This window comes from Lemur catta, chromosome 8 (assembly GCF_020740605.2).
Source record: "Lemur catta isolate mLemCat1 chromosome 8, mLemCat1.pri, whole genome shotgun sequence".
NCBI lineage: Eukaryota > Metazoa > Chordata > Mammalia > Primates > Lemuridae > Lemur > Lemur catta.
In genome coordinates, this window is record NC_059135.1 from 74,501,123 (window position 1) to 74,573,211 (window position 72,089).

General features: G+C 37.5%; 1 protein-coding gene across 1 annotated transcript; it reads right to left on the minus strand.

The window, feature by feature from the left end:
• Nucleotides 1-4,554: 4,554 nt before the first annotated feature.
• Nucleotides 4,555-35,658, minus strand: LOC123644140 (E3 ubiquitin-protein ligase Topors-like). Its single transcript, XM_045560298.1, is given in 5 exon segments — nucleotides 4,555-4,746; nucleotides 4,748-7,714; nucleotides 15,483-15,719; nucleotides 32,019-32,107; nucleotides 35,469-35,658. Coding segments are annotated over 5 exon segments (3,675 nt in total).
• Between the last annotated feature and the right edge of the window lie 36,431 nt (nucleotides 35,659-72,089).

Sequence of the window (72,089 nt, forward strand, 5' to 3'; positions counted from 1 at the left end):
ATAAATATATTGTAAATTTAATGTCCACAAATCGAAAAAGACCTTACATATGAGTATATAATTATGTATTTATTATGTATAATTTTTCTAAGTTTAAAGAAAGGTGTAGAGATCACTCTATGTTGGCTTCTTGGAAGGAGCCTGGTGGGATTGGGGAAAATTTCATTTGGAGATTACTGACTTTTTATTTGTATTTGTGTGGTTTTACACAAAAATTAATAAATTTAAAAAAACATTCTGACTGACTAAATTTGACATTTAAACATGTTATTTTCACTCAGGCCCATCTATTGAGCTCCTTCGCTATAAGGAACAGAAAAAACTCAGGCTAGCCCAAGTCAGGGAGACCTGTGGAGAGTATTGATAAGGGAGCCATGACTTCATGAGGACCCACAGACAGGAGAGGAAGTGCAGCCAGGCTTCACGGAAACGTCAGCTCCGGGTGAGACTCTGGATTCGAGAACACATTCAGGATTTTAGAAAAACCATGTGAGACTCAGTCATGTACTCACTATTAACAGCTCATAGCCACACTCTTTGTGGTGCATTCTATTCCTGTCCCCCAATACCAACTGACAAATGCTTCCCGTTTCTCAGTTAAATTTCCTAAGAGGGAGAGAGAATTGGGTTGGTTCATATATTTTGGGAGGGGGTGTTACAGGCCTTCTAATACATTATTCTCTTTTCTAGCCTAATATAGGTCACAAAATTGTCTTTCTACCAGGTGTCCATCCTTGGTACAACCTGTTGTCTGGGAGATAGACTCATGTGTTATAAATCATGTGTGTATGAGAAGGAATGGGAAGACTCACTGGCTCTTGCTTTTGATAAACCACTCAGTGTTTATATATCTTATCTGTTTTAGCCCCACAGAAGAGAATAAGAGAATATTTTTATACATGTGCCTCACTTGTTATTTCTTGGCTGGCTGCAGTACTCTTTGCTTACCTCTCATTACATTCCATTGAGGTTGTCTCGGTATAAGATTATTACCCTCACTGCAAGCTCTCTAAGGAATAGGACTGTGATTGCTTAATATGGCACCCCCAGGCATCCACTATTGGGCCCAGCTCATGGAGAACCCACCCCAGAAAATATTTGTTAAATAAATGGGTGGCCTATACGATAACCGGGATATTTTTTGAATTTGTTAAAACAGTGTGGTTTAATTTCCAGGAGCCTGAGTTCCTTTTTCTGTAAATCTGTAACTGTTTCTTGTCCTTTGTTAGTGATTCTGCTAAGCACCCTAGGTATCAGGTCTTCAGGATGTGTACGTGATTCTCAGTATCTTGGAAAATGGTTACGGAATGATGGCAGTGGCTACCAAGGCGGGGCTGGGCAAGCCTGTGTGAGGTACAAGGCTAGGTAACTTGTTGGGGTTGGTTGTGTAACATGAAAGGCAACCCACTCACTTGGAAACGCAACATGAAAAGGAGGTTACACAGATCATATCTGTTTCTATCTCTGAGTTAGAAAGCCCAGAAACAGCTGTCAAACCCTGCTTGGGACATATTCATATCTTGCCTGTGATATGAATCTTACGGGGTGATAGCCACACAATCACGGCATTGTTCCAAGCTGCACAATAAGCTTGCCACAGCCTTGAGCTCTCACACATGTTCTGAGGGTGACATACAGACCATAGTGACACAGGAGAAGTCTGAGAAGCCATTTTCTCTCTACATAGTTTTCAGGGCACATCTAAATGTCACCTATCAAAGTTTAGTTTCTTCTCACGGTACTAGCCTGGAAAAGTGTTATTCAGGGTGCCTTTGGGTGGGAGGTATGACGTCAATGTAAAGTCCCAGATTGCCTAAAGGTCAAAGACTCCCCCCCTTTTGCCCCCAAGCTAAACCCATAAATATGCCTCTTCTCTAGTCTATTAGGAAACATGTTAATGGCATGAAAGAACAGAGAGCCTGCATCGGTTTTAGCCTGGGTTGTCATAAAAGTAGATCATAATAGCTTAAGTCAATGACATTTCAGGAAATATTTTAATTCCGCAAATCCCTCTGAGGCTTTCTCTATTCTACCTGGCTTATGTTATAGATGGGAGAGTAAAGGGAATGCAGTAGAGGTAAAAAGAGATGATTACTTTTAAAGGTTGTACACAATTACTGCCAAGTGGTGGTGGATGGACACAATGATATGGATGTTTTCAAAGAGTAATTCTTGACCTCCTTGCTACAACATTGTAGCCATATAAGACAAAAGAATTGTACTTCTCATATCAACTGTTATTTGTTTCTCAATAGCTTTGTGGTTAAGAGCATAAGCTTTGGGGTCATATAAAACTGGATTTGAATTCAACTTTAATACTACTAGCTGTGAAGTCTTGGTTGAGTTAGCCATTTAGGAGCCTGCATTTCCTCACATGTAACAAGGATAAGCAAATCTCTCTTGTATGTTTCTTCTGGGATTAAATACATTGAAGTGAAGCACTGGTATGGTGATGGTTCAATTTATAGTATTAATAGTTTGTAATATAATACCATTTGAAGAGTATTGCTTTACCTAGGGCTTTACCTAGTATTACCCAGGTTTCTGTACTGTTTTTGATTGATAAGAATCTTCAAGAAACACTGAGGCAGAATTTTCTCCCCAGCAAACATTAGATAACAAACATTAGGCACACGATCTAAGGAAACAGCAAAGCCTTCTTGATGCATTGCTTTTGAACCCCATCATGGCTGGTGCCCATGCCTCACTGTACAATGTGGATTTACTCACTGCCTTTATCTCAATTTGGTTCAAATGATTTAACAGTTACACCCACAGATATCTGTCATGCTTGGAACTACATGCTACGACATGCCCTGTGTACCACGACAAAGAACATTCGTGCCATTTGAATTTGTCTTAAATTGCCTAAGTATTTACTGATATTGGTGTTATGATTATTCATCAGCTTCATAAAGGTCTGGCTTCTGTTTTTCAGTTTCCCAACTGTGAAGTGTGATTGTTCAGTTTTACTCACTGATTCCAGTCAATTCCAATCCTGAATTAATTAATTGAGTCCTATTATCTACGTTTCCTGGTATATAAGATCAAAGACTTTAGTTATGAAGTGATGTGTTTCCCTATACACCTACCTTATTTCTGTGAGACTATGTGTGGCAAAGTATAGTGTCTAAGATCACAAATGCTGGAGCAGACTGTTAGGTTGTAATTCCACAAACATCTCTTCCTATGTACCTGACCTTAGACAAGTTACTTAACCCCTCTGGACCTCAATTTTCCATTTTCATAAAGTGCTAATATGGATTAAATAAGTTCATATATGTAAGGCACTAAAAGCAGTTCCTGAAACATAGCAAGTGCTAAAGAAATATTAGCTGCTGTTATTATTATTGTTATGCATATACACTAAGATGGCACTCCTCTTCGGGGAAAGAACACAAATGAAATTGTAATCCCTGTCTTGCTAGCATTCAGTTCTAAGAACTCAAAGGGGACTCTGATGGCAAGTAGGACTGGGGCTTAGACTGGCATGTGGCAGAGCTCAGGATAGGAAGAACCTTCTTATACCCAGAGCTGTGAGTTTTCTGGATACAAGGCAACATGTTGTAATGAAAATCATTTGAGGTGTTGGAGAAGAGGAATTACACAAGTCACAAAAACAAGTTAGGGGCATGGTGTGGAGAAGGAGATGGAGGTGAAGAAAGAGTCATGGATATTACAACAGAGGATCGTGGGCTGAATGTAAGAGGTAGTCCTAGGTGAATTGTTAGTGTTCCATGACTGGGTTGACTACACTGAAAGCAGCAGGACAGACCAGCCATGATGATCCAATAATTCTTTTCCCTGTTAAGTTAGGTTTGACATTTCTCTTAATTTTCTTGGTGGAAACCCTTAGCATGTTGCAATGTATTTCTGAGATAGAAAATAGCTTCCATTGGCCATTGGAGGTTTTTTTTTGTTTGTTTGTTTTGTTTTGTTTTGTTTTGTTTTGTTTTTTCTGATTCTTGTTTTAAAGTGTTACTGTTTTATTTTTCTTTTGTTGAATACACGTTTGTTTTACTGGCAGTCCAGATTAAGAAGTACATCAAGGAAATAGGAAATTTTGCTTTTGGCAGAAGTCAAGACAAACTGTGCAGATTAAATTGCCTCAGTTTAACCTGAAGAAATGGTTTTGAATCATACAAATTTTTAAGGAGAAAAATAAAGACTATCCAAATGGATTCTCTTAGCTTAAACCATATTTCAAGAACAAGTCTCAAAAAACAAAATTCCATATGAAATAACTTCTAAAATTTGTTTATTTTTATTTAAAAAGGATCATAAGTTTTAAATAAACAGCTAGCAATATCATTTTCTTCATTTAAAAGTGCATATCTCTGAATGTGGAACATAAATACTTTTTGAAGAAATATGAATGTAACTAATTAACACACAAAAGAAATCACGTGAAATATTAAAAAGGGGAAAAGTTTTTCACCAATAGTAACCTTTAAATAGACTGTAGTAGATGACATTGTTCCTATTTTTCCTTTTCATACCGTCTGAATTTGCAATGAGTAGCTTAAAACTCTCAGTGATCAGTTTTAAGAGGTATCAGTGTCTGCTAAGAGACACTGACATTAATCAAGTCCATGGAGATGGCAATTGCCTTGATGACTGAGTTCAGATAGATGGGCTGGTCTCCAAATCAGAGGCAGGTGTGCTCTCTTTTCTTATATCAAGAGTTGGTTCAACTGAACTTGCTGGGGGTGGAATATTATGTACAGTTTTGCTGGCATTACTCAAAGTTGTTAGTAAGTGTGGTAATATCACACTCCTTGTCCAGGACACCAAATTCATCTTCTCTTGCAACTCCATCTTTAGTTTCAAATGGTTCTGAGGAAGGAGCCTAAAACTCAACTTCTAGAGGGTCTTCAGGTCCATTATTGTCCCATTCTGCATCACGTTTTACTTCAGAATCCTCATCACTATCACTGTCGTGGATGGTAATTACGACTGGGGACTGCGAAGTACTGTCTCCCTGGTGTTTCTTCTTATTCTTTTCCTGATGTATGGTTGTGTCAGTAGCTTCTCCTTCATAAACTATCTCTACACTCGGACTCCAGGCCCTTTTCCTCCTCTTGCGTTTTGTCTCTGCCTCTGATGATAGGCTGTCTGAAAAGCTGTCACTCTCACTTTTGTTGTTTTCATCCAATTCTGGGGAAGATGTTTGGTAATCAGTGTGCTTTACCATAGAAGCAGATTTATTAGATGCTTGAGCCTCTTCATCAGTTCTCTCCAAATGCAGTGCCTTGTATTTTCGTTTCCCTCCAGCTTTTTCAGTTTTCCCCTGCTCAGGCCCTGTACGTGAAGTCTTTGACGTGTTACGAGACAGGCTCCCTGATCTGTACCTTTCACTGTTGTAATATTTTCTTTTGCTGGGACTAGTTTTCTCCCTGGTATTTTTTCTTAAAGAAAAGGACTGAATTCCAGATTCTGGACTTGAAGATTGGCTGGAACCATGGGCTCTACACAGAGCCCTCCTCTTGTGATATGATCCATAGTCAGCCCTGTCCCAGGTATCTCCGCTTTCATAATCACTTCTTAAATGGTAATGATCTCCACTTCTGCTCCTTCCCTTACTGTGATCACTACTATGAGATGGTGATCCGCTTGTGCTTTCACTACTTAGAGATGAAGTTTGGGTGCTGTTAGACGACCTGCTGTCTCTAGTTCTGGATCTCTTTTTGTCTCTTCTCCCTCTAGGGCTCCTTTTCCTGCTTCTGGATGTTTTCCTTTTCATTCTTTTCTTCCCAGGATGCTTTCTAGGATGGTCATCACACTCACTTCTACTCTGGGAACTTGAACCTGCACTTCTTGATCTTCCCCTTTTCTGGTGTCTAGGGGTACATGGAGAATGTACTCTGTCTCTGCTCAAAGATGAGCTCAAGTCTCCAGGTGATGATGACGTATGTTGTTCCTCTTCCTCCTTTGATGAATCAGGATGACCTTCATTCATTTGCTCATTGTTTCCAAGGAGAAGGAGCTGAGATGAGCATATAATAAGATCGCTAGCACCAGAACTGCAAGGCTGGTCTTGTTCTTGTGTCGCCACTATCTCCCCTTCCTCCTGAGTACTTAACTCCTCAGAATCGGAAGACAGTTCAACAAGTTCTGGGGTCCTCTCGGCTAGTGGTTTAACAAACCCAACAATGACACAATCATCTGAAGAATCACTGTCATTATTTAAGCTCTCTTCGGTTTGTACTCCTTGTATCTGAGACACGGCTCCCCCTGTGACCAGTTCTTCATATGAACTGCTGGAATTATTTAAAAGAGAAGACATAGCAACATGTGCCTGCTCTGAACTTGTGTAAGATGGTCCCGGTGTTTCATCATCCCATGGTGCCTGACTAACAGTGGTTACATCAATGTCTAGCTCTTGGGTCTCAGACTCATCTGGAGATACGATAATGACCGAAGAATCAGAAGGGCTGCCTTCTTCCCGTGAAGGCGCAGGGTAATCATAATGAGCGTGTTGGTCGTATGCCGCCATGTAAAAAGGAGATCGAGCAAAACTGATAAGTTCATGTACAAAATGCTCGGTTAGATGAAGAAAAAATGGCCTTAAATCAGACACAAATGCCTGGCTCTCCAAAGCATAGCGAGTAACATTAGTCATGATGATGAGCTGGATGATATCCACTGAGGGTTCCCGAGCTCCTAAAAGAACTATAAGTTCCCGTCTTACCCAGGGCTCTAATCTGCGCAGGGAAGCTGGATTTGTACGGGAAAATTCAGCTGACATTTCCGTAGAGCTGCCACCATCTTCAACACTTGTAACTCGAGCACCAGCACGATAGAGAGCTCGTCTAAAATTAATAGTCTCTTGTTCCTGAGCTGTCAGCAAAGATATTTCACGGACAGTACTTGGCCTCGCTACTACAAACAGACTCAGCAACTCAGGAATTGCGACATCCCTACCTCTTGTGGAAGTGCCCAACATTTCAAATAGGACGCCAGGGTCTGGCGAAGTTGTTCCTCTGTTGGCGGTACCACTAGGTACAGAAGCGTCTCCTGGCCTTGCCCCAGCTGTAGGGGAGCGACGTCCCCGAACAGCAGAACCATCATAGGAAGCCCTTAGGACGTACTCCTTGAAGTCATCATCTGCCCTCACAGAATGGAAAATAGAATCAAAGGGCTGCTTACAGACTGGACACTCAGCTTTGGTGTTTGCCCACTCCCGAATACAGCGAAAGCAGTACTTATGCAAGCAGTTATTTGGGTACGATACGTTATGAAGTCGATCCAAGCATATAGGACACCTGGGCTCGGGAGATGCAGCAGCTGCTCCCATCCGTGGGGCTGTGCTAGCGCCAGCCCTAGGTGAGGAGTGGTCCATCTGAAATGCCTTAGCGCGTATCTCGGAAGCTGCTGCCTGCGCTGGGGCGCTCCTGGCAAGCTCCGGACAGTCCAAGAAGCTAAGTCGGTGGGTCCAGGATCTGCGAAGGTGTAGCCGGTCACTTCTCCGCGAACCCGGGGACTTCTTGGCACCTGGGGACTTCTCCGCGAACCCGGGGACTTCGCGTACCTGGGGTCTTCTCCGCTGTACCTGGGGACTTCTCCGCGAACCCGGGGACTTCTTGGCACCTGGGGACTTCTCCGCGAACCCGGGGACTTCTCCGTGTACCCGGGGACTTCTCCACGTACCCTCAGAAGCGGGAGCAGGTGGGGGCGCTTCACCCTCCTCGCAGGAGGGCGAGGACCCCAGCAGCTACTTCGACCCCCAAGCAGGTACGATTTTTCTGTTTTTCTCCTTGCCTTTCTACGAAATCTAGTTTAAATTTGAGGTTAAAACCCTCAAGTAATACCTGAAATGTATAGAGGAAGAACGTCCGCCTAAAGCGACCCGTCGCCAGCCTCTACTAGTCAGGCGTCAACTGAGAGCGCAGCAAACATTCCAGAACTGAACGTGCGCTCGTGTCCCCAACCACCCTGCTTCGGGCTTAACATTTCACAATAGCTGCCGCTCCAAGCACAAAATTGATTGGCTGGTAGGTTATGGCTGGTTAGAAGCATCATTTAAGTCACCAAGCTATTGCGTTCTCAAGGAGCATAGTTTTCTTGAAGAATGGCTTAATTAACAAGGATTCCCACAATCCTCTGTCATTGTTATAGAAAATAGTGGGTGATATTCTTGTTTATGCCAAAGATGAACATATAAATGTAGCTATGGTCTGTGGGAAAAAATGCGAGGGGCAAACGGTAATTCTTTAGGCGTTAGATGCCGGTATAATGTTTAAAGCATGGATTGCTTTTCAAGTAAATTTTGAAATGTACATGACAGCACATAATCCTGCATTAATACTACACTGCAGCTAGAGAGAAAAGCAGTGGAGGAGGCACGGCTATCTCTAGGCGGCGCCTTGGCAATTCTTAGGGCCCATCGAATGTCAGCTTATAACCTGGTCTATTACATTGTTCGTGTTATTACTGAGTTTTGAGAGTTTTTGTATATTCTGGACATAGGTTTTTTCTGAGGAATGTAATATGCATATGTATATATTCCTAGCCTGTGACTTGTCACTTCATTCTTTAATACAATCTTTCATGTAGAAAAAGTTTTTAATTTTAAAAAATTTCAAATTTTTCATTATTTTTGTGGGTCATATTTTTGCTATTTCCAAAAACTCTTTGCCTAACCCAATGTCATTCAGATTTCTGTTATCATTTTTCATCAAGGCTTGTGTTCCTTAGTGGAGACAGAAGAAAGGGTTAGGCCCCTCTGGCACAGCTGTTTTCCCCACAACACACACTTAAGAGGCTCTTTCAAAGGTTTCTGGGAATGTACCATATGGCGTTTACAAAGGAACAGCCTCCAAGAAGACCTGGTCAATTTCTATGGCCCCCACAGTTTTCATGATGTCCTGCCAGTCCACATTTAGCCTTTACCAATTTTTAAGCTATTTTATAATCACTTGTCTTTTCTCACTTACATTTGCTCACTACACCAGGTGAGTGAATGGTCTCATCTCTTTCTTCCTGCTGGTACTATCTCTCCTGAAATATTTGAGACTGTTTCCTGGGCCTCAGCCCTCTAATGGATTCCAGAAAAGTATAAATTTGAAGTAAGTCTGGCTCTTTTTCTTTTCTTTTTTTTTTATTTCAGCATATTATGGAAATGCAAATGTTTACATTACATATATTGACTTTACCCCACCCGAGTCAGAGCTTCAAGTGTGTCCATTCCCTGGACGGTGTGCACCGCACCCATTAGGTGTGAACAAACCCATCCCCTCCTCCCCTCTCCAATTCACAATCGCAAAGATGAGGAAACAACCCAAGTGCCCATTTTTTCATTACAAGTGTGTCAGTGATTTCCTTTTAACTCTATGCCTCTGGACAGAAGCTGGCATTACATCATTGGGATTTTTAAGAAACTGGAATAGCTGATTTCTAGTAAATGGAAAAGAGTAGTCAAGAAAATGTTTAAAAATAACAGTGAGGCAATATTTTTCTTTTAAACATTATATTATAAAGTTACATTATTGTATTTTCAATATTTTATCTTATGATACAACTGCCCTAATTGAAACAGTGTGATTTTTGTACAGAAATAAGCAAGACAGACCAATGGCACAGAATTGATTTTTCAGAAACAGAACCTATAAATATGATAATTTTATATATTTTAAAAGAGATAATTCAAATCACTAGAGACACAAATTATTTACTAAAAGATTTAGGGAAAATTGACTATCCATTATAAATATATTTTCTATATTACAATATTTACAATAGATTCTAAATATGCTAAAGATCAAAATATAAAGAAAACTAAAAGTAAAGTTATTACATATATGAAATTATAGGACAAAGTTTTTATAATCTTGGCATGAGAATGGCCTAAGAAAGACACAAAACCTAGACACTACAAAGGAAAAGACTGAAAATTTTATTGAACTAATAATTCAAATTAAAAACATCATAAATAGGGTTTTAAATCAGTGACAAGGCAAGACAAAATATTTGCTTATGTTTCCTTTCTCTATAGTACTCCACAGTTCAATAAAAAATTACAAAATAGCCAAATAAAATTATTGGCAAAAGATATAAATTGGCCAGTCACAGAAGAACTAAAATAACCAATCAACAAACAAAAAGATGCTCAACCTCCTCCTAATCAAGAGAAATAAATAAATGAAACAATGATGAGATTCTGGTTTTTACTCATAAGAATGACAATGCTTAAACAAGCTTATAAATAACTCTTGTTAATGACAGTCTAAGGAACAGAGCACTTTATATACTGTATATGAAAAAGTGTGTTTAAATTGCTTTTTAGGAGGTTAACTGAACGTATCTATCACAGTTTAATATAGTCATGCCCTGGCTTCCTTGGTCACAAGAAACAACATCCTGTTTAAGCTTGCTTATGCAATTCAAGGAAATTATCGACTCTTTCAAATGAAAATTGAGTTGAAAGAAATTCAGCAAAAAAATATTGACTTCACCTGGGACTTGATTTGCATGCACTCCAGTTCTTACTGATTCTGAGTTCTCCCTTTTATCCTATGGTCACTGCCTCTTGTGATCCTAAGATGGTATTAGGATCTGAATTGTGTCCTCTTCAAAATTCATATGTTGAAGTCCTAACCTCCAGGACGTCACAATATAGCCATATTTGGAGATAGGGTCTTTGAAGAGGTAATTAAATTTAAATGAGGTCCTTAGAGTGGCCCTTATCCAATATGACTGTTGTCCTTATAAGGATAATTAATAAAAGGGGAAATTTAGTCACAGATATATGCAGAGCAAAGACCATGTGAAGACACAGGGAGAAGACGGTCATCTGTAAGACAAGGAGAGAAGCCTGGAACAGACCCTTACCTCAGAGCCCTTAGAAGAAACTAACCCTGCCTGCACCTTGGTTACTAGCATCCAGAACCATGAGAAAATAAATTTCTGTTGTTTACCAGCCTGTGGTCCTTTGTTATGGCAGCCCCAGGAAGCTGATACAGATGGTATCTGACATCTCCCAGGGCTACAGTGTTCCTGTATATGTGCAAAAACGAATAAGTATCTCATAATTCTCATCAAAATTCCTGAGTTTTATTTTGAATGGAATAGTTTTAAGGTACACGTCATCTTCTAAACCCATTATTGTTTTCACCATCGGTGTTAGATGGGCTCATTGCCTTAATCTAAGTCAGAGGCTCCACTTCTGTTAGAGTCTGATCCCCAGACCACAAGCAGTGGAGTGGGCTATGAGAGCCATTGCAAATGGGGAGCAAGGAATGCATGCCAGGTAAACGTCTTCTCTGTTTTTTGACCCACAACCACTTTTCTCACTAACTGAAGGAAATACTGACATATGTGTCCAAAGGGCCCATGTAAGCTTTTTTATTATGCCATTCTTTTTTACAGTGTAAAATTGGAATTCATCTGAATGACCACAGTAAAATAATGACTGGCTAATCTGTGATAAAGCCACAGAATGGATTAGCATGGCTGCTATGCAAATGTTAAACAGAATGAATTGGATTTACATGCTTTGAAATGGAAAGATCTGCATGACCAAAATGAAAAATGTGAGTTCTGGACAATATCTACAGTTGAGTAATAGTTACAAAAAAAGTAAACAAAATGTTTCTGTATGTCCATCTAGATGTTTATGTGGAGTTAAAAAATATCTAAAAGGATATCCACCTAACTGGTAATGATGGTCATGTCAGAGGAGGGGTTCGGGATAACAAGGATTGATTATGGGGACTTTTGCTTTATTTGTGGTTTTTGGCTATTTTTGAGAATACAGTTGAGTAGTTATTTGTAAAACTAAAAAATGATACAGTGCTTAGTTTCATGTCTGGAATATAAGGAGTATTTGGCAAATGCTAGGTATCATTATTATTATTATTAAGGATAGGTGGGCACTTCCCAAATCAGATTTCTGCCAATGTATGTATATAAGAGTAGGGAAAACAGTGTTTGGCAAGAGGGCCAGGCAACTGCATTACATATGTGTGTTATGTTTACATGTGTGGATGTAAATGCACAGCTCAAGTAGAGAAAGTCCCTCACCTAGTTGGTAACAATGATTACCATTGTGTCGAGGCAGGTAGCGTAGAGGGGGGAGAAAGGTGGCCCCCTATTGTATTCTTTTAATTTTTAAAAAATATGCATTATTTTGGTACCATTTGAAATAATCAAACTTATATTTCTGTAATCCCTTGTTTGCTTCTATAACCTATATCCTCATTTACTTAAAAACTAATCTCAGCAAGGAAGAGCGATGTGCAAAAGCATTAATTTGAGCCCTGTTTGCATTCCTCTATTTCAGGCTATTAAAGGAGAATGAGGATTGTTTGTCAAATTGGGACCAGCTGGGATTCTTTGGCTGGCTCCCAGACGCGACTGTGAAGAAGCGGATATTGGGTGCTCTCCCACCTCGTCAGGAGCGGCGTTCTCCTGCCTGCTCTTGGCACCCCCTAGCATCCTGTGCCCTGCTAAGGTGTTAACTGACAACTGACAGATTTCACTAAGAGCCTACTCTTCCCAGTAGTATTTTCATTTCAGAAGTTGACTTAAAAACTTAAAAAAAATCCTCTGACAGTCAAGGCATAGAGTTTTTTCCCTACCGCCCATAAATGTGATCACAACTCTCCCATCTTTAAGGCAAATAATAAGCAAATGCTCCCTTGACACCTGAGATTCCATTAGTGGCCATCCAGTGTTTATCAATTTTCAAGCAAAATTTTCAATAGAATATTTCATTGTCTCTTCCACTAACCTCCCAAGCATTAAAACCCTAATGTAATCTGGCTTTCATCTTCTCTCCTCAAATTGCTCTCTTACAGATCACCATCATTAAGATGTAATTGCCAATGCTAGGGACTTTTCTTCAATTTAATTCAGTATTCTCTAGGAGAGTGGTGTTGCCACATTTACTATAGTTTTTCATTTGACTGTTTTTCTGTCTCCCCATCTTGGTGGCAAACTTCTTTGTGTCTGAGTCTCTGCCTCATCCATCTTCATCTCATTGTTGTCTTGCACAATGCTTAGCCCATGAGAGTATTTACAGTATATTTGCTACCTGATATCTGCTGATGGACCCAATGCTTTGCAAGGCCCAGTGTTGGTCACCTAGTCGGGTTGAATAAAATGTGTGCAGAGGCACAGCAGGTAGTGGAAGTGTCAGATGGGGGAGGGATGCTGAGCAGTTTAATTCATCCAGCAGTCTTTCCATAATACTTCCCGCCCACTCTATAGATTGGCTCTGATTACAAGAATTAGGAAGATATAAAGGTTCACCTTGGCTGGGCAGAAACCAGAACTCACTGAGGTTTGATGGAAAGAAAGGAGTGGCATCTCCATGAGAACATTGGGTAAAGCATGGATGAGAGAGGAGGAAAGAGTTTCGTTATTATCAGTTACGCTAATAACACCCCAAGGCACAGGCCAGGCAATCTTCCATACTGTAAATACACGTAAATATCTACCTAAAGCAATGAAAGTGGAGATGGCCTTTAGTCACTTTTAATGACATCTCTAAGCAAATCCTGAGCTCTGCTGCAGAGATAGGTACAGTATCTCAGCTTTGAACGTGAGTTATTAAAAAAACATAGTAAAAAATATCACTTCTGAACATTCTCCCACCCCTCATACATCTTCTTTAAATTGGCCAGGCTCCTCTGGTTTTTGTCTTACTGTAGTGCAAATCCTGTTTTAGGGGGTGCTAGGAAGGGCTAGTGAGTCAAGGAGAAGGGAGTAGACTTCCCTAGGTCTGCAAACAGGTGATAAATGAGCTAAGCTGCATTACAAGTAACTTTCCTTCTGCAGAACACCTCTGAAATTAGACAGCATAATTTTAAGTAGAGCCTGCTCTGACTGTAACAGAAATAAAACCATTGTAATAGAAATGTGTCATAAGATCAATGTCTTCCACTTCTAAAACAAACATCTTGGCTGTGCCTCTGTGTTTGTTTTGGCTTTAGAAGCTGAGTCCTTTATCAAACAGTAGGAGGCTATTATCTGGTGATAATGTATTTTGATTCTATTGTTGTTATCCTAAAACTGGTTTCTTCTGGGCCCATCCTTCTGGTATGTTTGTTTAATGACATGTTTAAAAATCTTTGTAAGAGCTGTATTAAAATGACAGATATTTTATATTGCCAACATAAACCACAATCTCCAACGCTGATGATAAACTCCAGTTCTGGCCTTGGCTACTGTAGGCTTTGAAGCTCTTAGCTGCTTTTCAAATGTTGGCAGAGTTGTCAATCATCCTGTATCATACTTATAGTTTGTGTGAGGAAGCCATTTGTTAAATTGCAGCCTCCTAGACTCAAAGAACATTTACCAAATGCTTTCAGATAAAATGCCATCTTATTCTGTAAAATACTGAGAAGCTCGCAAGGGGAAGAAATACCTGAGGGAAATAGCAAATTGCAGGAGAGAAAAATGCCATAACACATTTCTCTATTCTCTATTGAACTTTTGATAAGAACTGAGAATAGCACTTAATTCCCTTCTTTTCTATGTGTGTTTGTGTTATTCATTTGACTAGATAAAGCTCTTTGCGGGCAGGGAACAGATACTGCGCTGTGGTCTCAGGGTTATAAAGGAATGGTCACCCTATATGGTGACTCACTGCAGTGACTTCCACAGCCTTTTCCTCACAGTCTACCATCCTTTCCTCTCCTTTTGAAAGACCCTGCTCTTCTCTAAAGCTAGAAGGTCTTCTAAATTATGAAAGAATAAATGGCAGAGATTGTGAAAGCCCAGTGAATTTTCCTTTTTTTTCGTCCTAAAACCACAACCAGTCTCTTGTTCCAGAATTTCCTCGTAGCCAGTCCCAGCAGTTCCATTATATTTTCATAAATTCTCTTTGTACTTACCCTTCTCATCCTGTTATTTTAGTCAAATATGCAGAAGACACAGACTGAGGTTTCCCTCTGGAGTGCCAACTCAAATGTCTATCATTGTCACTTGTCTTTTACCCTACAGGACCTAAGTTAATGGTTCCTAACCAGGGGGTACCACAAGTGCACTAAGCAGTGTGTGCATCCCGAATGACTAATACACATAGCAATACATAATACATCATAATACGTCTCCTGCAATTTGGCTATTTCTCCTTGAGAGCTTGCCAGTATTTTACAGAATAAGATGGCATTTTATATATAATATAAAATTATTTATTCATATGTCATTTTCAAATGTGTGTTTGCAGTAGTTGAAATAATACATTACCAGTTAATTGCTTCTATGTGCAAAAGTAGAAATTGAAAATCACCTTGCAACAGAGTTCTCTAATTATGGGAGGATTTACTTGAGTGATTCTTCTTAGTTAAGCAGTTGCTAGGCAAAAAAAGTTCCATTGTCTTGGGAGAGACACTAGAAACACTTTTGGCCTCTGGCCTCTTGGTTTTTAGAGTTAGTCTTTAGGAAGAAAGATGACCAGAAGCTAGGCTATTATTTGGGAGTGATAAGTGTGAGATCCGAACCTCTTATCCCTGAGATTAGAAGTTAGGGGAACCTACTTGGGTGGACAAAGGTGACTCAGTCCAACGCTCGTTGATACTAAAGGATGCTGAAAGTCCTAGAGAGGATGTCACTATAAGAGAAATTGCTGGCAACCAGTTGTCACTATGGATCCAGGTGTTTTTATAGGAGATTAGAGCTAGAGCAGCATGTATCTGAGCTAGAATGTACCCGTAAGTCCTGCCACTCTTTGGAGAATAATGACTGAATGTACTAGGAGTCTTGTTTGAGGAACCCTGGAGGAAACAGAACAACAAGGGCATCACTGCACACTGCATTAGTGTTCCTTGTACCACAGAGTATCATTGTTCAATAGCAATCATTCAATAGCAATAGGTGGTGATCATGAACTGATAGGATTTTACAGTTATTGCTCTACTTGGTGTTTCCGAGGAGGACTTGGTATCTTTTTTCCAAGTAAGACCCAGCGTTATTAATAGGATTTAAGGAACTTTTGCTAATAGAAGCCCATGGAAATTTGATGGTTAATTGAAAAAACAAAAAAGTTATTTCTATGTTTGTATCCCAAGCTTATAAAGTAGGTAATGCCACTTGAATATGGATATTACCATGAGTCCCAATACTCAACATTATTTAAACACATTACTGAATACATAGTAGCCTTTTGACATTTTGTATTTCATTAATCAGCAGATATCATGTAAGAGTTTGAGAGTTTTTCAGTATCAAAAAGGAATACCCATTCTCACAAGGAATTACTGAATTAAGAAGACTTCATGTGAGTTTTCCCCATTGTTCCTACTGATCAAAACTCTTAACACGTATATCAAAAAATGCTGTGCTTGATCTGGGGGCAGTCATTAAGGAAAGGTCTGGACTGTATTTTACTGCTGGTGAAGACAGAAATCCTGTTTGAAACAATCATTGGGAACTTGATTGTCTTTAGAGCCTTTGGAAAACAGAAAGAGGTTAACAGGTAGTAGGTAACAGTTCTGGAGGCTAGAAGTCCAAGATCAAGATGTTGGCAGGTTTGTTTTCCTCTGAGCCCTCTCTCCTTGGCTTGCAGGTGGATTCTTTCTTTCTGTGTCCTCATATGGTCATCCCTTTGTCTGAGTGTGTCTGTGTCCTAATCTCCTCTTCTTACAAGGATACTAGTCATATTGGATTAGGGTCCATCCATATGACCCCATTTTGCCTTAATTACCACTTGGAAGACCCTATCGCCAAATGTAATCACTTTCTGAGGTGCTGGGGGTTAGGACTGCAACATATGAATTTTGAGGGCTGGAGACACAAGTCAGTCCATAACACCAGGTGAGACCGAGAGGGGTCCCTAAATGATGACTCCAACAAGATCTCAGGATCCCCAGTTTATCCTCTTATTGGGACTTGGTGCCAGCTCCTAATAGCCCTGAAGTCCCTGAAATCCCAGCTGGTACTGCGTTGGGGCCGGGCTGTTCAGCTCCTGTTGGACAGTGACAGAAGAGGGAGCTAACTGGAGACCTGGCTCAGGCATACTGAGTTGGAACTCAATTAAAAACCAATTTTAATTTTGAGAGACTTTTTGATGTCTTGATCAGTTTCTTTTAGATGATCAATTTTCTATTTCAAATATGTAATTAGTTAAAATGGCCTTTCTTGGGCTGGCTATTTCACACAATAACATTGTATATTTTCTTGCTAACTCAAAAAAAGACAAATAAATGTTAATGATAACCTAGTCGCACGTGTAGCCTGCTTATACATTCTTTATTTCCCCCTCAAGGCCTGTTACAATGCTTCTTAAATATGTTTTGATTGATTCCTTTTTGGTTCAGAGAGTTTTTGTAAAACATCTTCAGGTTTCCTCAGGCTGTGCCTAAATGTTTGTCGAGGCTGCTCAAGTTATACGAAAAGCAGAACTGACTCCATATATTTTATTATAATTCTGGGAGTCATGATCATGGTCAACTAGATTGAGTAGAGACATAATCGACATAGATTCGTGAATTCATGCAAGAATCCTTGCAGGAAAACGATTACACTTTTTCCCTTAACAGAAACAGCTGGTGTCAAGATGTGGATGGCTGAAGTTTTATTTGGATGACAGCGGTTGGTATAACAACTCTTCTGCTGCTTACATTTAACTACCCCATACAGATGCCTGCTCCTGAGAGGGTGGCAAGGCTGAGTCCTGCCGTGGGAGCCTTAGACTCCACAGAGGCAGGGACACTGGGAAAGCCACTGTTCTTGGATTGAAAGGAGTCTGGATTTTTCCTCTCAATTGAATCTTCCCATTATTTATCCATTTCTAAGATTTTAATAAAGAATATCATTATTTTTTCATCTTTACTGAAGGAATAATATGAGAAAACTGGCAAAAAAAACCCACATTGAAATGAAGGTTGAGTTAGACTTAATGAAGAACGTTTCTTAAGATGTTAAATGCTTTTACTTTGGTTGTAGCGGAAAAAGTTTTCTTCTTATTTAAAGTTTCTTGGGGAAATTTACTTTTACAAGGGATTAAGTAATTCCCTGGCTGGTATAAGAGCCTAAGGTATTAAAAGTTAAAGACCTTGCCTTCTGGATCCTTTATGGACCAGAAGAACAGGAGAATTCCTGATGGTAATACAATTAAGTGGCTACTTGCCATCTGCCATTTTTCATACATTATTTAACTTGGTTCTTACAATTCTCTACAAGGCCTATTCTTAGATCAATTTTTACATTAAGAAAACTGATGATCAGGAAGCTTAAATAACAACTTTCCCATGGTCACAGAGCTAACGTGGTGAATCAAGAATTCCAACCCAGTATGTCTGGCTTCAAAGCTGGTGCTTTTAATCATGCCCCTAACTATTGCACTATTTATAACGTCACAGCTTGCCTCCAAAATGTCTCTTTTAATCTAATTCTTCCAGGCCTTGATTACTTAAGAAATAGGAAATGAAGTGTCTTTGGCCTCCTTTGCCTACTTTTTTCACACTGTTTGGCTTCATAATCTATATAACTCACTAGTTCTTGCTTTATACCCATTTTGAAGAAGAGGAAACTGAGCAAAAAATAAGGCTTAGAAACACCCGTTGAGAACCCAATGTGCTTTGTCATTCATTTGTACCTTTATCTGATACACATGACCACTTATCAGGCTCATTTAGAGGAGCTAATCTGCACAGTTTTTAAATATAAATGTCCATTCCCTTAAGTAGCTGTTCTCTTCCTATTTTTTTAAAAAATTATATAATCTATTCAAGTAGATATTTCACAAGATAAAAAAATAAGTATAGGTCCGGCGAGGTGGCTCACGCCTGTAATCCTAGCACTCTGGGAGGCCGAGGTGGGTGGATCGCTCGAGGTCAGGAGTTCGTGACAAGCCTGAGCAAGAGCGAGACCCCGTCTCTACTAAAAATATGAAGAAATTATCTAGCCAACTAAAATATATATGTAAAAAAAAAATTAGCCGGGCATGGTGGTACATGCCTATAGTCCCAGCTACTCGGGAGGCTGAGGCAGTAGGATCGCTTAAGCCAAGGAGTTTGAGGTTGCTGTGAGCTAGGCTGACGCCACAGCACTCACTCTAGCCAGAGCAACAAAGTGACACTCTGTCTCAAAAAAAAAAAAAAAAAGTATATTTATATCTAACTTTGTTTTAAAACGTGACAGATGGGTATTTTTTTTTTAGTTTTCATGATCACATGACAAAAAATAGCACTAGATTATAAACTGGATTACAAAGAAGCAAGATTGGAATTTAGCAACAGGTTTGTACATCTGGTTGCTAATTTGTATATATACGAAAAGGGCCAAGGCCATGAAAATTTGTAACTCAAAGATAGAGGCTGTTTATTCAATGGTATTATTTACAAATAGTAACATTTCAATTAACTAGAAGGCTTGAAGGATGGAGGAGTGCTTATTAATGGACTCTCCTGTCAAGTTCAAGATTATCTATTAAGCTCTTTGCTTCAGTCTGATGATGCTATCATGAAACTTTTTGACTCTTCTCTTTTATGATTGATATCTTGGAGTATACTAGGCTAATTCTCTGAATAGCAAAGAGCACGTGGAATTTAAAAATTCAAGTGATATCAGTTTCCCAACAGAATAATATAAATGGAACATACAAAATATACCTGCTTTTAAAATGTGTCCCTTCCTTGGAAGTGCCTACTCCACTCAGTTCAAAATGAGTGGCAGGTGGTAAATAAGTAAGGTGATTGTAGTAGTACAATATTTGCTGGCAGTATTGTTAGTATTTTACATAGCTTTGGGTGACAACAGCTTATTGAGTTACCCTTTTCTGGTATATTTATTTTTAATAGTAACTTAACCCTAGAAGCAAAAGAGGAGCTCAGATCTTTAAAATTACAATAACTACATTATTAATACATATTTTCCACATTCAACCCACCCTAACTTATTTCTGCCATCACTTGTGAAATACCCTCTTTTGATGAAGAGTCGGGGGAAGGAGTAACATCCTTCAATTATCTGTAATTATGAATGTTAAGATGAACTATTAATTGCTAATAAATGTAGATTTTTCTAGCAAACTTAAGACTTTTTTTTTTCTCAAAGTATTTGTGAGACTGCTTAGCTAATTGGAAGGAGTCCTGAACTGTTGTTGAAGAAACTTCTCTGAGATCTTCTGCTTCTTCTACTTATATGTCTTTCAACAAGAATAAAATCTTTCCAAACCTCCATTCCTCCTCTGTAACATAGGAATAATGATGACTATGGCAGAAGAGCAACATAGGACAATGTATACTTGTACCCAAGTATTCTTTTCTCGTAAGATGTTGGGTTATGTGCTCACCCTGAGACAGGCCAGTAAATACACTGCATAGAGGGGCTTGGTATATGAGAGGGGGAAGCCTGATTTTGTTGACACAGGGAGAAATAGATCCATTTCTCAGGACAATACTTACATTAACCAAAATGCATGTATTTTTTAAATAAGAAAAGATGGTGAATTGATTTATAATGAGAAAAACTGTCACCAGAGCAAGAATACTGGCAGTTGATTTTCTTTCTGAAGTTCAAGCCTTATAGGGAACAAAATCCTAGTAAGAAAATTGCTTAAGAAACTTGAGAACAAAATAAGGGAAATTGGATGATGTGAATGGCATAATTCTAAGACAACCTGATGTATCTATCTCAGAATAGTGATGGTTTTATCATTGCAACAGGAATATTGAAGATACATTAACACAATCTTTTGTGCTTATCTCCGTATTAAGGTTGGCTTTGCCAGTAGGACTGAGCTATGCCTAAGAATGTTGGTTATCTTCTCCCAGGAGGAATGCTTCAATGAAGTCTGCCAATATACTGTGTGACTCTTCAGTTTTCATATTGAATGGCTACCCATCCTGTTTAGTTGATGCTTTCTTGTTTGGCTTTGCTAAAACACTTATTCAAGTTTTTGTCCCATCTCCAAATCCAGGGATCCATTTCTTTTTCTTTTACATAACTTTGCCTACTTTTACTCTAAATTGATTTTAAAATTTAGTTCTCATAAGTTATCTGATTTTCTCTATTCTCCAAATTCTTGGTTTCATTTATAACAATATATTCCCCACACTATAATTATGAAAGCTAATTTATATAATGCAATTGAAAACAAGTAGTACAGCTCCTAGAAATTTTCAGACATTCAATAAATGATGTTTGTGCCTTTAGTACAAATATCTTCTCTGAAATATTTTTTCATTTTGTTGTACATTTTTGTTGGTTATAGGTACCATAGCATACAACATTTTCCAGATCATTTCATCCCAGTTTCAAACAATTGTTCTCATTTTCAAATAGGCTTTCTCTTTTTCTTCTAAGCCAACAAACTATCCTAAAAATTCCATTTTTCAGCAACTAAACTGCATCTCCCAGATGCTCTTACACCTGTGACACAGCATTTTTTCAGACTATGGTACCTGATTTCTAGTTACAGAAAATATTCTTTAGGACTTAAAGTATGCATAAAAGAACTCTTTGTTATAAAATTTGAAGTTGCATTTGTCATAATGTCAATTTATAACTTGTATTACAGTGAGATATAATTACTTAAGTATGGTAGGTGGTACTTACTACTTTTCTGCTTTGTATTATAGTTTGTTGTCAATGTAGACATTTTGTTTTTTATATTAACCTTCAAGTTCCCTAAGAAAAGGGACAATGTCTTAAATCTTTGCTTTCCTTAGGTACTTGGTATTAATAAATATGTATTGAAAAATAGGAAAATACCCAAAGGAATAACCAGATTCTAACACCAAGGAGGATGAACTTGATTTAGGAATACTGCCTTTTTTGCATGATAGTTTTTTTTTTTTTTTGAAAGTCACATCAATCAATGTGCATAAAAGATGCACCACTATTCTGGAAATATGCTTCAATATGAGCATCCTTCTCCCAGGTATCTCTCGCCTGCATATCTGGTAGAGATATATGTTAGTGGATTGGTAAAGCAAGTTAACTGAAATCACTGAGATATCTAACATTGTTTGTCTCTTTGCTCAGTTGGTTAATTCTGGTAGTTTCTATGGATAAAAGTCCTTCTTATATCACTTTGTAACTGACTTAATTAGGGTCCTATGTGGGCTTCAAGGTAGAAAGTAGGATTTTCTGAAATCTGAATCCTAGTCAGGCATATTTTTTCTTTTGTTTTTTGAGACAGAGTCTCACTTTGTTGCCCAGGCTAGAGTGAGTGCCGTGGCGTCAGCGTAGCTCACAGCAACCTCAAACTCCTGGGCTTAAGCGATCCTTCTGCCTCAGCCTCCTGAGTAGCTGGGACTGCAGGCATGCGCCACCATGCCCGGTTAATTTTTTGTATTTATATTTTTAGTTGGCCAGATAATTTATTTCTATTTTTTTTTTTTTTTTTAGTAGAGACAGGGTCTCACTCATGCTCAGGCTGGTCTCAAACTCCTGACCTCGAGCGATCCACCTGCCTCGGCCTCCCAGAGTGCTAGGATTACAAGCGTGAGCCACCGCGCCTGGCCGTCAGGCATATTTTGAAGACAGTCTATGTAGAATAAGTCACAAACTTTTTGTTATAAACATTTATAATTCCTTAACTTTTTCCTTTATGCTTATATAACCACATCATCATTGAACCTCTGAGCTACAAATAAAGTTTCCCTAATGAATGAAGGAAGCACTCTAGATAGTTTTCCCTATATTCTGCATGAACACATTTAATGACGGAGAACCTGCTCCAACAAAAAGCAGCTTTATGGAGCCCAAATTTGTCTCTCTATAATATCCACACCTTGGTTTCCTCTCTGTATTCAGGCAAGTGTAACATACATTTTCTTACTTCCTTCTTAAAATGTCTTAAAATATTATGTGACTTGCTACAGTAAGGATGGCAGTGAACCAAGTGATAACCCTTTTCTTGGTCTCTGAAATTTCATAAGATATCATCACCCTGTTTGAATCTTTTTAATATACAGTGATATGGAGTGACATTTTCTTTTGTTTTCACATTTTTAGGTCAGTGACATTCCATCTCTTAATTAGTGTTCTGTTGTATTTGTATGAATATAGATGTGTTCCTTTGGTATTTTACTGATGCTTAACTAAGAAGATCTTCCTAAGATTTTTAAAACATTCCAGTTTTCTTCTTTATCTTCTTGTTTTTCAATTTTATTAAAATTTACAAAATTTTTAAATGTAGCGTAACTACAGTTATGATATATCCACATAGTCATTAATGATAAGGGGTCAGCAGAGGTTTAAAAACATGTCTGCAAGTTCTTTGGCACCACGCCCATCAGAAGTGGAATCTGATTCTTTTCCCTTTGAACAGAAATAGAGTGTAGTGGAAGTGATGCTCCACGAATTCTGAGATAAGGTCCTAAATGGCAGTGCTACTTCAACTTGGCTCTCTCTTGGGATACTTGCTCTTGGAACTCTTGTTCTAAGAATGGAAAAGAGACCCTTGTTACATAGCGGTGAAAAATTTAGTGACATTATCACCCATTGTAATGTGAAAAATAAATATACTTAATGAGCTGGATGATCTGAGGAGATTTCTAGGCATAATGTTGAAGATGCCACCTGATTTATTCTAGCTGCCTGTAATAAAATGAGAAAAGAACTAAAGAAATAAGAGCTTAAAAATAAACTGTTAAATATAAAGAAGCCAGGACTTGGGTTCCAAAATAAAACAGTTTCTCATTCCCAACCTCTCCAGATGGTAAACTATTCTCAAATTAAGAAAAAGCTTTCAGGCAAAGATCAAATCCAGGGCACTGTCAGGAAAACATGGTCTAAAAATGACTTTGAAACACTTTTCAAGATTTTAGAAAGATTTAAGGTGGTGCCTCATGTACCTTTTCAAACAGGAAAAATAAAAGGCTATTTAAGGAACTTAAAAGCATACCTCTCAGTTTCCCTCCATAAAAAATTAGGGATTCTAATAATTTCTAGGGCATCATCCCACAAAAACTTAACTGGGAGCTTAAAGTAGAGAAAAGTTACCTCAAAACAATTTGTGTGAATGACTTTTGTTTAATGGAGTGAACCCTAAAAATGATTCATAGAAAATCCATAAAATTTTTAAGATAATGGTACTAATGGAACTGCTACCAGTTTGGACCAAAAGGGAAAGCAACAGTATGAAATGAAAAGAGGTCTTGGTGCACACAAACTTCCTGGGAAGGAAACGGCAGAGAAGAGTATTCAGCTATAATCATGGATTGCGTTGTAGCCAAAAGGAAGATAATTCAGATAGTGGAACCCAGGCCCAGAGGATGAAAGAGCCATGGAGAATCGCTGCAAGGCACTGGGACTAAGCTCCAGTCAAGGAACTGGGAATATACGCTTGGCTGGATTTCAAAATTATAGTGGATCACGGCTCTTGTGCATCTCCCATTTTTCTTTTTCTTTTTTTTCTTTTTTTCTCTATATATGAACATATATATTTTATGTCTCTTCCACAACTGTATGGTGTGTGGGAGGTACACAGTTTATTTTTTTAGTTCACATGTATTCAGATCCAGAGGAAATATATTCAAGATACTATAAACCATATCCAAGGTCACTTGAATCCAATCTTAGACATTGAGTCTGAAGCCGAAGATCTAATAGATGATATTTTAGGAGAGACAAGTGTACTTTGCATGTTAAGATAATGTAAATAATTTGGGTCCAGAAGATGGACTCATAATCCTGTCATCAAGAGGTAGAATCTAATTTTCCTATCTTTAAATATGGCTAGCCTTAATGACTCACTTGTAACAAATAGAATGTGGCAGGGGTGAGTTGCATGATTTTCAAGGCTAAGTCATTCCTTTGTCCCAAGCCTTTCTTGAGACACCTGCTTTTGGAATCTAGCTGCCATGTTATGAAGAAACTCAGGCCATTTGGAGAAGTCAGTTGTAGGTGTTTCCGTTGGTCACTCCAGCTCAGATCTCAGCCAGCAACCAGCATGAGCCACCAGACATGTGAGTGAGGAAACATAAAAGATGACTCCAGTCACAGTTTCCATCTGACAGAGACAGGAGAAAACCCAAGAAAGAACCATCTAACTGAGCCCAGTTAATCTCTAGAACTGAAAGAGATAAAAATAATAAAAGATGTTATTTTATACTATTAATTTGGGGGTAACTTTTTATAGCTATAGGTAACTGACAGGAACTGATACATATGACCTTATCTAGAGCAGTCTCCAACACATAGTATTGAAGAAAAAGAAGGCACAGAGGTGAGTGTACAGTATTCAACTCTTGTTATTTTATTACTTTTTTAAAGCACGTTGCTTGAGACTTTCCTTTTGCCTCAAAACTGATACCTATGATATAAAGCTGAGAAAAAAGGTCTTTAATTATTGTACATTCTGAATAGAGTTGAAAACAGTTGGGGGCCTTACCATCCTGAGGGTTTATCTAGTAAAAGTTGAATGGCTTTGCTATGCTAGCCAGCTTCTTATATGGCGATAGTCGGGAGGGTTTGGGCAGGCATCCAAAAATTCATCTCAGCCATGCATCATAAAGTTAGATATGGAATAGTGGACCTTTTCCCTTCCTTCTCATGGGGGAAATAAGAGGGTCACTTCTTAAATCCCTTTCCCATTCCAAATGAAGAGGGCTCAAAGAGACTTGCTTGTAAACATTCAGTGGCCAGCAAGAAGGGATGATTGGCATGTTTTCCCAAATTGGGCAATCTGCTTATGCAATAGAGTTTCTGATCTGTCCTCTGTGCCTATGTGGATGAGAATAGAAGAGTTTTGGAGAGAGGTAAGGGATTGGGGAGAAGGAATGACAGTAAGCTAGTCAGCTCTCTAGTGTTTATCCTGGCAAGGATGGGTAGTATGGGTAAGTGGAACATTGAACCATCTTGCTGGTGCCCATCAGTGAAGGAGGGAACTCCAGTAGTAGCAAAATGCAAGATATGTTGTGGGATGCTTGGTAAAGGAGACATGGAAGAATTCTGACTGAGGCCATGGTGAAAGCAGAGGTGCGATATTGTCACTTCTCACTGTGTAACATGTAACTCCCTACCACACACACACATATACACACACACAAAAAATGTGCCCAACAAAAGAATCACTGCCAAATGCATTTGCTATACAGAGGACTTAGACAGACAGACAGTGAAAGCAGAGAAGCAGAAATAGCTAAAAATATTTACTATCTGGCTTTTTACAGAAAATCATTCTTGATCCTTGGTCTGAAAAAATTGATATACCATACTAACTTTAATGAAAAGAAAGTTGCAGTAGCTATATTAATATTAGATAAAATATATTTCATGTCAAAGAATATTTCCAGGGATAAGGGGAGCCATTTAATAATGAAAAATTGGTCAAATTATCAAGAGAACATACAAATTCTGATAATTTATGTATCTAATAAGAACAGAGTTTCAAAATACGTGAAAAATATTTATTATAACTACAAAGAGAAATAAGAAAATCTACAATTATAGTTGGATATTTTCAGTCCTCTCAACATTCATTAGAACACAGAAAATTAGCAGAGATATTAAAAACATAAACAGCGTCATCAACCAAGTTGATTTAATCGACATTCATAGAACACTTTACCCAATAGCAGCAGAATACAGATTTTTTCCAAGTGCACACAAAAGTTCTCTCAGGATAGATCGTATTCTGGGCCATAAAACAAGTTTTAAGTAGTACAAAGTAAGCCTTCTGATCACATTGGAATTAAATTATAAATCAAGAAGAGAATGATATCTGAAAAACATCCCCCAAATATTTATTTGTAAAATAAACAACACACTTCTAAATAACCTGCAGAAATAAGAACAAATCAAAAGAAAAAAAACCAAACTATTTTTAACTAAATGAAAGTGAAAACATGCTATATCAAAATTCGTGGGATGTAGCTAAATCAGTTTGAAGGAAATTTTTCTAGCACTATCACTATGTTAGAAAAAAAAGGAAGGTCTTAAAGACCTAAGCTTGTACCACAAGAAACTAAAACAAAAGAGCAAATTAAACCAAAGTTAGCACAAAAAGGGAAATTAGAGAAAGAATGGAAATCAATAAAATAGAAAACAAACCAAAGAGAGACAAAAACAGTGATATCACAAGCTATTTTTAGAGGATCAATACGATTGACACACCTCCTAGCCAGACTGATCAAGAAAGGAAGAGAAAAGATAAGAATTTCCAATATCAGAAATGAGAGTAGTAGTAGTCTCTACACATCCTGCAGAAATTAAATGACAATAAGGAAATACCACAGACGACTTTATGCTTATACACCTAATAACTGACATAAAGTAGATACATATCTTGAAGGGCACACATTACTAAAACTCATTCAAATAAGAACTAGATAACCTGAATAGTTCTGTATCTATTAAAGAAATTAAATTTTTAGGTAAAAATATTTATATTTCCACCCCAAGTCCATATGGCTTCGCTAGTGAATTACACAGAATATTTAATAAAGGAATATTACCAATTCTAAAAACTCTTTCAGACAATTGAAGGGGGAAAAGAACTCTCCCCAATTTATTTTATAAGGCTAACATTAGCTTGATAAAAAAACAAAAACCTGAAGACATAACAAGAACTACAGACCAATATCCCTCATAGACACAGATGATTGGATTCTTAACAAAATTTTACCAGGTCAAATTCAACAATACTTAAAAATGATAATACATCATGACTAAGGGGGATTTATTCCATGAATTCAAGTTTGGTTAAACATTTGAAAATCAATCAATGTAATTGATCATGTTAACAAACTAAAAAGGAAAAACCACGTGGTCTTCTAAACAGTTGTTGAAAAACATTTCATAAAATCCAACATCCAGTCATAGAAAAAAAATAAAATAAACCTCTTAGAAAAGTACAAATAGAAAAGAGCTCCCTCAAGCTGATAGTCTCCACAGAGGAGCTATAGGTAACATCATTTTAGTGGTGAAAAACTGAATGTTTCCCCCTAAGGTTAGGAAGAAGGCAAGAATGTCCACTCCTATCAGTTCTATTCAACACTGTACTGGAAGGTCTACCTAGTGTAATAAGGCAAGAAAAAGAAATAAAAGATATCCAGATCAAAAAGGAAGAAGTAAAGTAGTCTTTATTTGGAGATGACATAATTGTCTATAAGAAAATCATATGGAATGAATAAAAAATGCTACTAGAATGAATAAAGTTAGCAGAGTTATAGGATACTAGGCCAATGTAGAAAAATCAATTATTTTTCTATATACTGGTAACAAGCAACTAGAGGCATTTAAATAAAAATACCACTGATGGTAGCACTAAAAATATGAAGTGACTGGGTATAAATTTGGCAAAAGATGTGAAAGACCTCTACACTAAAGACTAGGAAGTGTTGCTGAGAGAATTAAGGATGACCTAAATCAGTTAAAGAGATATATTTTGTTCATTGATGAGAAGATTGAATATTGTCAACACGGTAATTTTACCCAAATTGATGATCTGTAGATTCAATATAATTCTAGTCAAAACTATCAGGCTCTTTTTTGTCACAATCACAAAGTGATCCTAAAATTTATACAGAAATACAAAACACCTAGAATAGGCAAAACAAGTTTAAAAAAGAACAGTGAAGTTGGAAAATTTACACTGTCTGATTTTAAGACTTGTTATAAATCTACACTACCCAAGTATTGATCATTGGAACTGGATAGAATGAACAAAATAGGTCCACACAGTCAATTGATTTTTTTTTACAAAGATACCAAAGCAATTTAATTGAGGAAATGATTATTCTTTTTAACAAACCAGAATAACTTGATAGACATAACAAACAAACAAAAAACCCTAAAACCACCTCATACCTTAATTCACACCATATATCATACCATAATTAACTTGAAACTGATCATATACCAAAATATAAGAGCTATGTTTAAAAAATTTCTGGAATGAACATTGGAAACTATCTTAGAGATGATGAGTTTGCCAAAGATTTCTTAAATATGATGCAACAAGCATGAACTATTAAAGAATAAAATTAAGAAATTGGTCTTAAGCAAGATTAAAAGCTTTTGCTCTTTTAAAGCCAGTGTTACAAAAATGAAACAGCAGACAACAGACTGGAATAAGATACTTGCAAATAATATATCTGACAAAGGACTTGTATCTAGACTACACAAAGAACTCATAAGTTGATAATAAAAACACAAGTAACCCAATTTTGAAAATGGACAAAATATTTAGACAGATACTTTAACAAAGATGCAGATGAGAAATAAGAATTCGAAAATATGCTCAACATTGATTGCCACTAGAACATGCAAGTTTAAGTTCTACTGAGACATCCCTTCATACACATTAGAATGGCTAAAATTTTAAAAAGATTGACCATATTAAGTGTTGGCATGATTGTAGAACAACTAGAATTTTCATACACTAGTACTGGGAATATAAAACTATATAACCACTCTGGAAAACAAGTTGGCATTTTTTAAAAAAAATTAAACATTCACTTAACATATAATTCAGTCATTCTATTCCTAGGTATTACCCATCATAAATAAGAACATATGTCCACAGAAAGACTTAGTCATAAATGTTCATAGCACTTTTATATATAATAGTCAGAAATTGAAAACAACCCAAATGTCCATCAACAGTTGAATGGTTAAACAAATTGTGGTATATCCATACTATGGAATAGTACTCAGCAATAAAAATGGAAGAACTGTTGTTACATACAATAACATGCAATAACATGGATGAATCTTAAACTGATTGCACTAAGTAAAAAAAGTCAAACAGAAGAGTACATACTCTACAGTTTTATTTTTATAAAATTTTAGAAAATTGAAATATCTATAGGGAAAGAAAGCACATCAATAGATGCCTGTGGACATGGGGGAGAGGAGGGAAGGATGGTTTGCAAAGGGATCTGAGGAAACTTTTGGGAATGTTCATTTTCTTGGTTGTAGTGGTGATTTCATGATTGTTAACAGATGTCAAAGTTTATCGCATTATACATTGTAAATATGCAGTTATTGTGTCTCAAAAAATTTCTGATTTGTAATTACTAAGTTTTTTTAATCAAAGGACAAAATTAAAAGAGTTGAAGGGAAAGCTACAGACTGAGTGAAAGTATTTGCTACACATTTACTTTACCATGGGCTTATAAATAGAGTATATACTGTGTTCCTAAAAATAAATAAGAAAAAAATATAGGTGACTCCTTTTTTAATTGGAAAAATATGTAAATAGGCACTCCATAGAAGATACTCAAATTTTTAATAAATATAAAAGTTGCTCAGCATTATTAATTATCAGGGAAATACAAATTAAAACTATAAGGAAGACACCTAAAATTAAAAGAATTGACAACACCAAGTCTTGGCAAGAATGTGTGACAACTGGAACCTTTACACAGTGCTGGTTTGGTTTGGTGTTTATTGTTATAATCACTTTGGAAAACTATTTGGCAATAGGTACTAAAGCTAAACATATATATAACCTATGACCCAATAATTTCAGTTCTGGATATTAACCAATAGAAATCAATGTTGACGTCTACCTAGAGACATGTAAATAATGTTCATAATAGTTTTTTTATCATAATACTAGTCTGGAAATCATCAAAAGCTCAATTAATTTTAGGATGAGTATACAATGGAATATTACATGGTAATAAAAAATAATGAAATACTGTTCATACAAGGGCATAGATAAATTTCATAGGCATAATATCAAATAAAAGATGGATAAAAAAATTTGTACTAGATTATGCCATCTATGTGGAATTTTTGAGAACTATTGATTACAAGAGGCTAATAGGAATTTTATGGGATCTGGAAATAATCTATTAATAGTTACATGGCTGTATAGTATGTAAAACATCATCAAACTGTACATTAAAGGCTTTTTGCCTTTTACTTTATGTAAGGTATATCTCATTAAAAAAAAACCTCCCAAAAGTATAACTCTCTGCAAGTTTAAATGGCTCAGAAAACTAAATTTAAATAAACACATACACACATACATGCATGTAAACACACATAGATAGGCTTGCAGATACAAAAACAGATGCTTGCAGATATATTAATAGAATATTTCTGAAAGGATACACAAATAACTGATTATAATAAAAAATGGAAATTGTTCTTGCTTTTCATATCACACTCTTTTGCATCTTTTATTATGCACATATATTTCCCATTCTAAGTAAAAAATAAAGGAGAGTGGTGAGAAGAAAATACTAACAACATAGCACACTCCTGCCCTGGAGTCTACTTAACTTGCATTAATTGTTGCTTCTGTAATCTAGTGATTGAAATAATTCATAAAATATTTTTAAATGACCCAATTTCACATGTAGAAAGTTGTATAGAATTGTCTGATGTTTGGAGTAGGATTTTAATCCTAAATATTTATGAATTTAAGAACGCAATCAGGCTCGCTAATAAAATTCCCCGTGCATTCATAACACCATTGAGAGTCCCTCTTCATCCTAAAATGTCAAGTGAGGAATAAAAAGACTTGAGAGTGTTGGTCCCATTGTTCAAGGAAATGCTGCAGAGAGTACCTGAACTCCTATTGTTATGAAGTTGAGCTTTTGTTATACACGTTGCTTGGTTTTCTCTATCCATTCTTCAAACCTTCTTCACTTTTTGCAGAGGCATAAAATGGGACTTCATTTGGCCAAAAACTTAATTAGCAGTAAGTATCCCAAGGCTCAAGATGGCCTAACATCTGTTAAAGGCAAATTTGGAGAACTGAAATCACTGATATATATGGGCAAATTGCAGTACAGTGACCTTAGATCAAATTGAAGAAAAGCACGTGAGTTTCCTTGCATTGGCTCCAACTAGGAGAACTGCATGCCTGTGTGGCCTTTCCAGGGATGTTAGAAGCCAATGTTGAAACTGTACTTTAAAGAGCACCAAAGTTAAAATTCACAAGCTAGGGAACAACTTGTTTTCACAGCAATGAGAGCTGGCATGGCAAACACTTCTCTGTGGTGACTTACATACTTATTCAGTGATTTAGACTGCTTCTCTGGCACGGGTCAAATGGCATATTAACATGGGATATAATCCTTTCTCACTCTGTAGGCAATGGCTCAGTGTGATATTGGCACCATATTAAGCTTCATTAACCCTACAACGCGTTGCCTTCTTACTCTTGGCATTCTCCTGCAGGCTGCAGGCAGTAACCCATGAGTAATCTGATTACCTACAACCGACTGTAGCCGCATGGAATGGAGGCTGACTACAGAGTGGAACACAATTACAGTCTTTTGAGATTCAATTAGAAAGCTGTTGGTAAAGCTTCGTTCAGAATTCTGAAACTGGCTCCAATAACCCCCTCATGATCTGCACGTTTCTTTAAGGGCCCATAGTAAATAATGAACTTAAAAAGCTTCACTTGTTCTTCATATGTATTTTTTTAGAATTTGTCCTCCTGAAGTACATAATACTTACATAAAGCTTGCAGGTAGAAACAACAATCACTGTTTCCACAGACTCTACAAGGGCTATTTTTGGCCTTCTCCAAAGGGGAAATGTTATTTATCTCTTCCACAGAATTATTCTGCTCTTAGGCTTCTTTGTGAATGGACATTAAAAATAAATGCTGCTTACCATGGAGCAGAACATTATTAAAGGCTAATTGTCCTTTAAGTACAACCTGAGGTTAAGAAAAATTAAGCTTCACATTTAAAAAACCAAAATCAAGACAAAGATGTTCTAGACTGGATTATGTCATTCTGCGACATATCATAACGATCAATTATGCTAGATATCATATCTATAAGACGTCATTCTTTGCTTGATGGTGGACTGAATATCTAATTGCACATTCAAAATAAATTGGTTTTAAAATGAAGGTTGAATGAAATAGCACTTTAGCAAGAAGATGTTTCAAGTATATTAAAATGTATTTAGTAATGAACTGTTTGTTTACTGTATTATTTTTGCCCCCAAATTTGACTCATCTTGTTTATTTATTGTGGGATTTGCTTTTTTTTTTCCTCTTCTGGGAATCAATACTATAAATATGAGTTTTGGAGATAGACTTGAGTTTGAATCCTGACTCTGCCACAATCTATGTGACCTTGGAAGCTATTTAATTTTTTTTTGGACCCCAGTATTTTCTCTTTTGAAAAAAGGAATAAAAATACTGTCTGGCAGTGATGTCATAATGATTAACTAACAGCATGTGATAAAGGGGTTGGCACAGGGCATGAGATGGCATAAACACTCAACACACCTGCTTTTTTTCTTATCAAATTTCTATATCCTGCTGGAAAATTCCTAGGTTTGTTATGAATTCATATCTTTGTTTTTGTCACTATGTACCACAATAGCTGGTATTATGATGTAAGTTACCACTTTAATGCCATGAAACTAGAGGAGTTATCACTAATTATTTAAGTGCATAGCTTATTAGCATTTGAGTTCCTGAATTTCAGTGATATCTGAATTTGAGTGAATATGAGGTTTTTCTTTTATACCCACTGTTCTTTCTTCATAGAAGATGTGAATATACAATCAGTAAATTAAATCAATCAAGTTCTAAAAAACTCAAGCTAACACTTCTGACTAACACCAGTTCCTTGACTTCTGTGAGGTGAATTCATAAAGAGTGTGAAAAATGTAAGCATTTTCAAATCTGAAAGTTGAATGGTTACAAATGCTCAGAGTATATGAAAATCTCTCCACTTGACTCTGCAAGTGAACTGCTGAATGCTAAACACATTCTCGATGATATTGAGAGGCATGACTAAGGAACTCCTTTGACTCTGCGGATCACCAAGCATCTGGTGAATCCCCACTGCTATTGGCTCCAATTGCAGGACTGGTCTGAGTTTGACAACTAGTGGTGTGGGACATCATGTCACCCATTAATATCCATGAGTCAGATGGCTTAGTTAGGCCCAGCCGTCACTGGTAATAATGTAAGCAGACTTGTATTTATTCATTTTGTGGTCCAACATGATACACTTCACTTTGTCATTATCAGTAATGAGTCACTATGTGTCAAGGGAACTGGGCAAGCTCAGCGTTCATTATCAATCATCAAGGCTTCGGGGACAATTTTCCAAAGTTTTTCTAACACATTGTGCTAGGTTCCTATTATTATAATTCACTCCAGCTGGGTCATTAATACAGAAAAGCCAAATAGAGCCCTGAGATTCCAAAGTGACTTGTCTTAAACTGACCTGCTTTTCAAAGAATAATCCTAAAAACAGCACTGGACTCATCACTAGGTGTGGACAAGGCTGGAAGCATAGAAAGCTGGTATACATTGTATTTTACTCTTTTTTTTCACTTGACCCTTAGGCACATCCACATCACTAGTGGGAAAATCTAGATCAATAACAGTTCAGAGGAGGAGAATGGAAGGTCTTATTGGGCTGGCTTAAACTTTTGAAGCATCTGATAAAATAAACTTTTACAAAAAAGTACAGACATTCAATTTGTACATTGGTCAACACTGTTCATGACTCTCCTAAAACCATTACCACTCTTTTCTTCTTTCCTTTATTTTTCTTTTCTCTTTTTTTGTTCTATTTTTGGTTCTAAGTAATATAATCAACAGGACAAAGTTTGGCAACAAATTGGTATCCTTATTTGCTTTCATATTTTTTTTCCATTTTTACTTAATCCTTCATCTATAACTAAGACCCTATTGCCACTGCCTGGGCTAACAGATTTCAGACTTTTTTTTCCTCTCTGCTCCCAGGATCACATCCCTCCTATCCGTCAGTGCATTTTCCTCTTTTTCATGCAGATCTCCTTCAAAAGCACCACCAGCAGCCTCCACTTGTCTGTTCTTATTCTTAGGCCAGTTTCAGTGCATTCTTGTGTTTCTTTCACAACATAAACTGACTCTAAAAATATTGATGAATAAGACAGATTTCACTGAAGCTTTGTTTTGTGAAGAGTGTCAAGTTACACTGTATCCACACAAACTGCCTCCACATGCCCTCCAAGCATCTCTGCTCTTCTCCCAAAGATCCTCTTCCCAGGCACTAGCTCACCCTTTCCTTTTCTTATTTAGAAAACTTTGTCTATTCTCCCCTCCCATTGCATTCTCACTTCTTTCTCTGGTTCAGCAAAACAAAGCATCTGTCTCAGCACCCATGCTGGGTGGGGCTGGGAGTAATGGCATAAACAACAAATCATTTCATTGTGAGTTATGCGTGCATTATTTTATTTAACCTTTGTAACACTTCAAACTTGGAGAGGTTCAGTCTCCAAAGTCAAAATTACCAGGTAGAGCTGGGATGGAAACCAGGTCAAGCTGCCTCCAAAGTCCATGTCCTTCCCACTAAACTGGCATGTGACATAATTTTAGGAGAGAGTTAAGCTGACTTTTTAAAAATGTTAGTAATTGTATATTTATTGTACTATGTATTTAAATACATAGTACAACAAACGTGATTTTATAGATACTATTGCTTAATTTAACAAAAACAAGGTTATTCAAAGTTGTTTTGAAATACATTATTAATTAAAGGATAGTGCAGGTGGCCCATGGATATGAAAAAATATTGTGAGGAGACATTCAAATAAATAAAGTTGAAGAAATGCTATCTTTGACCGTATTGTTTTATAGTTCTGCCAACTGCTCTTGGAGAGTCTCCGTTCTGTATTTAATGCAAACAGCCCTTGTGCTTCTGTGCTACCTTCTCCATCCAAAAAACGTCCACCTTGTCCCATTTCTTGTTGACATCCTGCTTTAGTGGCACCTCCTTCATAAAACCTTTCCCAGCTGCCCTTCTTTTTAAGATCTTCATTCACACGCTGACATGGCATGGAATATTCACTCTTTTTGAGGATACTAGTTTATGTATTTGTTCCCTTCTATTCCCCTTGTGCTCAAAGACTTTATCATTTATGTCTCTCTAGCTTCCTTTCCCATAGTACGTTACTTAAACACAGGCATCAGGTAGAAAGTGCTACAGGCAAGTGTGATGGTTAATTTTATGTGTCAATTTGCCTGGACTAAGGGATGCTCAAACAGCTGGTGAAACATTACTTCTGGGTGTGTCTGTGAGGGTGTTTCTGGAAAGGATTAGCATGTGTATCAGTAGACTGAGTAGAAATGGCTCTCCCCAATGTAGGTGTGCGCCATCCAATCCGCTGAGAGCCTCTATAGAACAAAAAGGCAGAGAAAGGGCATATTTGCTCTCTTTGTTTGAGCTGGGACATCCATCTGCTCCTGTCTTCTTCTGCCCCCTGTCATCAGCCCTTCTTGTTCTTGGGCTTTTGGACTTGAGTGGGACATACACCATTGGCTTTCCTGGTTCTCAGGCCTTTGAGTTTGGCGTGGAACTACACACCACTGGCCTTTGTGGGCCTCCAGCTTGTGTAAGGCATATTATAGGATTCCTCAGGTTCTATAATTGCACAAGAAAATCCCTCATAATAAATCTCTTTCTGTATATCTATATATATTCTATTGGCTCTGTTTCTCTGGAGAAGTCTAATACAGGAAGGAAGTCAAGGATACTTGTGTTTAAATGCCACCGCCTGCAACTTATTAGTTGTGGGATCCTAGACAAACAACATTTGAATCTCTGTGAGGATTGTGTAGCATAATATATGAATATATCATCAATATTACATCTTAACAGAAATTCAATATACCTTAGCACTTTTTGTTTCCACATTTAATAAATATTTTCTGAATAAATAAAAATGTACAGAAAAGATTGACACAAAAATTATACTAATTTATTTAACATGCACTTCTAGCTGTTATATGCCCTTGCATATAATTTGGGCATTACTCAGATAAATAATATTTAATAAAAGTATTCATTTGCCCAAATGCTCATAAGTTTGTATTATTCAGGACCTTTTTAGATGCACATGACTGGATACCAACTTGAACTAGTACAAGGAAAAAAATCCTAGAGAGGTGAGAGAGAGCGGGAGAAATTTTTGTTTCAAGTAACTACAAAGTCCCAGGAGTTGGATTTGGTTCAGATATAGCTGGGTGTAGGACGCACGAGTAATGTCACCAGGGCTCTGCCTGTCTCTCTCCATCTTTCTATTCAGGTGGAAGCCTCTATACCAGCTTATGCATCTGTCCCCGAGGTCTCTTTCTGGCCTTTACTGAGTTACATGCCCACCTATGAAACAATCACTGTGCCCAGCATGTTGGGTCACTCTGATTGTCTCAGGGGCAGGGTGTGAAGGGGAAGAGACCCTGACTGACAGCCCTACCAGTTTCAGAAGAGAAGGGATGTAGGACAGAGACATGAAATAACACAAGTGAGGTAGAATGAGCACAAGCACTTCTAGGACTGGTGCATTCACTGTCCCAGTAATACGCTGATAGCTTCCTACAGCAAATACAGCTACTTCCTCTTGGCCAGTATGAAGGGCAAGTGAGAAGTGAGGGAGGTTTAATGCCCCTCAAGCAATGACAGCAGAGAGTTCCTATCCCTTCTGCTGGGATATCTTGGAGGAATATTTTTTACAAGCTGCTAGAGTTCCTTCTAGGGAATCGGCATTCAATCTGACAGTAATAGTAACCCACTTGATGACACACCCTTTATTGGTTTCTGTACCTTCTCTGTCTCACTTTTCCATGTCCCTTCTCCCTAGGATAACCACCCACATTTATTCCTTGCACTTACCTCCTGATCTCAGGGTCTGCTTCTAGGCAAAGCCAAATTCTGGCCATTCCCCAACTCCCAAAACAGTAAGAAAACGTAGTCAATCTCAAAGGTTTTGGGGTAGAATTTGCTCATTACAATTAATTTCTTGAAGACTGAATAATTACTTTGGAATGATTATGATATTTGTGATACGTGAAAATAGGAAAAGAGTCTTCTAGATATATGAATGAACATTGTAATGAAGGGTGAGGACACATTAGATGGGATGCAGGTGAGGGGCAGTCCTGTTATGATTTTTTTCTTATCTTTTCTTCCCATGGAGCATTTCTGCCTGTGCTGTCATTTTTAAAGTGTATCTGAGACCTATGAAAACATATCAAACCAGGTTTGAAAAGTCTTGGCTCAAGTGTAAGTTCAGTTTTTCAAATCTGATGCAAGAAGAAACAACTATGTTCATCATTCTAACATGTCATTTGGCAGCACAATTTGCCCTTTGATTCAATGGATTTCTACAATTCAGATATGTTGAAATACAAAGAAGATAAACTCAAACCTATGTATTCAGTAAGTACTGTGCAATTCTTATTGTTATCAATTACAGGGCTGTATGAAGTAGAGAAAATAGTTTCAATTTTCAATATATGTTTAACCTAGAGACAAGAAAAGATTGAATGAATAAAGAGAGTACAGGAAATGTGACAATCTGTGTGAAGGTTAGGATAATCAAACATTCTTTTGGAGTTTAGAGACTGGAAAATTTAAATAGTCAAGGAGGGCAGGGCCAGGATGAGGGCAGGATAATGGGAAAAACACAGAATATGTTCTGACAGACACTAAGTCGATTGGTTTAGCCAATAAGGCTTAATTAAGAATGGCCTGTTCCAGATGTCCCTTACTCATGCAATTTGCATATTGGGGATTTTAAAGTGTTACTTTTCCATCATTTGCATTTGGATGCTGGGAAGGGTTGAAGGGGGAGTGAGGTCGAAAGGAAGAATTCATACCACGAATTTGGAGAAAAGATATACAGTTGGTGACCTCATTGATAACTCCTTCTGGGGCCCCAGTGTGAGCTTCTCTTCTTCTCACAGGCCTCTTAATGTTGGGGCATCTCTTAGTTCCAGTCAAGGTACTTTTATTTAACTATAGTTTTGATAATCTCATTCATCCCATTGTCTTTAAGTATTATATCATCTATGTGTATGTGGTAACTCTCCAACTAGCCCTTGAGTCCAGAGCTCTCTCATGAGCTGCAGACTGAGTTGCAACTGCTTAACCAAAAACCTCTACTTGGATGTTTAATAGTCATCTCCCTCTCAACATAACTAAGAATGAACGTCTCTTCTTGCCCATAAAACTTGTTCTACCTATATAGCCTTTCTGCTCTTCATTGATGGTGACTCATCCTTGTAGTTGCTCAGTCCAAAAACCCTGGAGTCATTCTTAAATATTCTTTCCTCTTATAACCACACACTTAATGTGAAATCCTCTTGGCTCCACCCTCAGTATATATAGTGACCACTTCTTACCACCCTCATTGCTACTATCCATGTACAAGCTGTCATCATTGCTTGCCTGAATGTTGCATTAGCCTTCTACTGGTTTTCAGTCTTTTACCCTTGTTTTACACTGAGATCTTTTTATAACCTGGTAAGTGACATCACTTCTTCATTCACAACTCTACAACAGCTCCCCCATTTCTTTCAGAGTAAAAGTCAAAGGTCCAGAGTGGCTTATGATGTCCCAGTGACTTGGCCTCCTGTCTCCTCTCCTTCTGCTCTTCCCTGGACCAGCCTGCTCCAGAGCACAGCCTCTTAATCTTCCTAGAGCCTGACCAGCATTGTCCTGCTTTAGGACCTTCACTCTCACTGCTTGTTTTGCCTTTCATCTTCTTACTCCAAGGATTTGTTTGACTCAGCATCTCAGCTCACTCAGCTCTTCATTCACTTACCACTTTCTCAGCAAGGCCCTCACCACCTGTTTAACCCACTGCAATCTGCATTGTGCCAACAAAAATGGCATTATGAGTCCTCTTGTCAACATTTTCCAATATTCCCCTATATTTCACTTTTTCCTACATTACCGCTTCCCTATATTACTCCTGTATTTTCTGTCTTTCCTAGCAAGTATCAAATTTAATACACTCTATCATTTACAGTTGACCCTCTGTATCTGTGGGTTCTATATCCATGGATTCAAAACATATTTGAAAAAAAAGTGTGTCTATGCCGACATGTACAGACCTTTTTCTTGTCATTATTCCCTAACCAATGCAGTATAACAACTATTTACATGGCATTTACATTGTATTAGGTATTATAATTAATCTAAAGATGAATTAAAATATATGGGAGGATGTGTGTACTACATGGCTTTATATCAGGGACTTCAGCCTCCCTGGATTCTGGTATCTGCAGGAGGTCCTGGAACCAGTCCCCTACGGATACCAAGGGATGACTGTACTTTTTAATAATGTTTTGTTCACCATCTATCTTTACTTGATGGAATATAAGCTACCTGCAGGCAGAGCTCTCTCCTCATTTTATTCCATGATGCTTCTTCCTATATTAGTTCTTTGTTGCTGAATAGCAAATTATTCACAAATGAAGTAGCTTAAAACAGCATACACCACTTATTAGCTCACAGTTTTCCATGAGTCAGAAGTCTGGCACGGTTCAGCTGGGTTTGCTGCATAGGGTCTCACAGGGCTGACATCAAGGTGTCAGCCAGACGGGGCTCTTATCTGAAGGCCATAGGGAAGAATCCACTTCCAAACTCATTCACCTTGTTGGCAGAATTCAATTCCTGCAGTTGTAGGCCTGAGGTCTCCATTCCTCACTGGCTGTCAGCCAGGGTCTTCTCTCTCAGTTTTTCAAAGGCCCCTACATTCCTTCTTGCATGTGGCTTCTCCATCTTACAACCTGCAATGGTACATTGCATCCTTCTTATCCTTCAAATCCTTTCAGCTTCCCCTTCTGCCCCAACTTCTCCTTTTAAATGCTCATTTGATTACATTGGGCCCACCTGGGCCCTATTTTAAGGTCCCTATTTTAAGGTCAATTGACTAGCAACCTTAATTACATCTGTGAAGTCCCTTTTGCCATGTAATATTACAAATTCACAGGAGGAACATCAGGAAGGGGAGGCTATGGGGCCCAAAATTCTTCCACTATACTTCCCAAGTACCAAGAACAGTTCCTTCCTGGCACATAGAATAGATAAATGAACGTGTAGCAGTGGACACTTGAACTGGAGGTTTTACTTACAGAAAGTTGGATATTTGCTCATTGCATTTGGAAGAAAGTTTCTGAATCCTTCCAATTCGGGTGTTTGGTAACATGATAAAGTGCTTGTGTTTGTTTTCATCTTTGATGGGGGACGACTCAGGAAATGAGAGAGAGAGGAGACAGGAAAAGATGGAGAGCCAGGGAGGGATCAAGGGTGGCAGAGAGTAGGAGAATGCCCGAAGCCATCTGCATGGGCAGGAGCCTCTGACTTTCTGTTTCACACAAACTGAAAATAGAGATTTTCCACCTCTGTTAATATTGTCAGTCCCAAGACTCTCACTCTTGTGTGCCAGATGTGGTTTTCCAGGCTCTTAGAGCTGTAATTGCTTCACAAACCAGATGCCCTTAGAGGTTTGCTTGAACCTATAGTCACGTATTCATGCCTGTAGTAGCAGTTCTGGTAGGTGTGGCATGTTCACAAGGGCAACTGGGGACTATGAGGCTTGGGATGGAATCCATGGCTTTATCTCTTTCCTGGCAATAGCATGTCATCATTTTATCTTTATTACATTTAAACAGAAGATATTTAAACTTAAATATGAGAAATTACTTCATTTCCTACATGAATGCTTAAACTCTATAGGGAAATTGATTTGGTAATTATGATAATGTTTGACTATCAGAAAACTTTAGATTAATTGAAAATGATAAATTAGTCATTTTGCAGCCTTGTGTCTGGCTTCACTCGACCATGAATATCATGCCAGCTTAGAACTTTTCTCCTCTTCTCTAGAGTGAACTTTCAGGGTTCACATTCAAAGCACAGGGGTCCACCCAGCCAGGCTTTTCATTTAGCTTCCACATTTGGCTATTTCTGCTGGTTGAGCAGGAGAACCCCTCCCCTGACTGAGAAGACAGGTTTCGGTGCCCTCCAGAATTACCATCCTGCATGGCCCTTTTGTTTTCTGATGAAATTACGCTAGAAAAAAGAACTTGATGTTGGAAATCCATAAAATTACTTACTTTAAGAAACAATCAAGAATTTTCTTCTCTTTCAAATTTTTTCGCTTCCTCCGCGAGCTCTGATTCATATAGTCATTCAACAAACCTGTGTTGAATGTGTCTATAGATGACAGATGTGAGCTACACATTTGAAAAACAGATTTGGGAGATGGTTCAAATAGTTCTGATTTGATAACTGAACTGTGGTGAAGGGAGCTGGCTGAGCATGAGGGGTGGGAGAATGGTTTTGGGAAGAGACAGAGGGAACTCTTTGACCTAGAGCAGGAGTGGGCAAATGATAATCTGTAGATAGCCTGTGAGTTAAGAATGTTTTTACATTTTTAAATAGTTGGGAAAAAAAACAAAGGGATAATAAAAATTTTGTGACACACAAAAATTTATGAAATTCAAATTTCAGTGTCTATAAATAAAGTTTTATTGGAATAAAGTTGCATTCATTTATTTTTGTATTGTGTATGTCCACTCTGGTAGAGTTGAGTAGTAGTGACACAGAGAGCTGTGGCCTACAAAGTATGAAATATTTATTATCTTGCCTTCTACAGAAAAAATTTCCAATCTCTGGCCTCTACAAAAGGGGTAAGAAATAGGGTTGAATTCCTCATTCATTCTCTAGGAGCCAAAACAAAACAGCCAATTGTAGAGCACCAGACTGTGGTGAATGACAGAGAGCTAAGGCTTAAGAGTTTGTAGGTTGGATTCTTCGGTGGTATGAAGAAAGGGAAGGGCAAGGACACATCTGACAGTGGAAGCAGAGGGGAGAGGCTCAGTCCTGGCAATGCATGGATGCCACTTGCTCCAGCGGCAAGCAGTCTGAGCTCTATGCTAAAATAGTATTAGAGGTTATTGGAATTCTTCAGTGACAAGTGATAGAAATCCTATTCTAATGTAAACTGCAGGGGAATTTCTCAGCTTACATGTTAGGTTTCAGGGACTCTAGCTCATTCTCCAAGCCCTGCTGACCTGTGTAACTTCACCTTGCCAGCATGCTATTTCCATGCGGCAGGTAAGATGGTCTCCAGCCTCAGAATCACAGCTTTTTAGGTTAGAATAGTCTTAGTGAGGGCTCAGATTTGGTTGGCAGGGTTCACAGACTTGTTCCTGAAGCACTTCCTGAGGATGAGATGAGAATAGAGAATTCTGTTTAGCAAATGTGGGTGACCGCAAGGAGTGGGTTCTGAGCTGGAAAAGGGGTCTCTGTTACTGGAAGAGTGGCTAAGGTGCTGGACAGAGACAGCAGACGTCTGTTCCAGTGAAGCAGTGACAGAGAAGCAGCACTGATGTGGGTAGCAGACCAACAGATATGGCATCTCAGGCAGCATCAGCAGCACTGAGAATGTAACCTCACTGGGCATGGCTGGGCAGGGCTTCACAAGCTGGGTGGGCCAAGAAGCTGAATATAAAATAGAGACTAACTGCATGTTGTGAGTGGCTTCTGAGATCACGCACACAGAATTCTATGGTGAGATCTTAGTATGAGTAACACAGAAGGTGGTACTTGAGTTGGGTCTTCTGGAAAAGTTACCTAAAAGGTTAATAAGGGAAAAGTCCCTAGGAAAATAAAACAGTATGAGCAAAGGGATGTGGACTTAAGAGAGTAAGTAGCAAGTAGCTCAGTGTGACTTGAGAGAAGGCAGAACTAACATTTATTGAAATACATGCTCTGACCAGGCACTATGCTAGGTGCTTTCAATTCTGCATCTTATCTTATGCATAGCACAAACCATAACACATTGGTTATGGTAAAAGCAAAAGATGAGGTTAGGTAATCAAAAGAGGAGTGTAGGATGACTAAGGTTCTTGTTGGGGCAAATGGTTGGAGAGTGGTATTTTCAGTGGAAGCAGAAATTAAAAGAGTAGAAGTTTGATTAGTAGGTAAGGTAATAAATTCAGATTTGGAAAATTTTAATTCATGATGATGGTGCGATAATCAAGTGGCAGCATTTAATTGGCACCTGGAAATGTGGATTTAGATCTCAGAGAAGTAGTAAAGGAATTTTCCATCCACTGTTCTGGTATCCATGGGTGCTTAATAAAACCTCTGTAATTGCTCATTATGAAGCTGGAGAATTTCTCTAGTCCTATTTCCTCCAACCATTTATGTCATCCATTTTTTATTCATTAGCTGCCCTGACTACTCATGCACCTCTAATTCTGTATGGAAATATCTGTCTGATAATCTCTCCCATCCTGAATCTGGACAGTAGCTTTGCATTAGCTACTCAGTGTGTTGGTTGCAATTCTTGGCTTGCTCCTTGGATTTAGCAAGCTCATCTTTTTCTTGGCCCCTATATTGGACCTGGGCCTTCTAAAGATTCTATTCTTGGAATCTGATTGGTGGCCCAAGTCACCATAGATGACCACAATTTTACCCCTTTTCCCACCCACTATTTTTGTTAGGCTTCTATATGTAAGGAAGCAAGAGCTAATATTGAATATTAAGAATAATAATTGAAGTCCTATAAGTGTTCTTAGTATGATTTATGGACCATCTACTGTGTCAGAACCAATAGGGGAACTTGTTAAAAAATGCAGATCCCTAGGCTGCAATGTGGGTCTAAAGAATCAGAATCTCTGGAGGGTGCAGTCCAGAATGTGTTTTTTTGTATTAGCCCCATTATGATTCTTAATGCACACTCTTAAATTTGTGAATAGATTTAAAGCAAGAAGAAAAGAAATCTACAGTGGAAATTGGACTATTTAAATAATGGGAAGTTGAAAACATTAAGGATAATATTTCCTTCTTCCATGTTTTTCTGAAACAAATTTAATACAGACTTATTGGACAATATTTAAAAATAATTAAACATTTATAAAACTAAAAACAATGTCACCCACAATTCCATACACAAAGGGACCATAAGTTAATATTTTGGTAAATGTTCTTTCAGATTTTTTTCTAGAGTTGTATTTTTTCTATTATATGTGTGTGTATATATACATATATATATATATATCTCTTTATATAGGCTCAAACTTTATCTATAGTTTGTGGTCTGCTTTGATGATTCAAGATATCACTTTTTTTATTTTTTAAATTGTATTTCAAAATATTAAGGGGGTACAAATGTTTTTGTTATATGGATAGTTTGGTAATGTTTGAGTCAGGACTACAAGTGTGTCCATCACCCTAATAGTGTTCATTGTACCCATTAGGTAGGTTTTTGCCCCGCCCTCCTCCCTCCTACCCCCTGCTTTATTTCCAGTGACTTTTACTTTTCTCTATGCACACGTGTGTCCATTGGTGAGTTCCAATTCATTAGAGAGTACATGTAGTGTTTGTTTTTACATTCTTTGGATACTTCACTTAGGGTAATGGTCTCCAGTTCCATCCATTTTTGAATTTTATTTAACTTCTTCAAAAATATTTTTTAGATGTATGTACAACTTCCCATCTTATAGATATATTTTAAATGTCTATAAATATTATTCTAATTTCAGCTATTATTTGTGTTTGTGCCTAAGCTGCTTGACTAATCCTACTAGTCCAGTCTCAGAAATGGGCTCCTTATGTTCTCTAGCTTTGTGTCTCTGGGCACCAAACAGGCCTGAGATTCTACCTGAGTTTGAACAATTGAGGACATTATCAAAGGCAGTTTTAACAGCAGTATGGTGGGAACAGAAACTAGGTTGAACAAAGAAAAGATAAATGTTTAAGGTGATGGATATCCCAATTACCCTGATTTGGTCATTACACATTGTATACAGGAATCCAAATATCACATGTACCCCCAAAATATATACAACTATTGTATATCAATAAAAACAAATTTAAAAAACCCGAATTGGAGGAAAAAAAAGAAATCAAGTTAAATCCCGTCTCTACTAAAAAAATAGAAAGAAATTAGCTGGACAATGAAAAATATATAGAAAAAATTAGCTGGGCATGGTGGCACATGTCTGTAGTCCCAGCTACTCAGGAGGTTAAGGCAGAAGGATTGTTTGAGCCCAGAAGTTTGAGGTCGCTGTGAGCTAGGCTGACGCCACAGCACTCTAGCCCGGGAAACAGAGTGAGACTTTGTCTCAAAAAAAAAAAAAAAAAAAAAAGAAATCAAGTTGTTAAATAATTGGAAACTAATGAAGTCCTGGCTGAGAATGTAAATTACTCTTTAAAAAAAATACAGGTAAAGGAAAGTAAAAGGAAATCATGACTTCTCAAAGAAAAACAAGAAATGAGGATATTGTTTTGGGGGTAAGAGACACGTGAATACATTCATTGGTCTAGGAGAATAAGTGGGTGAAGAAAGAAAAATTAAAACTACAAAAACAAGAAATCCTTGGAAATCAAATTTTCAGGCAATAGGGAAAGATGAAAATCTTGAGTACAGATGGAAGTGTCAGTCTTGGAAAGGAACAGAGACAAGGATTTCCCTGAGCTAGAGGTAAATATATGAATGAATGCAGTGGGGTGAACTGAAGGGACTTTGATGAACTCACAAATAGCAACATCACCTTGGTGTAGGAAGTAAGGCCTTCTGCCAAGAATGAGGGTGATAGACTGTGGAAGGGAAGGATACTTATCGGGAGTGGTGACAGAGGCTTCAATATGGTCATGGGAAAGTGAAGACTAAGTGAAAAGAAATAGAGCCATAGAAGATGACAATCACATAACTGTAACTACTCCAAACCAGATGGCCTTGCCATTTTCTTCAGAGATGCCAGGCAGGCAAAATAAAGGATTCAAAAGGCAGATTAAATTAATCTAGGTTAATTAGGCAGATGCACCAAAAGACAGATGGCACTATTCCCATTCATCTAGATTATTTTAGTGACAGAATTTAATACATGGGCTAGTACCTGTCCTTCCTACCTCACAGCTTTCTTACAGCAGTTTAGTCAGTCAGTCTTCCACACACCTACCCACTGTTTGCCAGGCATTGACTCTGAACACAGTTGTGAAACACATGTGTTTTGTTTACCTTTCTGTTTTCTTACCTGTACTGCTACCTCCACTAGTGAGAATGCATGTGTGGCCTATGATCTTGGTAGGCCCCATGCTAGAGCATATTCTCCTCTGTGTCTTCCAACACTTCTATTGAAACTAACCTATTTATAAAGTATTATTGGATTGAGGGATCAGCTATTCTGAAAGAAATGGAGAGGACATGAGGAAGAGTTTAGAGAATAGGGTTGCCTAAGAAACATGAGACTAGAACCTATGGAAGGACAAGATCAGGAAGAAATTCCTCACAGAGAACCAGGACGGTGATGTCATACACTGAGTTGTTTAGCTTTCTATGCTATGCTGTAGCAATGGCTCATATCACCATCAGTAAAAGCTATTAGCACACAAAAAGAATGAATGGAGGATGGGAAGGTGAATTGAAACCTTTTAACTTACTAACTGGTGGCTTTACTTGGGTATATTAGATTCTGTCTCAGTATCCACATTTGTGAAATAGGTGTAATAACATGTACTTTGCAAGGTTGTTGTAGGTCCATCAATGGACATTCTTCTGTGTTTCTTGTCCTCAAGGCCTTGATATGTGTGATTAACTGTGATGGATAAACTAAAGTGGTAAATAAGTATTGGCAAATGTATTCATGGTAATAATTATTATACCAATTTTCCTGCTGGGAAATATTTTCAATTTTATTAGGAATCTTGAGTGCCTGAGTTTGGAGAACTTCTCACCCACTATGAGAGATTTTTGTTTGTTTTATTTGTTTTTCTTTTGCAGCACATGTCATTATCTTGTCACCTGGCTTGGCAGAGCATGGCTAACTGGAAAGGAGGAAGGAGGAACTGTGGGGTCTCGTGGAGCTTAACCTACGTGATGAGGTGAAGCAGGTTATGGGGCTAAGCCCACCTTTAGGTACTTAGGATGGGGTCCAGTCTAGAAGGTAGAACAATATTTGAAGCGTGCAGCAAAAGACTCTCAGTCAGCAGCCCAGGACAGGGAGGCCCAGCGAGATGTACCAACTTTCCTTGGTAAATGGATGGAGCATAGTAATAATGATCATTAGCAGAAATCCTAGAGAGAGCAACATTCAGCATTTAATCAGATGACTCAGTGGCTGTTTTCAAGGATGTTTATCAGCAGGAAATAAGCTTTTGGATCAGAATGGCTGATAAGTAATAAGAAAGAAGTCAAAGGCCGGGCATGGTGGCTCACGCCTGTAATCCTAGCACTCTGGGAGGCCGAGGCGGGTGGATCGCTTGAGGTCAGGAGTTCGAGACCAACCTGAGCAAGAGTGAGACCCCCATCTCTACTAAAAATAGAAAGAAATTATCTGGACAACTAAAATATATATACAGAAAAAATTAGCCGGGCATGGTGGTGCATGCCTGTAGTCCCAGGTACTCGGGAGGTTGAGGCAGGAGGATCGCTTAAGCCCAGGAGTTTGAGGTTGCTGTGAGCTAGGCTGACGCCACGGCACTCTAGCCCAGGCAACAGAGCGAGACTCTGTCTCAAAAAAAAAAAAAAAAAAAAGGAGTCAAAATTCCTTTAGGGTGTGAGGTGTGAACTATAGTCAGGATGAAAATTTGACCATGAAAAATAAGATTAAGGAGTGGGAGGATAGGATCTTATCAAGAGATATAACTGGAGCTGAGGGTCAGAGCTGATTCAATAACTAGAAGGACAAGATTCTGAGCATTGTGCTGAGAGCCCATTCTCCTCCCCACATGCTGCCAATCCCATACATAATACAAACCTAAGTAAGGTCATATTGGTCCTAGCATACCTGTTCTTAGCATATGAAAACCCTTCAAGGGGAAGGCAGGTAATCCACTGGAGACAGGAGAGAGGTTGAGAGCAACTCTGGGCCTAAAATGTTTATATCTTCCATGTGTGTCAATGGAAAGCCAGACCTCGGAATGAGCCATTAACAATTTAAACAGTACCACATCTGTAGCTGGCTGCTCCAAGCAATCAGCAAACATTTGTGCTGTCACCTGTCCCTTTGTGTCCACATTCCTCAGTATGACATGAAAAGTCCCTTGCAGCTCAAACTTTCCAGCCCCATCTCCTTGCTCTTCCCTCCCTGCTATCTGGGAAATGTCTACTAATCCTTCAACACCCAGCTAGAATGTCACCTCTCTGTGGAAATCACCTAACAACCCTAGGCAGCATGAATCACTTCTTCATGCTCTCCGAGAAGAGTTCATAGTGTCCTTTATGATCCATCACATTATGTCTTCTTCATCTCTTTACATCTCCATCTCTGCCACTGGAGAGTGAACTCCTACAGGGCAAAGACTGGCTTATTCCTTCTTGTTTCCCAGCACCTCATTTTGTTCTTGTCACAATCTCACATGGTTGCCCAATAAGAATACTATATCCTAGAATATTAAAATGATTTGCCCAGGGATATCCAGCTAGTTTGGGAGCACGGCTGGGATTAAAAACCAGGTCACACTGGTTTCTGATCCAATACTTTTCCTACCACATTGTTCTGCCTTCCAACTAATGATCAGAGTAATCTTTTAAATTTCACAGCACCTTTAGGAACATTTAGACATTGATTTTCTTATTTGGGCTTACACCATTCATCTGTAGTAGGTAGATGGGGGCCTCGTTGTTTCTTTTTTGAGGTTCCTGACTTGAGGTAGTCTAGTGAATTGTTGTAAGTTTCAAAGCCAGACATTGCAAGATCCTCTAATTTGCACTTGTGTTTTTACTACCAGATCGCCCTGTCACAGAGTGCACACTCTTGCTATTTGACATAGTTATCAAAGCAACAGGAACAAAACCAGTAGGACTATGCTGATCATTGCTTGAGTTGTTATTTTAGAAACAACTGCAGTTTTTTTTTAAAAATAGAGCTCTCTCTAGAGGGATTCTACTAATGTACTAATGTAGATGACTTATCACTGTTATTTCTTTCACATGAATGCCTTAGGAGTTAAAAGTCAGACGCTGGAAGCAGGAGACCACCTAGGGCATTATGAATTCTCTCTTTCTCAATCAGTCTTTGTCTAACTGGCATAGCTATTTGCTTGCCATAAGAAAGCTTTTTACTATAGTATATTTTAAAGAAAAGCATTTTCTGTTAGCACTCATTTCCCTAAAGGAACTTTTTATTGGAAATCTGGGATGAAACACTATTCTTAAGGTACATACCCAGTGTGGATAGGTCACATGTAATTCTTGTTTACAAGGACAAGGTTCTGCATAAGACCATATAGCACCATGTGGACGTTTTAAAGGGGATGCTTGTTTCATAAGTTACTCTTTAGTGTACTAAATAAGAGCCCCAGTGACTGGAAAGAGTATGTCTTTCTCAATTACAATGTAAGTGGGATACTCTATTCTTAGTGAAAGGTTTTCTTCTTCAGAGAGGGCATGTTTGCTAACAACAAAAGATGCTATCTCAAAACTACCTTGATCCCAAATATTCATTTGGTTAAGAAAATGTCTGGAATAAAATATTTCCAGCCTATTGCCCTGATGTAATGCATTAAAAAAAAAACCCATGCTAAGTCTAATTAGTTACACATGTAGAAATAAGTATGGGACTGAGTAATTTAAGATTTTTGTGCACTTTTTATAATGAGAATCGGGAATAAAATTTCTCAATAGGGAACAGGAGTAAGGGTCTGCAAGCCTTCAATTATATAGAATAGCCCTGGAGTTTATGAGCAGATAGAACTATATGGTTAGTCCCAGGGCTCACTGAAAGCTAAGATGAACTTAGGCATTACTGTTTGCTTAGACGGGATATATGTATCTTAAGTACCTTCTAAGAAAGACTATTTTTTATTTTCCCTACATGAAGATATTGCTACATTAGTTTCAAAAACAAATAAGATATATTTGTAAGATGCAAAAAGTCTTGCTTGGTTGGCCTTTGTGAGCTTTTGAAATTTATTTATATTAATATTTGGAAAAGAGAGAAAGTCAGGCTAGCATTGTGCACCAAAGAAGACCCACTGGCAAATTTTCTGAGCCTTTTTCTTTAGTTATGATTAATTATTTGTTTGAATTAACTAGTTTTTACTTTATTTGATGTAATAAAGGTAAGTGTGATTGAATTGCTTCAGGAATGTTGGAATATTACAAGATTAGTGTGGCAGACTGATTGCAAAAATGGTCACAATCATTGCCCTCACTCCCATATATTCACCTCTTGCAAAGTGACTTTGCAGTTCCTCTCATCAGGAGATGATCTCTTTCTCCACCCTTACACCTGGGATGGCCTTGTGGTTTGCTTTGGCCAAGAGGATACGGCAGAAATGATCATGTGCCAGTTCTGACCTTAAACCTCAAGAAGTCTTATGTGTCTCTGCTCTTCCTCTTGGACACTTACATCCACCATAAAAACAAGCCAAGGCCTTTCTGCTGGAGGATGAAAGACCAGGTGGAACAAAGTTAAGTCATCTCAGCTGAGGCAATCGTAGGCTGGCCAGCTCTTAGGCAACCTGGACTTGTTCACACACATGTGAACAAGCTCAGCCCAATCAGCCAACTGAGAACCACCCAGTCAAATTACAAATTCCTGAGTACAACTGAATGGTGTGGGTGCCCCCAAGATTTGTGTTCGTTATTATGCAACATGTTTTGCCAAAGAAAATTATAAAGTCAGTAAATAGTTACATGTGTTGACACTTTCAATCATGACACAGAAGCCCCTCTCCTTATGAAAATTTCACTTAAAAATGTACATAGATAAATAAAATACTACATTCCAAAAAAAAAAAATGTGTCAACTTTTCATTCTACCAACAGATGGTATGCTATGCCCAGCGTATAGTAGCTTCTTGGACCTACCAACACACAAACTTACAGATAGCCTTTTGGGACATAACTTTGGGGTCCTTCTTAAGTTAGCCACAATTTCCTTTTTTCAATGGTAGAAATCTAAAACCAAATTAATTTATAAATTAGCTAATATTTCTTTCCTGCTAAGACATGAACCTCTGTCCAGTTTTTTAGTGGTTTTTTGTTTTGTTTTGATTTGGTTTGGGTTTGTTCTGCACTCATTCTCTTTCCCTCTTTAAAGCATATTTTCTCTGCCTACTTCTTGAATCGTAATAAAACTTTTTCCTAAGGAAGTATTTATCCTTTAAAAAGAGATATTACATACATCTGATAAATCATAAGCTTCTGTCTGGTGCAAAGCCAAAGAAGCAAGTCAATCATTTTTGCTTGAGAATTTAGTTTTTAGAGCAGAGGGTAGGCTAACAGTCTGGAAGACAAATGATGAAACTAGACAAACAGGGTTGGACAGTGGCTTAGCTGGATAAAGTAGAAGCCACGAAGTCCAGAGGAGTATCTCAAATCCAGTAGATACTCAAAAAATATGCATTCATAATAAGGAATCTTTACAGTTATCTCACTAATTTTTTACGGAGAACCTTAGAACTCATAACTAGATAATTTTATCTCTCATTTTTAAAAGGTTCTATAATAATGACCAACCCAATTACATTACTTGACAATAATTAGTAGTATGTGTGGTCTCTCTTCCTCTGCATATTGTGATTAAGTTGGGAAGATGGAAAACACTGGCACAAGGCAATGTGAGGAGCTTTACCAAATAATTCAGCGACACAAGCATGTAAATATTGGAAAAATCAAATCCATGAGATTCTAGAATAAAGGGATTATCAGGGAGGTATGGGGTTGTATCAGGAAGCACAGCTAAGCTAGCAAAGCTAAATTCTGTTATGTGTGTTGTGGGAAGGCTTACGTAAGTGAATACCAAAGACAGAAAAAAAGGTTGTCAACCTTTTTCAGCAGATAGAAGTTTCTCAAATCCCTAGAATTATAGTTAGTAAGCTAAAGAAGCAATTTGCAATTTACACTTCGTCTCTTAGCCTCTGGAAGGAGTTTATGCAGCTTTCAAAGGTAAATAATTTCGACCCAAGGGAAAGCTTACACATAGAGAGGATCTGCTGCAATGTTTGAGATGCTTCTGGGAACATCACTTTCTGAGACAGTAAAATACTAAGAAGTCAATAGTGAGAAAGTGAAAATTAACTTACAGGCGACACTGGAATTGCCAACTACTTTGTTTCTTTTAATTTTTTTTTTTTTTTTTTGTCTTCCTAAAAAAGATGAATTTGGTACATGGTAATTAGCTTCTCTGCTTTGCTTCCTCTTTGCAACCTGACGGGCCCTACCTTAAGGAACAATTGGTGTTCTGCACTGTAGACGTTTCTTGACAAATGGTAAAAGTGTGTGCTCACCCAGATGGATAAAAACACCACCAGTCATGACAGGAAGCAATATTAGAGGGCAAGATTGCTGTGGATGTGCACTTCCTCCAGTTAAGGTGTTGGGGAGGTTTATTCTTCCTTTTTCAAATCTTTTGGGAAGGTGGATACAGCACTTCAAGAAAAGAGATGCCACAATTCTGACAAGTTAATTTAGCTTTCACTTCTGAGTATTATATGTATAGCAAAAAAGAAAAACCTTAATTTTCTTTGTACTGTCTGACAAAAAAGAAACATAAGATAAATGCAGGCAGATTCTTTCAAAGTTGTCCTTATTACTGATTCTGAATCTGCAGAACAGAGGTTTTAGAAGTCTAAATCAGAACAAATTAAAAGTCTCAGTATCTTTCATCTTTCTGTAATTTACATATGTATGTACATATATCAGTGGATATAAGGTTGTTATTTACCAAAATATGAAAGCAGAAGACCCCACACTTGGGTTTCTCCTTGTAGTGGGCTCCCTTTACTTCCGCTTGATTTTACCAATGGGGGAAATTAAGCTTATCCAGTGTGGGAGGCAGAATTTTGGCCCCTATGTTATTCATCCTCTGATGCTATACCTGTGGTTACATCACATGGCAAAAGGAAGTTTGCAGATATGATTAAGTTTGCTATCTAGTGGATCTTAAAATAAGGAGTAGCCTGGATTATGCAGGTGGACCCAATGTAATCATATGAGCCCTTAAAGACAGACGAAGAAATCATAGAGATTCAAAGCATAAGAAAGATTCAATGTCCCTTCAAGATTATTAGTTTCAAGATGAAAGTGGCCAGATATCAAGGAAATGGGAGCCTCAGTCCTTCCTATAACTGCAAGGAACTGAATTCTGTCAATAATCAATGAGCTGGGAAGAAGATCCTAAGCTCCAGGTAAAAACTGCAGCCCCTGATGCCTTCACTGTATGCCAGTGAAATCCTAAACAGAGAACCCAGCCATGCTGTGCCAGAATTCTGACCTATATAGACCTGGAGCTAATAAGTGGATATAGTTTTAAGCTGCTGAGATTGTGGTGATTTGTTATGGCAACAATAAAAAGCTAGTGCATTCTGATTTTACACAATTTATTATCTTACATTTAAAGTGATCTTGTTATAATTTATTGTCCCTTTATTAGATGCCATATTCTACAGTTTTGATGAACATGCCTGAGTATATATATTGTGTATATATGTATACATATATAGGTAAATAAGTTTCTAAAAAGTTTTTTCTCTCTCAAATGCTTCTTCAGGTGAGCCTTCAAGTGAATTCTGAGTTGTTTCTGAATTAAACCAAATTCACATGAGTCAAGAGGCTACCTGAATTTAAGGCCTCTTGAAATGAGATTCTAACTAGATACTTGGGGTTAAGAACTTATGATCTGGCTGGGCATGGTGGCTCACGCCTGTAATCCTAGCACTCTGGGAGGCTGAGGCGGGTGAATCGTTTGAGCTCAGGAGTTCGAGACCAGCCTGAGCAAGAGTGAGACTCCGTCTCTACCAAAAATAGAAAGAAATTAGCTGGACAACTAAAAATATATAGAAAAAGTTAGCCGGGCATGGTGGTGCATGCCTGTAGTCCTAGCTACTCAGGAGGCTGAGGCAGGAGGATCACTTGAGCCCAGGAGTTTGAGGTTGCTGTGAGCTAGGCTGATGCCACGGCACTCTAACCCGGCCAACAGTGTGAGACTCTGTCTCAAAAACAAACAAACAAACAAACAAAAAACTTATGATCTAGGAAGAAAGTCTACAGTGGGCAGCCCTGGGTTGCTGCCTAACACTGTCTCTCCTCCTTCGTGGTCCAGAATCTGTGTGTTTTTGCAACACCTACCCCCTATGACCTCATGCACACATTTTACCCTTACTGTTAGTTGTAGGGTTTGGGTGGTACTGAATCCACCTCTGCTTCCAGAGGGTGGGCCCTCATTGCATTAGGCCAATCTGGGCCTAATGACCACAGTGAACGATTTAGGAGTTGGTACATAATTCAGGCCTGTGTTAATTGGCTCATCATATTACATTGCCATGAATGCAGTGATTGGTCCAAGGATATTGGTCCATGTCCTAAGTCCATCCAATCAGAGTGAACCTAGAGGATTTTGCTAAGAATGCTAGGACATAGACCCCTCTCTTCTTTGCCAAGCACAAACAAGGAAGCACGCAGCCCCAGTTGTTGTTGGCAACCATTTTAGGACCATGGAGTGAGAACCTCCTTGTGATTAGGACCAACATCAAGGACGTGGAGACAACGAAAATACAGAAACAGTATCCTGAGCACTGTTTGTCCTCTGATTGAAATCTGCTGTGCTCCTGGACTCCAGTTAAATGGGCCAGTAAGTTTTAAGTTTTCTCTCTTTCTTTCTTTCCCTTCCTTCCTTCCTTTTCTTTTTCTTTCTTTCTTTTTAAATAATAAATCCTGTCTGGGTTGAGTTTTCTGTTGCTTGAAACTAAAACATCCCTAAATTGCAGAAGGTGAAGGGAAAGATCAGAGTGCCAAAAACCTCTTACTGCTTTGTGTTGCTCAGGACTGCCTAGGACTGTATGCCACTTTACTTTGCTTCACCCAGGTATCAGAGCCCAAGTTGTATTAATAATTTCTCTTTGGAAACTACTTTTCTCTGAGAAAACAATGCTGTGAGTCAGTGAGAATCTCACATTTCTTTTGCTCATTCTCTTTTGTGCCTGCCTTCTTCCTTAGTCCATGCTTTTTGTTTCTAAGTAACATATCCTTTTCTTTACACAGTGATTCTGAAGTGATTATGCAGGGAATATTGCTGAGGAATGTAGGTAAACTATTACAGGGAATAAACTGTTGGGCAGACTTCTCATTTAAGGTCTTTTATGTTCTGAGCCCTTCAGTTCATCCTCTCTCCTTGCATTTGTCCTGCACCCATCTTTCCATCTGATACATTTCTCCTGCTCACATTCACGGCAGATTTTGCAAAATGGTGAATGTAAAGTCTTAAATGGACTAGTCTAGCTGAAAATAAAAACAAAAGATAATCTTGATCTCCTGTTGCACATCCACCTGACAATTTGCCCTGAAGTAATCCAGAGAAGTGAATTGAGAAATGTGTGTCACTCATACACATATTTGAACAGAACTGCCAAAGCTTGTCTAGGCAAGTTTTCTCACTAGGTGAAATCTATTTATGACAGAACCTTGTTCATTTATTGTCAATGTCACTACATAAGAGTATGTATACTTACACATGAATTCTACACATTCCACACCAAAAATCCTTATTCTTAAGTCTATTTCTTTAAAATTATAAATTATAAGGAATAAGAAGTGGGGTAAGTTAATATTAAAAGGAAATTGTGAAATAAAAATAAACCAGATTTATAGTAGACTCATGTATTATAACTTTCAAGACCTTCTCTCATTTTTAATGGCTGCCTAAATTTCTTTACTATGGAGAGAAATATTTATTTTATAAAAAATTGTAAAATACTTAAAGTACAAGTACCTATGATAAAGGCAAAGCAAACACAGACCTCTTTACACTAAGCTTTAATGGCAGTTAAAATTCCTTTCCTTTGAAGAAAGTTTAATTACAGGTGTGATGGTGGAGACCCAACAGAAAGAAGTATAAAAATATGAAAAAGGGAGTCTTCCAGAAGTTCAAAAACAAATTTCACTTTTCCTAGTAAAATTATATTTCATACTTTAGCCTATGAAAGCAAATTGAACTGTGACTATGTTTTTCCAACTGAAATCATTTGTCAGTGACAGAGAAGATAGCCAGATTTGTTTCTGGTATTTTGTGGTAGTTGCTATATGATCTTTCAGGTGTTGCTGAATGCAGGATTAGGACTGATAAAAGGAAAGTGGACTTTCCTTTAGAATTCATTTACATTTTTTGCATTGAAAACCATTCTTTATACTATTAATTTTTAACACTATCATTTTGACCTCTTCTACTTCCTCCTTAATGCCTTAAGCCAGTGTTGTTCAAATATCATGTTGGATATTGAGTTGGCCAATCAAGTCTGGAGGCATTCTGTTAACTAGGGTCCTCTGGAGTAGGTTTCCTCAGGATCTTTAGTATATAATATACACTGTGAATCTCAAAGAGAGATATATTGTATCCAGAGATTTCCAAACTTACAGATTCTTTATCTTTCTTTCAGGACACCCATTTATAGCTTACATGACACAAGTATTTCTCAAAAAATAATTGAGGAGATTTTCTTTTAAGAGTAAAAGAAAAATTGTGCTATTGTCATTACTTTGCTCTTCCCCAAAACTTGATATTTTGTCTGGCTAATTTCCACTTTTCCACTACAGTTCAAAAATGAGATTAGAGGTGATGTTGCTATCACATCAGCCCATACCTATCTCCAGCATTGAACAAGACAATCTATAGCATAAATCAAACCCACACTGCATAAGCAACAGTACTTTTCACATCCAAAAGACTTCCTTCCACCAATCAAGAGAAAGATTAGCCTTTCTCCCAAATATCTACCTCTACAATTAGTCTCTCTACCCAGAATTTAAAAAGAGCAAAATCCACAAGAGGATTTAGAATGAAAGAGCAATATCTGATTTGGTTGATCCATCAAAATGCCTTCTTTTCAGATTTGAATAAAGAATAATAACAAATTGACTAAATGTGAAAATTAGATTGCTTGGTTCCCATGGCAAAGTAATCGTTCATTTTCAAACTTCACTTATCTTATTGTATTGATACTCCTAATTTTTTGCTTGTCCATTTCTTTGGAAGTCAGTATTTTTATTTTTCAAAATATTGCCTTGTTTGATTGGATTGCTATTAGTACTGTTGTCATATTATCAAGTTCACAGCTTTTATTATTTAGAAGTGAACACATGCTATTCAGATCTGAACAAGTGTGTAGTCAAAATATGTAATGACAATGATCAAAAATTTATCAAATAAAAAATTAAGAGGTCAAAGAATTTTAAAAGATGAACCCAGAATATCCATGCTATGTAGGAGAAATGGATTCTTAGAAAGTTAAAATGTAAAGCTGTGTGAGTGTGTGTGTGTGTGTGTGTGTGTGTGTGTGTGTGCTTGCACTTGTGTTATGAATCTGAAGAAATGAAAATGGGTAAAAAAAAAAAGGTGATTGCTCCCAAAAGGGCAGAAAAGCCACCATGCTGTGTGCCTGATTTTACAGCTGTATATGAGGCTGTAAACAGAATCAATAAAAGAAACTTCGGTGAGATTAATTTTAACACAATGAAAATAAGAATAGGAACTGAACCTAGATCTCCTGATGCCCTAACCAATACTCAAGAAGACTGTCATAGTAGTCTTCTTTATCCTAGTTTTATTACTTTAATATTCAATTTTTAGTTCCTCCAAATTGATAAGCTATGTTAATTGTTCTAAGTGAAATCTGCCATTAGTATCATCATAAGAGAGTTTTGATAGCCACAGGTCTATAATAATAAAAGATATAACTTTCTCATGGAGTTTGCTCCTTCTTCTGTTTTTCCAATTGTCCAGTTAGCCACCTCAGTTAAGCTTGCAATCCTCATTTTTCTAATTGTTCTGTATCCAACACATCCTCTGGAACAATGACTCATTGTTCACTGTACTGATTTTCCATGATGTTTTAACTTGAGTCCTTAATTCACCTTAGAACCACATCATTTCCATTGAAATGGGAATACATAGTGTATAAGTAGTAACTTTATACTCTTTATCACTAGTAAGATACCTCGAATGAGATCGAAAGGACCCAGAATTAAATTTAGGCCCTCTGCCTCCATTTTTCCTTATAATTTTCCTTCATTTCCTGTATCACTTCTCCATGGAGGGATGGTTGAAGTAGCTCAGTTTACAGCACTATCAATATGGCTCAATGTTAAAGTTCAAGCTGTGGTTTTCCAAGATGGGCCCGACTTTGAAACATCAAAGTTTAGACTACTGTATAAAAGAGGAAAATGGAAATGAACCACTTGGGAAAGAAATTGGGTTAATTACTGGCATTGTACAATACGGACAATTTATAAACATTGTACACTTTTACTACCAGCTCAATAGAATTTGGTTCAAGTGTGCTGAGCTCTTTGCTCTGGAAGCAAATTTTTTCTTCCTGTTTATATAAAACATTGGCTTGCATTTTTGCCAGTACACGACATCTTGTGGGACTTCCCTAAGTCTTTCAACACATGTGTAGTGAAGAATTAAGAATATCCTAGCCAGGTCAGCAGACCTCTTAGTGGTTCTGTCTCAAATTCTTTCTCCACATATGGACCAAAACCAAGCACAGGGCTCTGTTGTATTCCTTTAATTTCCAGTGAAATTAATGTGGGACACTTACCCTAGAAACTAAACAACAACAACAATTCCAAAAGCCATTCGAAACCTAAAGGAGCTCTGACAAACACAAATGAGTATGTGTAATGGTCAGAATGATTGGCACTTGGATTAATAGAAGAATTTTGATATAACTAGGCTTAGATTTATCCAAATTATTTAAAACTACTTCCTTTCCTAAATTATCAAAAGAATAAAAAAGTGTTAGTGGTGAGAGTGAGAAGATTCATAAGGCAGTAGGACAAAAATGGCTATAAATGAACTGACAGCAAACTCTGATAATTATACACAACTTGGAAAGGTTTTAGACATATTTGGTTAATATTAATATATCCTCAGCTTTAGCTTCTGAACCTGGCTCACTTCTGTGTAAAAGTGTCTCCCCTCCCATCACTGTTCCAATAGTTGGTCTAACTTTTTATTTTTCTCAAGTTTGTAAAGGAATAGGACTATAAGCCAAGGAAAGATAGAGCACAATAGGAAATAGTCTCATCTTATTAGTGTGTTTTGGAGAAATGGTTCATAAGTTATAAATAAATCCTCCTTGGAAATGCTTTAAATTAGATTCTACAAAGGTGTAAGTGGTCGAACTGACATTGCTGGTGTTTACACTGCAGTTGACATGCAGAACTCTCCGGACATTCTTGTTTGTTTGGTACCTCAAAAATCTTCTGCGCCATCTAATGGAAACAATGCTAACTGCAGCTTGCTTTGAAGGACAAGAGCTTCAAGTTCTTCAGCACAGATCAAATGCAGAAGAGATGAAAGTTATGGAATTTAATAGATCAAATACTAACCTCTAAATGTAATGGCTTGGGGGAATTGGCTCTCAGTTGTATAGTACGCACAATTCAAACATGCCCAAGGTATCATGATTTCACCATGCCACTAAATAAAAATACAATGTATCCATTCATAGTAGCAGACAATGGAGTTAACTCACCTCACATGACTTGCCAAACCAAGATCTAGAATATTCCGGATTTTATTTTTTAAAATAAGTACTCATTTGCAAGTTAGTGCTGGATTTCTTTGTCATGTCTATGCTATAGGTACAATGTCATTCAATTTTCAAGGTGTTTACCACTTTAAAAAAACCCATGAATTTAACGAATTTCATGTCAGAATCTACACCTAGAATTGTAAATTCAAATGCAAACAGGGATAAGGAGGTAACTTAAGTTAAAAGGGGAGACAGGCTGGTGCAGTTAAGTAGCAGATCTTGGCAAAGTAGAAATCACACTGTCTACAGAGATGCTACACTCAGCAACAGTTAGTTGTTGTCCAGCAATGATGTCCAACAGAAGTGAGAAATCTGTACCCTTTTGTATATTTCCTTATTTTGTAAACACTTATTCAAATCTACAAATACATTCATGGTCCAGATATGAACTAGGCCTAAGAGCCACCATTTGTGATTGCTGATTTATCATAACCCAAGGCAATACAGTGCAAATATAGCAGTAAATCTCAGTTGCTAGAATCATTTGAGATCCAAATCTTTTGAGAAATAAGTGCTCTCATACTTTAGTTAATATGTATAGATTTGTTCTAACTCTGTGTGGCAATGGAGAGTATCAAATCACAGATATTGTCCAATCTTTCTATTATTCCTGGCCATTTATTTCTAAGGCTAAAATGCACTGAATGCACATCAAAACCATTGCCTGTTTAGCCCTGGGATAAAGGCAGCTGTCCAATTTTGTTAAACCACAGTTCCTAGTACTCCAAGCTTTTGGGTTGGAGACAAACTCACACAAATGAATGACAAATGTATTTCAGAGGGGCAGTGTTTGAAAGGTGTTTTCAAGAGACTATCAAGACAGTTTTATGTTTCTTGGGGAAATGAAGAAAAGGGAGTAACCAGCAGTTAACCAGAATTCAATCCTGAAGAAAATGCAAAGAATGATGAAAGATACAAAAGATGTTGGCTACAAATGAACCCAACCAAAGATGTGTTTTTTTCCCGTTACAACATTTTGGATTTGAAGTTCTTGTTTTCATCCTTTTCCTCTACTTTGCAGACTCTGTTGCCCGCTACCTCACTATTTTGAATTATTTCTGTAGATGTAGTTCCTCTAAATAAGATCTGTTCCTCCCTCTCACAGGCTCACAGGGCCAGGGGAGACTTCTTTCACTAGGCGTGGGGAAAGAGAATGTCTGAGCCACACACTTTCTAACAGTACCTTTTACAGCATATTAGCATCTTGCAGATCAAAATGTCCTATCTTAATACCCAGTGTTTACCTGTCCCTTTGTCAGCCATCTTTTCTTTCACAGAACTGAATCCTGAATTCAGGAAACACTCACTCGTCCAATGCACATTAAGGATTTAGCACGACACTGGGAATATAGTAAGTCTTTAATAAATATAGGTAATTATTATTCTCATTCAAAGACTTTCAGAAGAGCAACTCTTTTGCACTTTATAAGAAGCAGTCAGGGACTCTGTAGTGACACAGATGCTAGCAATGTTCAGATCTACTTCCTGTATGCTCCTATTTACAGAGCAGTGTTTTGATGGAGAGGGGGAGGAGGGGTGTGCTTCCTCAAGCAGCAAAGAAGGAAGAAACAATGGTGTTGAGCCATTCTGGCTTAAGGGACTGGTCTAACCATTACTCTATCATTATTAAAATATTTTTATACATTTAGTGCCCATTAAATTTAAAGTTTCTTAATGGCAAGAACTATGTCTGTTTTGCTTTGCAATCTTAATACCAATTTATACATGTAAAAGATTTTCAGAAAGCAAGTGACGAATAAATGAATTAGATGCCTCTTATTTCCATTTCATTATAAATGTTTGCTTTGGGACCTCAGGTGGTTAACATACTAATTGCATGTAGTATTGTATTTGCTGTAAATTGATTATTAATCCTCCTATATGGAGGCCAGAATTCACTGATGGCAAAGCATTACAATCTTAGTAAGGTTTAAAAATAAGTAGGTTATTCCATATAAAGGAAAACATTCCATATAAAGGAATTTTTTATGTCTTTGTTGACCATTCTGTGAGACTTAATATTGCTTCCTTGGTAGCAGATTGTAGTTGCCAAGTAGCCTAGATAAAGTCAAATGATTAATCTTTTTCTTTAACATTTAAATGGGATAATTGGGTGGATTATAAAGCATATACAGTTGATCATTGAACAACCTGGGTTTAAATTGTGCAGGTCCGCTTATATGTGGATTTTTTTTTCAATAAAATTTTACAGAGTGTTCCTACTTACCTCGCTTTCCATCTCCCCAACCTCTTCTGCGTCTGCCACCCCTGAGACAGGAAAACCAAACCCTCCTCTTTCTCAGCCTACTCAACTTGAAGACATGCGGAATGAAGAGCTTTATGATGATCCGCTTTCACTTTTTGAAGAGTACATATATTTTCTCCCCCTTATGATTTTCTTTCCTCTAGCTTACTTTATTATAAAGATACAGCATATAATACATATAACATACATAGGAAATATGTTTCAATTGACTGTTTATGTTATTGGTAAGGCTTCCAGTCAATAGTAGCTTATTAGTAACATTTTGGGTGAGTCAAAAGTTACACTCAGACTTTCTACTGCATGGAGGATTGGCACCCCTAACCTCCACGTTGTTCAGGGGTCCACTATAATTAGAAATGAGTATCTTCAAGGTACAAGCTACTGAGAATTTTTTTTTTTTTTAGTTCTTTCCCTTAAGGTAAGGTTTGTTTTTTTATTTATTTTTATTTATATATAATACTTGTACATAATTTTGGGGTACATGCAATATTTTGATATCTGTATACAATGTGTAATGATCAAATCAGGGCAGTTGGAATATCCATCACCTTAAATATTTGTCTTTTCTTTGTGTTGGGAACATTACAATTCTTCTCTTCTAGCTATTTTGACATATACAATAAATTATTGTGAACTAGGATTTCCCTACGTTACTATGAAATACTAGAAGTTATTCCTTCTATCTAACTGTATTTTTGTGCCCATTAACCAAATTCTCTTTATCCTTTCTTCCCCCTCCCCTTCCCAGCCTCAGGTAACCACTATTCTACTCTTTGCCTTCAAGAGATCAACTTTTTTAGCTCCTACATATGAGGAAAACATGCGATATTTGTCTTTCTGTGCCTAGCTTTTTTCAATTAATCTAATGACCTCCAGTTCTGTCCATGTCGCCACAAATGACAGGACTTCATTCTTTTTTATGGATGAATAAGATTCTATTGTGTATATATAAAACATTTCCTTTAGCCATTCATCCACTGATGAAAGCTTAGATTGATTCCATATCTTGGCTATTGTTAATAGGGCTGCAATAAACATGGGAGTGCAGATAACTCTTTGATATATGGATTTCTTTTATTTTAGATATTGCTAGGTCATATGGTAGCTCTATTTTTAGTTTTTAAAGGAACCTCCATACTATTTTCTATAATGGCAATAACTCTTTATGTTACCACCAATGGTGTAAGAGCTTTCCCTTTCTTCACATCCTTGCGATTATTTGTTATTTGTTGTCTTTTTGAAAAAGCCATTTTAATTGTGGTGAGATGACATCTCATTGTGGTTTTGATTTGTATTTTCCTGATGATTAGTGATGTTGAGCATTTTTTTCATATACCTGTCAGCCATTTGCATGTCTTTTTCTGAGAAATGTCTATCCAGGTTTTTTGCCCATTTTTAAATCACATGTTTTTGTTGTTGTTCTTGATTTGTTTGTGTTCCTTATATATTCCAGTTATTAATCCCTTCTCAGATAAATAGTTGCAAATATTTTCTCCCATTCTATAGGTGGTCTCTTCACTCTGTTTGAGATTGGGAACTGGCAGGTACTGCTTTAGGTACTGCTTTGGGTATTGCTGCAGCATTGCCTAACTGAGTCAGGAAGTCTCCAAACAAAGTTTCAAATACCCTGGTCAAAACAGGATGGAAGCCGGGCAAGTTCCAACTGGTTAGAACCAAGATGGTGAAGTACCACCCCTTCCATGAATATTTCTCCCCTTGTTTAGCCTGTTGTCTAATAAAAGGGCAACAGGAATGGGGAGGGGGGCAGTTCTCTTCTGCAGGGAGAATTTGCCTCTGCTCTGTGTGTGCAGTAGACTTTCTATAGTTTCTGATAAATCTTATTTTCCCTTTATACTGTCAGCTCACTCCTGAATTCTTTCTTGTGCAAAGCCAAGAACCCACTTGGAGTTCAAGTGGCTCCCAGCCTTGGGAGTCACCTTTTCTGTGTCATGTTGATTGTTTCCTCTGCTGTACAGAAGCTTTTTAGCTTGATGGAATCTCATTTGTCTAATTTTGCTTTTGTTGCCTATGCTTTTGAGGTCTTACCCCCAAATCATTGCCCGTATCAATATCCTATAGTGTTTCTCCAATGTTTTCTTTTAGTGCTTTGACAGTTTCAGACCTTTCCTGTAAGTCTTAATTTATTTTTTGTATATGGTGAAAGATAGGGGTCTAGTTTCCTTCTTCTGCATATGGCTATCCAGTTTTCCCTGCACTATTTATTAAAGAGACTGTCTTTTCCCCAATGTGTATGGTTGGCACCTTTGTATAAAAGGAGTTGCCTGTAAATATGTGGATTGGTTTCTGGGTTCTCTATTCTGTTCCATTGGTGTATGTGTCTGTTTTTATACAAATACCATGCTGTTTGATTACTATACTTAGGATTTTTAAAATGGTTCCTATACTACACATTAATCTTTAATGTGTCTCTTTAATCTTGTCTGATTTCTTACTTTTGCTAGTTCATAAATAGGACCCAGAACATCAGATGTTATTTGGAATTATGACCAAGCAATGACTCTTCACAAGCACTATTCCCTTGAGGAAATACTTTTGGATCAATGGCAACTTTCCCTTGTTCTGGATTCTTGTATCTGCTGTTCCTCAACTCAGATTCAATCTTTGGCCTTTTCTGGTGCTGATATTAAGTTCTCTGATATTTGAATCTGAAATATTAGTTTTCTCCACCCAAGTCTTTGGAATAGGTTCTCCCATTGTGTTCTAAATGTCTGCAATTTTTAAACACATAATTTAATTTCTTCACCACCATCTTCAGCCTTGTGAGAACCCAGTTCCTGTTGGGAAAATTCTCATTGGGAACAAAAGTTCCCAAAGTTCTCATTGGGAACAAAAACAGATTCTCTACTCCAACCCTAATAATAGAGTGAGAACATATTTTAAGAGGCTTGAAAAATGGTCATCTTATTTTTCATAAGGTACTCTAGGAGGTTCACTATTGGGACTTCAGTAAATTTGAGATTTACAAAAATCCATTCCTTTGAATATGTCTTAAATGCCAAAATACCATGAGAAGACTGTTCCCAAAAGTGACTGATCTGATATGAAGGCCTATGTACCAGAGGTTGCTGGGAAGAGAGTAGAAAAAGGCCATTTCTTTCAGCTGAATCATGGGCACTAGGGATTGGCTAAGAACATTTGAGTAAAGTGAAGCAATTCCTATGGAATGAGCCTTGGCCAGGAAACCACACTGGTCTTGGACAGAAGGAAGGCAATATCTATGGCTTCAGTTTTGTTGGAACAAAATCTTAATTAGCTTGATTCTCTTCTTTTGGCTTTCACTGTCTTTTAGATTTTCATGGAAATGTATTATAATAAATGAGCACCTGAAAACCAATTTTTTTTTTCCTTAGAGTCGAGGGCACCTCCTTTTGTACAGGGGAAACTATTAATTCACATTTATTCTCATAAAACACCAGATGTCCCTAGTTTAAATAATAATATATACTCATATACAAATTGGGTAATTTCAAAAGTATAAAGAAGAAAATTACAATTCCTAAACTAGATAAAATAATCGTTAAATCTTTGGTACATATTTCAATCCTTTATGTATCTTTTTAACCTATTTATGATTATGCCATTGTGTCTTTTAATACTTAAAAATGCAATATCAGTGTTTTCTCATTCATTTTTAAATGCCTTTTAAGTATATTTTGGATCTATTTCATGTGTTTATGATCTTGCTTATGTAAATAGACTACAATTTATTTAATCATCTCCCTGTGTTACCCATTGTGATTGTGATAGTTTGTAATTATGTTTTATTTTCTCTCCCCCATAGAATCTAAGCATAACTTCTAAAACTAAAATTAGATTCTCCCATCCTGTGAGGTCATTAATTTGGAGTGAAAATGCTACAGGAATGATTGAGACAAGAAATTTTTGTTTGTCCATGATGAAGTTCAAAGCTGGACAATGAACTGCTTAGTTACTAAATTAAATGTATATTGTCAAGTCTAATATTTGACAAATCACATAGAAAATTATCTTTCTTTACATGTTTTGTCAAAAGGAAGTTTGGAAATTGGAGAGGTTTATTACCTGAAGGTAACTCTATTTTTCATTTGCAGTCTCTGTGTTAAATGCTGTGTAATGTCTTCTTAGGGAATTTCATTAGAAAGGAACTCTGGTACACTTCATTTATGCATATTCATAGTTTTATTTAAGATATTTTTAACAAATGATTTTTATATTTACAATATAAATCCAATCCAATATTTATAGAGTAAAAAACAATGGGCATTTGTGTATTTTGTGTTCAACATATTGTTCATATTGAATTCTCCATAGACAGCAATAAGAAAACAATACAAATCCATCAATATTAAATACCAAATCTTAATCACAAATGAGTTGTAATTAGATTCAATTGCAAATGGGTTTTTTCCCTCACAGCACAATTAAAACTTACTCACAGATTTTTTTCATTAGAAAATAAGATCAACTTCTTAGTTCTAAAAATGTACTATGACAAGAGCAAGGACATTTTTTTTCTCTGTTACCTTTGCTTTTTGGAGGCCATAATACTCTGGCTTTCAAAACTTGAGTGTAAGTAATCCATTCTGCAGGGGTAAGTACTCTTTTAAGATAAAATAGAATGCAAGACATTGTGAAGGAGCAGCATCATAAACTACTTTAGACTTAAGTTGCCCAGGAGCTCAAGGTATCTTCATTTCAAATATATCCTGGGACCATAAATGTTAAGATTAAATCTAGAGCAAATTTCTGTGATATTTCATGCTGGCCATTCTTCCCATGTGGCCTTTTGTCTTTGCTGGGGACAGAAAAGTATTAAATCAATTAACTGTCTTCATTTCCATTCTCACAGAAAAGCAAAACAAAAACAAAAACAAACAAACAAGGCATCACAATCAAACCAGAATCCACTTCTCAAATATTCTGGTTGACAGCAGACTAGAAAGACAAACAATGGGGAGAGAAACTGAAGTTTGGCAAAGGTGAGAGATATTTCTCCATTTCTGGTAAGAAAAAGCTTCATTTTACTCTCTTGAGAGGTCTTGTCTAGACACTGATAAATGTCCTGGATGATGAACTAGTTAGAAATATAATATTTCTGGGAAGCACTTTGCCAGGTTTTGAGTGACCAAGAAATTGGGCTAAGATAAGGAATCCAGAATGTGTCTACCATTTTCACTCAAAGTAGCATAGTTACATGTTTATCTTTAGGCCAATGCTTATTAATTTACCTTTCTGTAGTCAGGACTTTGCATTCTTGTCCTTCAAATTCTGTCTTTTTATGTCCCCCTCAGTAGAATCCCAATACTGAGAAGAGATTAACTCTTGAGCTGTGTAAAATGTTAAATAAACTTCCATGGATCATTAGTGTCAGGGACTCAAAAGGAAAAGTGTACGTGTGCATGTGCACATTCCTGTGTGGACTTTTTGCCTTGTCCCTTTGTAAACAAATGTGAAAATGACAAAAGCAGGAACTATGCCACTGTTTTGACTTATGTCCCACCTGTTTTAACTGTAACATCAACGTACATTCTGTCAAAAACTGTTTAAATGGAAAAGGTGAGATTCTATTGTAATATTGAATGTGGAATGAGATGAAGACCTACTCTGAGAGGTATTATAAAATGTGAACTGACAGGACTCTAGACCAATCTTTTGTTCTGCTTTAAAAATATTACCTTAAAATAAAAATAAAACTTTTTCTTAGTTTTAAAAATAACATTATAATATTTAAGTAGAATACTTAGTTCTTCAGTGGTGTGTTTGAAGCAAAGATCTCAAAAGCTTTAGAAGAAAGTAGTGGATATCTTACTGAACTCTAAAAGAGGAAAGATTCTAACCTTTTAAAAAGAAAAGAAAAAATCTTCATCTTTTCTCTAAGATGATATTCTCAGTTGTAAATGGGTACATATTTAATTTCTAAGCATAATATTCCTCTCTTCCCACCCTTCTCCTTTCTCTTTGCCTTTCCTAGGTAAACCTTCCAACTGAATCCATTATGAAAAAAGGCCAAAGCTTGAGATTGTCTAAAAAAATTAGCAGAGGCATTATTCATTCTCAATACTCTGCAGCAAGTCTTGAAACTTCTGTGCCTGGTTACTAGCAAAAATCCCATTCTAGCTAGACAGAAACATGTCCTATCATATCAATGAGAACTCAGGGTCTTTTAGACCAGTTTTGAATGCATCCTAATTAAGTGATTTTTAGTAACTGTAGATTTAAAAATACAAAGTGAAAGTTAACATAATGCTTGGTGGTCAATTCACGTGACTGCCTATAGCTGGAGAAAATCTAATTATGGGCACTACATACATCTACAACCCTTTTGCACATAGAACTATTGTAGGCTTACCGTATCTAGGGAAAGCATTCAAGGATTTTTATATTTTCAAGTGGAGAATGAATCTATACTGATTCAATCCAATTTTGGTTGGTTTCCTTTAGCTAATGACTATTGGTATACGTGTTGTGAAGGTTGACTGGAGACCCAGAAGGAGTTTGTTGCTGTGGAACTCAAGGAAATATCATGGCTGGTTTAGATGATGAACATATCATACTCTCAGCAAGACACAATCTCTAATCTCCATACTGGTGTAGGAGAGACATGGTTAAAGTTAATAATGCACATGGGCAAGAAGAGATTCTAGCTCTTTCTGACCAATAAGAAAGAAGAACTCTTATATTTCTTGAATCATTGTTTAAAGGGCAGACTAGAATATTTGGGGGTTGATGTTAATGATATTTGATTTAGATGGTATGGGGATATGGAACAGGGTAATAGCTCCCAATTTCAAAAATGGACACATCTAATCACTTTTCTTGTATCTTGGCCCATATAGAAGTATGAATGTATTAATAAAATCAGTGTAGGAGAGAAAAAAGTTAATAAAAAAATGCAAGGAGAACCAATAAAAATAATTCCTCTAATCTCAATCTAAATTGTGTTGACTTTCCTCTTAGCCATTCTATCTTATGATAAGAAGATGGTACCTTTTGAAAAGAACATGAGCTAATGTACTGGAATGGCCCCTTGGTGAATACGTCTACTGAAACTTGTTCTCTACACTCATCTGCCACATGGTATCTGTTGCTGCACTGGCAATAAATCCCCAGGGCTAGAGGATGAAAAACTCATGGGGGTCTGGCAAAGTCTGGAAACAGAAATAGACCATCTGCTTCATGGGGAAATTGACAGGAGACTCAGAACAGATGCATGCACCTCTTCACCATGAGGCAGATGGATAAGGAGAGCAAATAGGACCCAAAGCTTATTCTGGGAGGCAAATTAGTAAAAGGCATGGGAGAAAGCTGGTTCTGAGGTTCAAGTACAAATTCATTACTCCAAGCTTCAAAGCCTTTCATAGTATGGCTCCACTCTGGTTTTTCACTCCTGTCCTTTACTACTCTCCCCAAACATAGCTTTCCAGCCAGAATTACTGATTTAGCATCATCCAGACATGACTTTTATATCCATGACATCCCTGCCTCTTTTTTGGCAATGCATATCTTACCCGTCCTTAAAGGCTCTTTTCTCTGTGAAATCTTCCCTAACATAGCTCATATGTTCTCTTTCCTTCATTAATGTTCGGCATATATTGTGTATGCCTTTCATTTTACAATGACATTGAATTGTGCTTGGGATAAAAAATCAGAATTCAGATTTTTCACCAGTGAACTGTAAGATTTTATCTAACTAAACTTTATTTCTCTAATTCATCCTGTGTAAATCTCTGCATGGCCAGGCACCAGCTACATTCAGTTTCCAAAGGTCTTGAACATGTCATGCTGCTTTCCACCTTATAACTTTGGCACAAGCTCTACTTACTTGAGTACCAAAGAGAGAAAAGACCATTAGAATAATAGGATGAAGGACGCAGGGAGGTCAGGGAGGGCTGTATATCAGGCAAAGTTGATACCAAGGGTGACTGAGCAATAAAGAAGAATTGGGAGGAGCACTATGGGAGCAAGTCAGCAGAAGACATGGCAGAGAGCCAAGAGCTTCCAGGTGCTAAAGGGAGAGCAGCTAGTGCAGGTTTTGCTAATTGATAATCGACTTCCTTGATCTTGATGACCAGGCATAGCATTTGCTTGGAGACAAACAGCTGGAAGCCACAGAGGAGGAAGGAGAAGGAAACTATACTGATTGTGGTGGGCCTAAGATATGTTTTGTTTGCTGATATTCAACGTGAAGGTGAGCAAGTTCTCTTCAGCGTCCACTTTCAGCTATTCTATAGCTGAGGACTGTGCCAAACATGAATAGGAAAACACAGTCATACCCAAGAAAGATTAAAGAAAGCCAGAATTAAAGCCTGGGCTTTTTATATATTTTATTCAGAAACCCAACATCATATAGTCAGTGCTCTACCAGAAATAAGATTAGCATGTGCCAAGTTGTTAGACCCTAATTCCTCTCATTTTAAAATGCGTATCTCCTATCTACCTCTAAATCATCTGTATCTATATATCTCGTGTGTATCTTGGACATATTAAGTTTTCAAGCAATATTTGTTGATTTTATGCATAACCATATGCCACCAGGTTTTACCAGCCTTTGGATAGGAGTAAGAATGCATTGGCATTTACACTACCTTGCATTGACATCTCAGTACCTTAATGTGCCTCTATTGTGTCTGTGAAATCTCAGTTTCCTCCACATTTCCCTCAGCTCCGCATGTTTCTGTGGTCCCAGTAGTGTTTCACCTATGTTTTCACATGAGGACCACTCTGCTGGGCATGGCCACTCTCTAGTCAAGTGTGAATGGAACCTGCTGTCATGTTCTCTAGAGTTGTATGTCTGAGGCTTGCACAAGTAACCTGGGGAAATTGTGCAAATAGCATGGAGAAACAGAAGCCTAAGGTGTCCTCAAGGCAGTGGCTCAATCTTAGGTTAGCCTCAGTTCATCCTCCAACTCTGTATGTGTACCAGTAGACTTTAAAGAAATAGAAAAGTTGGATAGAGAGAAAAATTTTCTTGGCAACCCCAATATTAAGAATTTTTTTGTGAAAACACCCCAGAAAGCATGTACACCACTTTTGCAGCTCAATTTCAAGCATTTCTAGAAGGTCAAAGCTGCCCTTAATAAAACATGTATTCCATGGAATTGTATGTAAACACCAAGGCAGCAGAATTATGGATCCATCCCATTCTTTACTATTGACAACCATTTCTGTTACAGACATTATGTCATATATTAATAATGTCTTAAAGAATGAACAAAATAGCTCTAATAGAAATTTAAATAATAGAGTTTCTGACTCTTATTTCTGATCAAGTGATTCACAAGAATAAAGATATTTCCATCACTTCTGTCAATGAAAAGAGAAAGAGTTTGGTTATGTGCCACCCTCTTGCATCATCTTGATTCCCTAGAATGGACTAAATCAATTGAAAGATAAACTCACTGTAGTCAGGCATATGCTGACATGTTGGCCCCTTCACAAAAGCTCATGGACAGATTTCCTCTAGACCCAAACAAACTATGTAAAGAGTCTGTTTTGATTCTTGTTAGCTTTGCACTCTCTCAGCAAGCTGCTAAGAAAATTCAAATATGGCTACTCTTTTGGAAAGAAATGGCATTCCAGGATCCTTCGGGTTTTTTTTTTTTTTAATATAAGACAAAGTTATTTTTACAGAACAGTGCTACTCTACAAAGCATTCTTGGAGTGGC